At 56.4% G+C, this 69058-nt stretch overlaps 2 protein-coding genes and 1 long non-coding RNA gene across 6 annotated transcripts in view; 2 read left to right on the top strand and 1 right to left on the bottom strand.

Annotated features, from left to right (window-relative positions):
* Nucleotides 1-21453, top strand: part of CA5A (carbonic anhydrase 5A) — a 26180-nt gene extending 4727 nt beyond the window's left edge. Inside the window, exons 3-8 of one of the 4 annotated variants that reach the window (XM_043898251.1) lie at nucleotides 9891-10009; nucleotides 12568-12663; nucleotides 12792-12854; nucleotides 16456-16611; nucleotides 19141-19307; nucleotides 21339-21453. In XM_043898251.1, the coding sequence (XP_043754186.1) occupies nucleotides 9891-10009; nucleotides 12568-12663; nucleotides 12792-12854; nucleotides 16456-16611; nucleotides 19141-19284 (578 nt within the window). In that variant the 3' untranslated portion in view covers nucleotides 19285-19307; nucleotides 21339-21453. Of the gene's footprint in view, nucleotides 1-9890; nucleotides 10010-12567; nucleotides 12664-12791; nucleotides 12855-16313; nucleotides 16372-16455; nucleotides 16685-19140; nucleotides 19308-21338 lie in introns of those variants that run through there. The other 3 variants (XM_043898253.1, XM_043898254.1, XM_043898252.1) reach the window with 3 other exon arrangements.
* On the bottom strand, nucleotides 19042-20891 carry LOC122691624. Its single transcript, XR_006340469.1, has 3 exons — nucleotides 20464-20891; nucleotides 19757-19848; nucleotides 19042-19174 (listed from the first exon to the last, which is right to left on the bottom strand). It is a non-coding gene; the product is annotated as an uncharacterized LOC122691624 (long non-coding RNA).
* Nucleotides 21454-37539: 16086 nt separating the features above from the next.
* Nucleotides 37540-66645, top strand: SLC7A5 (solute carrier family 7 member 5). The gene is made up of 10 exons (XM_043898250.1): nucleotides 37540-38178; nucleotides 50166-50291; nucleotides 58555-58660; nucleotides 59041-59085; nucleotides 59458-59581; nucleotides 60007-60110; nucleotides 60518-60614; nucleotides 61176-61325; nucleotides 62880-63057; nucleotides 64114-66645. Exons 1-10 carry the CDS (start codon nucleotides 37647-37649, stop codon nucleotides 64167-64169), a joined length of 1518 nt encoding a protein of 505 aa, XP_043754185.1. The 5' UTR covers nucleotides 37540-37646; the 3' UTR covers nucleotides 64170-66645.
* The last annotated feature ends 2413 nt before the right edge of the window (nucleotides 66646-69058 follow it).

Below are 69058 nucleotides of genomic sequence, written 5' to 3'. Positions count from 1 at the left end.
CTGCTGATTTTGCTTGCATCCTTTCTCTGTAATATGTCTTAGCCATGCTTATGATTAGTGTGCCAACTTTTCTCTGCCTTTGTTGGTCTGTTCCAAGTCTAGATTCCCAAGGAGCAACTAAAGTTGACTTTTCAGGTTTAATATGCTTTGTATTAAATTTTTTCTCAGTTTTACGCAGCAACTGTAAAAAACAGACTCTACCTGAGTCCTAGGAGTTGTCCTAGGGAGCCATCAAACCTGTAGACCCCGACACAGCCCCGAGACCCAAGCCCTCTCCAGGCCAGCCCTCAGTCCGCCTCCTCCCATACGGCCAGTAGTCTTGTTCACTAACCCATCACTCTGGTGAGGATGTGAACTCCACAAGGGCAGGATCACTCCTACTGGACACTGCAGGTGCTCAATAAATTGGAGGGTATACCATGAATGAAAAGTTAAACGTATGAATGAGCCAGGAGGAGGGACTGGTTGGTGAAGAAAGGCCCAGCCTGACCCTCCCCAACTCTGATGGACCGATGCTGCAACAGGGGACGGGAGCCCTTTTTCCCTGTGCCGGGCCCTGTGTGCTTCTCACACATCATGACTCAGTTTCCAAGGTCTCTTTCCTCATCTTGCAGGTGAGACGGAGTCCGTGTGTCCTGGGCACAGTGTCCATGCCTGGGGAAGCTCTCACAGGATCCCTCAGGGAGGCTTCTCATGTAGGGCTCACAAAAACAAGTGATAGGAACCCAACTCCAGCCAATGCAAACCGAAGGATCTTCTTAGGAGGAAAGGCTAGCTCACAGAAGAGAGGGGAAAGTTGGATGTTGGCCAGATCTTAAAAAACACAGAAACCAGACCGCTCAGTGATCTGAGTTAACAGCAGAGAAAGGTTTATTGCAGGGCCTAGCAAGGAGAACAGGGGGCTTATGCCCCTCAAAACCCTGAACACCCTGAAGGATTTCAGTGCAGCATTTTTATTTATTCTTATTGGAGTATAGTTGCTTTACACCGCAACTATAGGTCAGTTTCTACTGTACAGCAAAGTGAATCAGCCATATGTACATATATACACCCTCTTTTTGACACTGAGCAGAGTTTCCTGTCCTATACAGTAGGTTCTCATCGGTCATTGATTTTATACGTGGTGTCCATAGTGTATATATGTCAATCCCCACCTCCCAATTCATCCCACCTCCCCTTCCCCACTTTGGGGTCCATATGTTTGTTCTCTCTGTCTGTGACTCTTTTTCTGCTTTGCAGATAAGATCATCTATGTCATTTTTCTAGATTCCACATATATGCGTGAGTGTACGATATTTGTTTTTCTCTTTCTGACTTACTTCACTCCGTATGACAGTTTCTGGGTCCATCCACCTCTACAAATGGCACTACTTCATTACTTTCTATGACTGAGTAGTATCCCATTGTATACATGTACCAAATCTTCTTTTTCCACTCATTGATCAATAGACATTTAGGTGGCTCAACACAGCATTTTTTTTTTGAAATATATTTTGGAGTGGCTTTTTTTTCTTAGTGCCTTCCATTTTATTTTTTTATAAATTCATTTACTTATTTTAACTGGAGGATAATTGCTGTACAATATTGTGATGATTTTTGCAGTACATCAGCATGAATTGGCACAGGTATGCATGTGTCCCCCCATCCTGAACACGACATCCCACCTCCCTCCCCACCCAATCCCTCTGGATTGTCCCAGAGCACTGGCTTTGGGTGCCCAGCCTAATGCATCATCAGCGCAGCATTTTTAAAGGTCAGGTGAAGGAGAAGTGTCTCAGGGTCTGTGGTCAGCTTGTGCACAATTCTCTGATCGGCTGATGATGATAAACCCTTAGGCTCCAGTAGGTCTGGGAACTGTGTGTTCAATTCAGTTCAGTCAGTTCAGTTGCTCAATTATGTCTGATTCTTTGCAACCCCATGCACTGCAGCACGCCAGGTCTCCCTGTCCATTGCCAACTCCCAGAGCTTGCTCAAACTCATGTTCATTGAGCCAGTGATGCCATCCAACCGTCTTACCCTCTGTCATCCCCTTCTCCTCCTGCCTTCAGTCTTTCCCAGCATCAGGGTCTTTTCCAATGAGTCAGTTCTTTGCATCAGGTGGCCAAAGTATTGGAGCTTCAGCTTCAGCATCAGTCCCTCCAATGAATATTCAGGACTGATTTCCTTTAGGACTGACTGGTTGGATCTCCTTGCAGTCCAAGGGACTCTCAAGAGTCTTCTCCAACACCACAGTTCAAAAGCATCAATTCTTTGGCGCTCAGCCTTCTTTATGGTATAGCTCTCACATCCATACATGACTACTGGAAAAACCATAGCCTTAACTAGACGGACTTTTGGTGGCAAAGTAACGTCTCTGCTTTTTAATATGCAGTCTAGTCATTGATCCATTGCTTTTCTTGGTCATCACTTTTCTTCTAAGGAGCAAGCGTCTTTTAATTTCATGGCTGCAGTCACCATCTGCAGTGATTTTGGAGCCCAAGAAAATAAAGTCTGCCACTGTTTCCATTGTTCCCCCCATCTATTTGCCATGAAGTGAAGGGACTGGATTCCATGATCTTAGTTTTCTGAATGTTGAGCTTTAAGCCAACTTTTTCACTCTCCTCTTTCACTTTCATCAAGAGGCTCTTTAGTTTTTCTTCACTTTCTGCCATAAGGGTGGTGTTATCTGCATATCTGAGGTTATTAGTATTTCTCCCAGCAATCTTGATTCCAGCTTGTGGTTCATCAAGCCCAGCATTTTGCATGATGTACTCTGCATATAGGTTAAATAAGAAGGGTGACAATACACAGCCTTGATGTACTGCTTTCCCTATTTGGAACCAGTCTGTTGTTCCATGTCCAGTTCTAATTGTTGCTTCCTGACCTGCACACAGATTTCTCAAGAGGCATAAAATATGAAAAACTCCAAAGGTCACTTTGGACTTTTGTGTGTGTATTGTTAAGATACATTTGACAGAATAATTGTGATTCCCCGGGGGAAAGGGGCTGGTGGCTGAGCTTGGCACTCACTCTACCCCCTGGTCCAAAGAGCACCCAACACCATGACTGAGATCCTCACCAAGATCACATGCCAGGGACATGTGAGTCCAGAGGAAATCTTGGCACTGTTTCTCGAAGGCGGGAAGGTATGCTGGACAGACAGACATGAAAACATTCCCTTTCACAATCACTCCCATTGGATGAACGACAGCACACCACAGACATGCCGTCGTGGCTGAGTGTCTTCATTCTATGTAAGGAGGAGGCTGGGGGCAGGGCCGGAGGCGTCTGGTTCAAGTCCAATTCCCCCTGATCCTAAAGTCAGCATTGCATCACTGTGTCAGCTGAGTACTGACATGTCCAGGCACGGCTGGTCAGAACCTTGCCTCCCCCAACTCTGCCTTCCTCTGGGCGAATTTGTTCCAGGAGAGGGATTCCCAAATGAGGGATGATGGCGCCTACAAGATGGGCCGCCCCCTGGCAGAGCAGCACAAGGGGCAGCATCTTGATCCCCATGACCACAGCGTCGGCCCCCTGCTGGTGGTCATCACCCAGTTTCAGTCACTCTTGTGGGGTGAGCCTGCCTGATGCAGGAGAGAGCTGAGAGGGGAGGACCCCAGAGGTGCTGGGGAGGAGAGGGGCACACTCCCCAAGGGTCCTGGGAGCCGCCACCTTGAGGTTGAACCTGGGCTGACCCTGGGCCCCCTGATTCTGATCGCTCTCAAATTGAAGGCTCTTGCGCCCTGTTGCAGCCAGGCCTCTGCCTTGACCGGGTCCTGACCCCCGAGTTCTGGCTCCTCTACTACTTCTCAGTCTGGCTTGAAGGGCCCCACCCTGTCCTGCCACAGACCGAAAGAAATATCTGGGTGTCTCTCCCCGGCCATATGAATTAGTTGGATAATTCCCCCTGTGGCCCGTGTCCACACCCGCCAATCTGCTTTCACTTTACTTGTCATTTTCCCCAAAGCCCAGTTTCCTCTGCCTTTCTCTCCTGCTCAATTTCACATGCTGCCCCCGCCCTCCAGCCTTGAGCCCCCTCAGTTCAGACTTGCTGTCTTCTTTGTTCACCTCGAATGGAAATTAGGAGCTGCTTGGAGCAGAGGAAATGGAAAATGCAGCTGAAAGACAGGAAGAGCTCAAAAAAGTTCTGCAGTAAGAAAATGAAAATTGTGAGACACTCCCATGATTTTTTTTTTTTTTTTTTTTAATGCATAGACAGAAAGGGAAAGCCTCGGGGCAGGAAGGGAAGTGAGTGGAAAAGGACATGGTGCAGAAGTGACCATACACAAAATGTTCACACTGGTCAGGCCACGCCAGCAGGTCAACGTATGAGCCCCAGAGACCCAGAGCCGAGGCCAAGGGCTCTGGGGTTCCACGGGGTGAGGGACAGGCATGCTCGAGATCAAGGCCTGCCAGCAACGATGAGCAGCAGAGCTGGAGCCAGTGGTTCTTTCCAAGGAATTTGCGACTGAAGGCCAGGGAGGGAAGGCTGCCGGCAGGGAGGAACACAGCGCCGGCTCCAGACAGACTCGAGTCACACCCCACAAGCCCCTCGCAGGCCAGGCCCCCGCATCTCAGCTCCTGAGAGATCCTCTTCTTAAGGAGTGACAGCGCCGCTTCTACCCAATGGGCAGCGTAGGTGCAGAAAATGGGGTTGAAGGTCAACGGCCAAAGGCCACAGGTAGATCCCACTGCTCCTGGCAGAGATGCCTGTGTTCTCTGAACCAGGTCCTAGCTTACCACCAGCGGTGACTTCTCTACTACCACCAGGTGCATTTGAATGCCTGTTACGTGAGTGTGTGAATCAGGGTACACTTTTCAAGGCATTTAGTTCCACCTGCCCCTGTGCCATCCACATTCCAGGAGGCCAGGGCGGCCCTGCCTCATCCTCTCCATCCCCAGCACTTAGCAGAGGCTGTGGCACATTGGAGGAACTCAGTGAATATTTGTTGAATGAATGAATGATTTTCCCTTTTAATGCTTTGTGGCTGGCCGAGCCCCCTCTAAAGGACACTTTCTTAAAATACATTTATCCCTCAAAGTCTTTAAATGCAGGTTCTATCTTAGGGGTATTAGTGGCTGTTTCCGATGACAGCAAATCTCCACCTTGATGATGAAGATGGTGACCATGATATTAGTAATAACAATGAGGCAATAACAATAGCAGAAGGTGCTCCCACTGCTGGAGCTCCTCCCCGGGCCAGGGGCCAGGCCAAGAAACATTTTGTAAGGACCAGCCATGTTCTGATGGGGAAGGCGTCATCGTCATTGTACAGATGTCAGGTCTGAGGTGCAGAGAGATAAGACCACCATGCAGAGACACGCTGCTTGAAAGCAGGGGCTGTGCTCACGCTTGCCTGGCTTCAGACCCAGAGTCGACGTGCAGTGATCCCAGAGGTTAGGACCCCGAGAGCAACCTGATCCGCCATACTTCTGGATTTTGAAATTCTGGGGTGGGGTTGTGCCCCTCGGTGCTGGCCCCAAGCTGTGGCTCCTGCTTACCTAGAAAGAATGACAAAGACCTCCCTGATCCAGAGAACACTTAGAGCATCAGATCATCAGATGTGCTAAGATGTTAAATCCCAGGGGGTCACCAAGAATAGGCTGATTCTCAGTGCCACTGAGTTTATTTGCAGTTCTAAGTATTAGTCGCTCAGTCACATCTAACTCTTTGCAATCCCATAGACTATAGCCCACCAGGCTCCTCTGTCCATGGGATTTTTCCGGGCAAGAATACTGGAGTGGGCAGCCATTCCCTTCTCCAGGCAATCTTCCTGACCCAGGGATTGAACCTGGGTCTCCCACATTACAGGCAGATTCTTTACCATCTGAGCCCTAGGGAAGCCTGGCCACTCTAAGTAGAACATCTCAAACTGATACCATTGAGTTATTTGCTGTTCTGATTAAATAGGACATCTCAAACTGCTCTCAGGCTTATTTTAAGCCTTAAAACAACTGTGCCTGCCAAACGGCCTGTTTATCCTGGTCAAAGCACCAAAGTACTAATAGATGGCTATTATCAGTGGCTGTTATGAGAACAGAGACGGTAGATCTGGGCTTGGAGTCAGACTCCAACATTGCTGTCCTTGGAGATGCAATTCCCCAACTGTGTGTTGAGCACCTGCACCTGGAGCCTGCAGGGGCAGGGAAGGAGGGGAGAGAAGGTGAGGCAGGACAGCGGATGCATGGCCTCCAGTCTGTGAACAGAGGCGCTGCCAGTGGAGTCTGGGGCTGGCAAACTAAAAGCTTCCTTGTCACAGATTGGGCTCGACTTTTCAACTGTTTTCTGGAAGGGGGTTACTCTGACACTGTCTGTCATTATGAAAAGGCACTAAGATTATTTTATCCAGGGCGGCCGCCAGTTGTTTTAAAACAACCCAGTTGTTTTAAACTGGGTTCCTAATTTTGCTACAAGAAAGGACAAGTGTTCAGCTTGAACTCCGCCATGAAAGCCAAGGGCTGGACCTTCAAGCAGGCCTGGGCTGGGGCCACTGGTGGACCTAGGGAAGGTGACATGGCCCCTGTGAGTTTCAATTTTCTCATCTCAAAACTGGGCCAGTAGTAGCTATTTGCAGGGTCATTATGAGGAACGGTCACTGGGGAAGGTGGGAGTTGTGCACGATGCTTAATGTATAGCAGGCACTTGCAAAGGCTGGCTCACCCATGAATGGCACTCGGAGCACGTGCTGGCTGTCCACCAGGCGTTGACAGGTGGGGGTGCACAGCACCAGGACACAGGAGACGCTGACCATTGAGAACCGATGGGACCCTATCCTCAGTCAGCAGCGTCATCCCATTGCAGAGATGAGTGCTGTGGCTGCCGGCATTGTGTCCTTTGGTGCTTCCAGAAGACTGGGTGTTCTGCTAAGAAGTTTGTATTTAATCCTTGCAGCATCCCTAAGGAGTAGTTGCTAGGATCCTCCCCATTTTACAGGCGTGGAGACTCAGGCTAGGAGCAGTTTGGCAACCGGACCGAGATCACTGCGTTTGGAGGTGATGGTGCCAACACTGACCCAGAGCAAACCCCCGACCACTGCAGCAACAGGACACTGTTCTCTGGTTTTGAAGTAAAGACACCAGTGCCCAGCTCGCGGCTGTCTGTGCCCGTCCATCTACCTTTACGGACATGGTTCCAGAGAAGGAGGGGGAAGAGGGTCGAGCTATAGAAATGGGACACCCGAGCTTGTACCAGAGCGGCTCCTGTACCAGCCGGTGCTGCTTCTCTGCTGAAATGTGCGTGAAGGAGGGAGGCCTGCAGGCATCGCAGTTACAGGCTCCCACTGCACCTCCTCCGGCCGGCCGCGGGGCGCCGCTGCAGCCCAGCCCAGCACCAGCGCTCCTCACACGGTGCTCCGCTCCCGATCCGCACCTGCAGGTCACAGAGCAGGCGATGGGCAGCAGCCCGCGGGGTGTGCCTGGTCCTAGCGGGGGGTGGCCGCCGCCCACGGACAGATGACCAGGTGTCGGGGAGGAGAGGCCCCGCCGCTGACAGGAGCTCATCTTCCCTGTGGCCCGGATTCCAAAGCCGACCTCCGTCCACATCCTCTTCTTTAGACGGCTGCCTCTTTGGGAAGCAGGCAGGAGGGAGGCCCCTTGCGAGAGGCTAGCCTTGGAGGGTTCTGGGGGCAGCTGGATGTGGAGGGCGGGGGAGCAAGCGGGGTGGGGCGGGGGAGCGACCGTGGGCCCGGGGCCCTGGTCCAGGCCTGGCTGGAGGACGACCTTGGGCAAGTCCTCACCTGCCGAAGGAGGGGGCGATGCCCTTGCCCAGCCCCCTTCCCACTCCCCACTCTCTGCTGGTGACCACAGCGGGCAGGGGGTTTTCTACAGGGTGAGTGTTGGCCGGTCTAGCCAAGGCCAGCTCACGGGGCGTTTGTGCCTTGTGCAGTTGGTGTCGCTCTTTCTGGACACCTTGTGTGGTGTCTCCAGAGTCCTCAGTTGTTCAAGCTGGAAGGGACCACTAGGACCACCTAGCTAGGAGTCTTTCCTTCTTTAATCAGTGAAGAGGCCAAGTCCCTGAAAGGTGGCGTGGTGTGTGGTTGCCAGCATCACTGTCACCATCTGGTGACTGTGCGTAAAGAGGCCATCCGGCCAACACGGCTCTTCTCACAGGTGGGACCGCCGAGGCTCCGAGAAGCTGAGCAACTTGCTCGAGGTAACACAGCATCTGCACGCATTAGTGCATATTGGTGAGCCCACGTGTCAGCTGGCCAGGGCTGCCACCTCCCCTGCCATCAGAAATGGCACAAAGATCCCACCACCGGTACTGGTGTAATTTCCTTAGGTGATATTTTGTACCCAAGGCCTGGGTTTGGGTGTCAGACCTGAGGTTGAATCCTACCTCCTGTGGCCAGGATAACCAGAAACCTCTTTGACCTCTCCTAATAAATTGAAAAACTACACAAGAAACTTTCCTGGTGGTCCAGTGGTTAAGACTCCGAGCTTCCACTGCAGGGGGCATGGGTTCGATCCCTGGTCAGGGAACTAGGATCCTGCAAGCTGAGAGGTGCAGCCAAAAAAACAAAAACTGTACAAAACTACGGAAGCCAGTCAGCTCAGGTATCCTCAGTCCCTGAAAGAAAACACCACCCCTTTGTATTTCCAGCCACAGAAAACCCAGCAAAATCTTGTAATCTGAACCCAACAAATAGGTTCCCTCCGTACAGAAAGGCTTCTCCTGACCCGTGGACTCCGGCTTCATGATTTACTGTGTTTTTACTTACTAGCTTGTGGGGCAAAGAGGTCCTGTGTACATTTCAAGTGAGATAGAATGTGTGTGTTCAGGAGAATTAAGTCATAGACTCTCATGACGAGGTGCCCAGAACGACGTCCTGGAGCTGCATGCTTACTTTCGAGTGAGGACAGATCAAGCGCAGAATCGTGGGCTGAGTCCGTTTTCTGGTTCACAGTTCAGTGCCTTCTGCTACCAACAACTTCAGAGGCAAAAGCATTCAGAAAACACCCTGAGCCCAGTAGCATCTGATGCTTGCAAGAGCATCTGTTGCGTCACTAAATGTTTCCCCTGCTTTTGCTGCATGGAGGAGCTGATACAAGCAACCTCCCCCAACCCCACCCCACGCTCTGCCAGTGTCTTTTCCAGACTCATCCCAGGATCCCAGTGTCCCAGGACGCTCACCTCAAACACAGGTGGGATATCCAGCAGTTACCATTACTTTCTTGCACTTGGTGGTGGAGCTCCGTTAGCAAAGTGCAGCTGGAGACGGCTAAACCCTGTGCATCCAAGCCCTGCCCCACCCCCATGAGCTCATTCAAATGCAGGCTCCCAGCCCCCACCCTGGACCTCTGGGGCCCACATTTCAGGGAAGTTGCCTCCGTGCGGATGCTCAGGGATGAGCCCGCATGCATTAAGGTCACAGCTCTTGGGGAGGCTCTCTGGGGATCTGGAGTGACTTAGACAGTGGTCATCTGGTGAGACTGGACAGAGCAGGGGCTGCCTGGAGATCAGCCCTGGTGGGAAAGTAGTACCTTGTAGCTCAGAATTTGTGTATTTAAACATCTTGCTCATTGCATATTAGCTTATGAAATTATTTGGTGACAGAATTCTGTCTGCTATTATTTCATTCAAAAGACATCTCTCTCTCTCTCTTTTTTAACTAAAGGAAAGTTGAAAAGTCTTGCAGGACTGGCATGCATCTCAGAGACGGTTTTTCTTGCCTTCCTGCTGCCTACCCGAACGCCACCTGGTGGCAGCACTGGACTCTGCATCTCTCCCGGGTTCCCCGTGAGTCACTGGGGACCCGCCGGGGCCAGGTGACATGGGATAGACAAGGGCCACCTTTCAGCAGCACGGATCTCTCAAGAGTGACAGCGTGTGAGCTCAGAGTCGTCAGGGTCACAGCAGCTCCCCAGTGTGACAGGCAGACTAACACCATGTCCACGGCTTCACTTTCCAGGAATCAGCGGTGGCCCCTTGGAAAACCACTACAGACTAAGGCAGTTCCACTTCCACTGGGGAGCAGTGAACGAGTGGGGCTCAGAGCACACGGTGGATGACCGCGTATATCCGGCAGAGGTTCGTAGCAGCTAACACGTGGGGGCTTCCTGAGTGACTTGGTCACCTGAGGTCAGGTGACCAAGCATCCTGGTTGCACAGAAAGGATTTCCTGGGACATGGGACTCGATGCTCAAGCCATTGGCCACCCCATCCATTCACTCTCAGGACTATCCTTAAGGGGGAGAGTAACATTAGCGCTTTCACTGACTAGAAGAAGAGACTGAGGTTCTGAGTGGCGCTGTAACTTGCCAGAGTCAGACAGCTGGGTTTCAGGAGAGAGTCTGTGCCCTTAGCTCAGCCTCACTTGAGGCTGGTCCACTGGGAACAAGCTTCCTGTCCTTAGAGGCATACGAGGCCTTTTACTGAGAATAGAAAATCTTTACGATAGAAACTACCTCCTTAAAACAAAGTGATATTTGGGACACTCCAAAATGGGAGTCAGTAAAGAAAAGGAGCAGAGACAAAGGTCAGGAATTGAGTTTGAGGTGGTAAGTGGGGCCTTATAGATGTCCCCCAATATTTTATTATGAAATTTTTCCAACTTACCCCCTCCAAAAAAAAAAAATGAAAGAACTGCGTAGTGAGAAACCGTAAAGTCGCTGGCCATACAGATCCTGTGCTGATATTTGCCATATTCACATATATGCACCCCCATCCACCCACCAACCCCACCCACCAACCACCTGGCCTTCTGATGCATTTCAAGTTCTGGACTGTTTCTGTCGCCATCATTATGGAAGTAATACTACAGAACCAGAGTCCAGTCAGACCAAAACCTGAACATTGCTGTGATCACACAGCCAGAGGTGGCCTCTGGGGACAGTTGATAATTAGGGAGTGACATTATCACTCAAACAATTAGTGATTGTTATAACTGCACACATTTTTACAAATATAACAAAAATGAAGGAATAGCAGCTTGTAACACACCTGCTTTCAGCAAGCCACATTCCTCTTAATAACTGTGTTCCTGCCCCCTTGGTCTTTAATGAGCAGCTATTTCAACAGAGGAATTCCCTGCAATGTGCTTATCTAGGAGCCGGATCAGAGCTTGGGACTCACCAGAGCCTGACTGTCCCTGAGTCAGGTGGGGGGGCTGCGAGGCTGTGCTGGCCATGCCACTGGCCCCTGTTGGAGCAGGCCGTTTCCTGTTGGGTTTGGAAGGCAAGGCCAGCCCCCTATGGCAGGGTCTGAGAAGGAGGTAGGCTGTGGGCGGGGCCCTGAGATTTCTTCTATTTCTGGAAGACCCCACAGGACAGCGGGTAGGGAGTTCCAGGTGAGGCACGGGAGGACAGAGGGAACCCAGGCTACCCTAACAGTCCCCAGTTTGTGTGGTCAGGAACAGTGGGACTTGTTGGCAGTGAGGTGCCACCGGATCCCAGCACCCCGGCAAGGCTCCCCATGCCCTCAAGTCTATCAGCTGACTGGGGGAGGGTCTTTCTGACCAGGAGAGGCTGGAGGCTTCTCTGGGCCGAGTCCTCATGGACTCAAGACCTGGGTCAGGGTTCAGAAAGGCCTCCCCCACCACATATGCTGCAGCAGGAGATGCCAACACCCAGGCCCCAGCCCGGTTCTCATCACGCAGAACCCAGGGGTCCTGGCTCTGCCTCCTGCTCACCAGTGCCCCAGGAATGCCCATTCCCCCAGCCATTCCCTGCTGATTTAAATCTGATTTAAATCATCTGGTCAGCTGTCATGCCGAGTTCAGACTTAGGAAAGCCAGAGGAAGGTTTGAAGAATAAGAAATTCAGGAGAGGGTGACAGAAAAAGTGCCATTTGGGTGGTGTACTAGCATTAAAAATTATCCACTGTTTATCTGAAACTCAGATTCAACTGAGAGTCCTATGTGTGATCTGGCAACGCTGGTTCAAGGCTGTCCGTGTGTGTGTGCGTGTGTGTGTGTGTATACTTAGTCGCTCAGTCATGTCGGACTCTTTGCCACCCCATGGACTGTAGCCCAGCAGGCTCCTCTGTCCATGGAATTCTCCAGGCAAAAATACTGGAGTGGGTTGCCATGCCTTCCTCCAGGTGGTCTCCCCAACCCAGGGATCGAACCCAGGTCTCCTGTGTTGTAGGCGGATTCTTTACCATCTGAGCCACCAGGGAAGCCTGAGCTGTCTGAGCAGTAGCAAATAATCCAACCACCTGTGTGTTTGACAGAGTTAAAGCAAGCCTCCTTTCTCTCCCCCTGAGAACGAAGGCTCTGCTTTCTGGGGTTTGAGTGAGCTTGGTCTGGGCAAGGTGGCACTAGTGGTTAAGAACCCTCTTACAGGAGACGTAAGAGACACGGGTTTGATCCCTGGGTGGGGAAGATCTGCTGGTGGAGGGCACGGCAAACCAATCCAGTATTCTTGCCTGGAGAACCCCATGGACAGAGGAGCCTGGCAGGCTACAGTCCACAGAGTTGTAAAGAGTCAGACACGACTGAAGCGGCTTAGCACGCATGCACACACACGCACAGGCTGGGCGACCCGGCCTGCAGCCATGAACTCCTGACAACCACACAGAGGAGAGCGAGGGTTCGCCTCTGGCCTCTGCTGCCTGGTGATGGGGGACTCTCTCCTCCTGGGTTCCAGCTGCACTTGGTTCACTGGAACGCTGTGAAATACCAGAACTACACGGACGCCGTGATGGGAGTGGACGGCTTGGCGGTGGTGGGCGTATTTTTAAAGGTAAGTGGGCCGGGTGCAGCTATCCTAGTGAGACCTGCTTTCTAGGCGTGGTCTCCTTAGGATGACATGTGCTTGTCACCCTGTCCCCGGCCCTGTCATGTGACCACTCCCCGTGCCACGCTGTGCAGCTGGGGGCCCGCCACGAGGCGCTGCAGGAGCTGGTGGCAGTCTTGCCGGACATAAAGCACAAGGTAAGCTGTGTACTTTGAAATCAGCATAACTGAAAAAGCAAGACTGCTTAGAGTAATGGCTCCTCTGCAAAGAAAAACAAGCAAACAAACCAGCTGGGAGGGAGGAGCAGTGCTGAGGGGGTCTGAGTCCGGTCCTGGACCTGGGGCTCCCCGGGGCTGATGCCAGCCATCTCCAGCTGGCTCACCCACTTGAACATGTTCCTGCTATTCCCAGGTCCTCCCCGCTCGGTGTAACGGGGTATCCCAATACTCAGCCACTCAGGCAGCATCTTGAAGATTTTTGCCTTGTCTGCCTGCCAGTAGTACTGTTAGTTATGTAGTATTTTTCATGAGATTAATCCACTTCGAAATTTTTAGCTTTGTCCCAGGCAACAACCTCCATTAGTGATAATGTTAGTTTTAAAACCAATTGAAATGAATTCCCAACTATGGCCATTTAAGAATATCCACCAGCAAGCCACCTGGCCTCCTTAGGGTCAGCCTCATCCTGGGAGAAGAGGGAGGTGGGGTGAGAGGATCCCATCCGGCCCAGCCCCCCACGCACCTGGCTGCACCCAGCACAGCCCAACCGCACGGCCTGCAAGTTACGAGCTGAGAGAGGGCTTTGATGGAGAAATGGAAATTCCTATACAACCTGCAGTTTATTTGTTCAGTGCCGAACAAAAGAATTCCGAGAGGGAAGGAGTCACCGCGTGGTCCTTGGCCGTGGGGACGGATGGGGCTCTGACGTGTCTTGACAATGGCCAGAGAGACTCCAGAGGGGAGCTGGGGACCGGCCCTTCCTCGGCAGCTTCTCGGGGGCCGTTTGATCTGTGCGGCACACTCCCCTTGATGTTGGCCTCCTGGGACCAGACCAGCTCGCCCCCCTGCTGCCCATGTGCCAGCTCAGGAACTCGGCAAGGTCGAGGTGCTGGAAGGACCCTCCTCCTCGCTGGTCCGCAGCCAGAGTAAACCTGGACTGTTCCCTGCAGCATCCACCCCCCAGGTGAAAGAAAGAGCTGCTGTGAGGGCTGTATACTAAGGGGGCCGTGCTTCTCCGAAGGCTCTGGGCAAACACACAGGCGAAACGGTGCCAGAGGGGGGAGGGAGGAAACCGCCAGTCCAGTTCTGGTCCCGATGCTTGTCCCAGAGCCTCAGCTGAAAAATAAGATTTAGAAGCTTAGGAGAGAAAGGCCACGCATTGGAGGGCAGGGGCCTGTGCCTCGTGGGTCAGGAGAGTGACAGCTTAAGTCATCTGTCAGTCTGCACTCCCTCCTGGGTTCCCCGGAGTCTGGGTGGACTTTGAACATCGGCAGCAGTAGGGGTCACCTCCGTGAGGTCCAGCTCTGAGGGATGGGGCAGGCCTCCTGTAGCACCTGAGTCCCACTGCTGTCTGGTCACGTGGCTTTGGAAGGTCTTATCTCTCTGTCTTAATCAGTGAAACAAACATAAAGGCTGGTTCTGGAAATCCAAGATGAGAGCCTCAGAGGGCATCTGGCAGGTCAGCACCTTGGGACCAGGGTCTTGGGGGAGGAGGTCTGAGGGGGTTTGTCTGTCCCCCCACACCTGCTGGTAGGACTTTCTGCATTTTGTCCTGTGTGCATATGTGGTCTGTGCCCTTTAAGAACGGAGTAGACAATGTGGGAGAATATCACTCAGCCAGGTAAAGGAATGAAGCACTGACACCCCCAACAGGGATGGACTTTGAACACATCATTCTGAGTGAAAGAAGCCAGATGCAGAACTCCCCAGGTTATGTGATGCCACTTCTAGGAAATGTACAGGATGGGCAGATCAGGGAGCCTCTGGTGGGGTCAGGGTTAGTGAAAGTGACAGCTTAAGAGTCTTTACCGGGGCTCTTTTTCTCTGGAGTTCTGTTTTGACGAACATGTTCTAGAATTGACTGTGCTGAGGGTTCACACGTCTGTGAACACACAGCCATAGGACTGTGCACTTTAGGTGGGTAGGCGCCACACTACGGGAATTGCATTTCCATGACGCCCTTTAAAAAAGTCGTGACTAGACACTGGTTACAAGCCATCTGCTGTGGCTTTCCTCCGTTAGAAGTGAGCTCCACGACGGCAAGTAGTGGGTCCACCTTGTGTGATCCTGTAGCCCCAGCACCTAAGACGGTGTCAGGTTTACCGTGGTGTTCATCGAATAGCTGAGTGCGCAAGTGATGTGGGATTCCACCTGTCACTAGGAACCTGGAGACAAGTTTCTGTCCATTCTAGAGAGTGGTAAGCAAGCCAATGTGAATTCTGAACACCGGGCTCCCAAGCATGGCATGAGCTGACAGAGCAGCCTGGAGCATTAGGCTGTCCTGGTCCATCAACGCCTCCCCCCTCCAACCATGATGAGAAGGAAAATTCTCATATGAGTCAGGGAATCTGGCCAGAGCAGCGTGTCCTCCTGCACATGTGTAATTGCATGGCTCTCATGTCAGGGAGGGCTGCTTTAAAGAGAGGATCAGCTGTCTCAAAAGTGTAATATTTTCTGATGCAGCCACTATGGAAAACAGTCTAGTGGTCCCTGAAAAATCTAAACATGGAGTTACCATGGGGTCCTACGTTTCTGCTTCTGGTATATCCTCGAATCACTAAAAGCAGGGACTTGAAGAGATGTTTGTACACTCGTGTTTATAGCAGCTTTATTAACAGCACAGATGTGGAAGCAACCAGAGTGTCAGTTCGTGATGATGGATACACAGAACATGGTCCATTGGCACAGTGGAATATTACTCGGCAGTAAAAAGTGGGAAATTCTGGAACTTCCCTGGTGGTCCGGTAGTTAAGACTTCAAGCTCCCAATGCAGGGGGCCCAAGTTTGATCCCTGATCAGGGAACTAGATCCCACATGCCACAACAAAGAATTTGCATGCCACAACTAAAGATCCAGCATCTGGTGCAGCTAAATTAAAAAAATAAACAAATATTTTTAAAGGGGGGGATTCTGACACAGGCCCCAACACAGATGGACCTAGAGGACATTGTGCTGAGTGAGATAAGCCAGTCACAAAAGGACAAGCCCCATATTATTCCATCTATACAAGATCCCTAGAGGAGTCACATTCATAGAGACAGAAAGTAGATGATGAATGCAAGGGGCTGGGGGAGGGGAGGAGTGCTGGCGGGCGGGGAGGAGAACTGGAGAGGGGAGGAGAGCTACTATGTGATGGGGACAGTTTCAGTCTGAAATGTTGAAAACCTTCCACAGGTGATGGTGGGATGGTTGCACAATGAGGTGAAGGTATTCAACCCCACTGAACTGTGTGTTTTAAATGGTTAAAATGGCACATTTTGTGTTGTGCATGTTATTTGACATCAACCTTGAAGAGTGTGATATTTTCACAGCCAAGGTGTAGAAACATGAGTAGCTTTATTATTTTTTTTTTTTTACATGAGTAGCTTTAAAAGAAAATATGCAAACCTGCGGTGGATACCCCTGCTCAATGCAAAAGGCCACGTTCTCTTGTTACAGTTTCCAAATGTGGCAGCCGCGGCCATGGCCTTTATCCCAGGAATGTGCTCCACTCCAGGCCAGTCACTGAGATGAAGCCAAGCGCGGTGCCCTCTTTCTGGCCTCCTCCACCTGCTTGACAGCCCACGGTCTCCTCCCCCAGGACGCGCGAGCAGCCCTGGGCCCCTTCCAGCCCTCCTGCCTGCTGCCCGCCTGCCGGGACTATTGGACGTACCCAGGCTCCCTGACCACGCCGCCACTGTCCGAGTCGGTCACCTGGATCATCCACAAGAAGCCCATCGAGGTGGCTCAAGACCAGGTCAGGGGCACCTGTATCCGGCGCACGGGACTTCACGGGGATCCCTCTGGTTTGGCAGTTTCACTGAGACAGTGTGAGCGAGCATTGTGCGGTTTCATGCTTTGGTGAATTTTTGATGTCCCTTCACAAGAACAATTTCCAGTTGAAATAGGAGCTCGTGGGGGTTGAACGAAGTTCCCAGTATTGCAGCTCTTCTCCTGACCTAGAAATATTGGTGTGTGAGAGGGAGACAGAGACAGAGAGGGGCAAGAGACAGACAGAGGCGAGAGAAAGAGAGACAGACAGAGACAGAAACAGAGGCAGAGAGACAGAGACAAAGACAAATAGACAGAGATAGAGAAAGGGGCAGAAGGCGTGGATGAAGGGGAACAGAGGTGGGGACAGACAGTTGTGTTCAGCACCTTCTAATCTTAGTGGTCAGCCTCAGGAGTGGCGAGTTTCCCAGATGATAGTCTCTGGGGCAAGGCCAGCACCTGCTCTTTGGTCTCCATTGGGGTAAAGCAGCTTTACAGGACAGAAGTGATATTATCATTGGGACATGGATCCTTGCTCATTCAGGGACCTCTGTGGGTATTTGCAGATGAGTAAATTAGGCAAAAGGGATGTCATAGATGAGTGCTGGAGAGCTGTGAAAGAAGTAGGGTCGCTGTAGGAGAAAAGGAGGATTAGGGTCTGTCCCACTTCTTTGGCCAACAGAACAGTAAGAAATCACACTGTGATAAGAAGTTATAGAATATAAATGCCCAGAGAAAATTCCAGAGGGGTTGTATCAGTCAGCTACTGCTGCAAAATGCCACCTAACAAATCACCCCCAAACTCAACAGCTTAAACAAGCATTTATTTTTCCCTACTCATAGATATCTGGGAGCTAGGACACTGTTTTGGCCAAAGTTGGGTGTTGGGTCAGGCCATGTCTCTCGTAGTTCTTGGACCAGTGGCCACCCAGGGCTGCTTCTCATGGCACAAGATAGCAATGCAAAAGAAAGGCCAACTCACACAGGCATATTTATGGCCTCTGCTTGCATCACAACTGCTCACATCCTGTTGACTAAAGCAAGTTATGATGGCCAGGCTAAGGCCAGAGGGGCAGGGAGGAGGCGAATGTCTATTTGCTGAGCGATGCCCTAAGCTGTCATTCAGAGGTGCACCAAAAAGTTAACCCTGGTTGTCCCAGGGTCACAGGTCTGCAGTGGTTCTTATTTTCTTTCTCTTCCTTTATTAAATATTGTGTGTCTGTGTATATGTGTGTGTGTGTTAGTTGCTCAGTCATGTCTGACTCTTTGTGACCCCGTGGACTGTAGCCCACCAGGCTCCTCTCTCCATAGAATTTTCCAGGGAAAAATACTGGAGTGGGTAGCCATTCCCTCCTCCAGGGGATCTTCCCGACCCTGGGATCAAACTCTGGTCTCCTGCACTGGCAGGCGAGTTCTTTACAGTCTGAAGCAGTAGATATTACTTATATACTTTTTTCAAGTTGAAGTATCTTTTTCTCCGGGAATTTCCAGAATCTGGAGAATGTCTGTCTAGGGCAGAGTTCCGAGATGACAACTGTGCAGCAGGCATGCTCCTCTAGCCCTGCCCCTACCCAGGACAGACATTTCTAATCGAACACAGCAGCATTCACCACCTCAGTTTCAGTTATGCACTTCCTGAGGGCTCTTGATGAGCACTTGGATGTCCTTCCAGCCTTTCGCTTCTGTAAAACATCCTCTTATTTAAAAGTCATGAGATGGGCCTTCCCTGGTAGTCCAGTGACCAAGACTCCACACTCCCAATGCAGGGCGCCAGGGTTCAATCCCTGTTCAGGGAACTAGATCCCACACGCCACAACTAAAGATCCTGCATGCCACAACAAATATCAAAGATGCAGCATGCCGAAACTAAGACCCAGTGAAGCCAAATTAAAAGAAAAAAAAAAACAACCCTTGAAAGGATGCTGTTGTGTGTGTGTTCAGTGACTTAGTCGTGTCCAACTCTTTGTGACTCCATGGACTGCAACACACCAGTCTTCCCTGAGGTGACGCTATTTGCTTTGAAAGGCTAAAGGTGAGATCTCCAACCTTCCCACAGAATAGAACTGTTCCAGACATGGTTGAAACTGGCCATCCTCACCAACACCCCTCTATTACTCAGCAGATGTGTAGTAAACACTAGTTAGGAGTCAGATGTTACAGCAGGAGAGGGTGGGCAAGTGGCAGGGAGGCAGGGAGGCAACAGCGCAGTGACCATAGTCCCACAGTCTCTGTATGCCGCTGCCTGGCAGGAAAATAGAAACTTAAGTCAATAGTTTTAAGGCAGAGTGGCAAGTATCACACAAAAATGCACGGTGGGGTCAGGCGGCTGGAGAGGCAATATGAGCACCCGTTGGAGGGCAGAGAAGAGCCTGAAAAGACATTGCTGTTCCGCCTCATTGGTTTGGTCATACAGGGCCCCAACTCAGGCTGGGAGGGCCCCGCACAGACAGGACAGGCGCAGGGGCTGGTTCACTCCATGCCTGCACCCAGCTTACATCGACACCCTCCCTTCCAGCTGGCCGCCTTTCGCTCGCTCCTGTTTTCTGTACCTGGTGAAGAAGAGAAGACGATGGTGAACAACTACCGCCCACTCCAACCCCTGATGAACCGGAAGGTCCGTTCATCCTTCCAGGCCACTCACAAGGGAGCAAGACTCTAAATTCACTCTGTCCACACTAACAGGTAGAACTGACTTTAACAAGAGAAAGTGTTTTCTCTTGTTTCCTGGGCTTCACGGTCTGATCATGTGTAACCTCTGAAATTAAAAAGACAGGAAAAGGTCATGATTTCCGTCAATGTACTTTGCAGTTGCAAGGAAAAGAATTGCTTCAAAGAAGCTTGAGCATCCCAGGGAACGGAAGTCTAGGATGTGGGATCTCTCAGAGGGCTCTCAGCAGTGCCCCGGCCTCAGGGACGCGCCAGCCCCGCTGACCGAGGTCATCCACCCTGCCCTCTCTCCGGCTCACAGTGTCCTCTCTCCAGACCCCCAGCGCTTGGCAACACACAGCCCGGGACCAGCGTCCCTCCTTCCCAATTCCAAGTTCCTGGTGTGTCAGTGTCCTGGGGCTGCTGACCGATGATGCGACTGGTGATCAACATGCTGTGGGTGCAGGGTACACAGCAGGGCCTACCTTTCTTTCCACAGCACTGAGACTGGAAGTCCAAGATCAGGTGCCAGCTTGGCTGGATTCTCAAAGGGTCTCTCTTGGCTTCTTGTTGTGTCCTGTGTGGGGTGGTTTTTTTTTTTTTTTTTTGGTGTATGCACACAAGAGAGAATTCTCTCTCTTCCCTTTATTTTTTTAAAAAATATTTATTTTCTTTGTTTGTTTATTTGGCTATGCTGGGTCTTAGTTGCGGCACTCAGGATCTTTGGTTGGGGCATGTGAACCCTTAGTTATGGCACGTGGGATCCAGTTCCCTGACCGGGGATCGAACCTGGGCCCCCTGAATTGGGAGTGTGGAGTCTTAACCGCTGGAATCCCTCTTCCCCTTCAAATAAGGCCACCAACCCTACTGGGTTAGGACCCCACTTGTAGGACCTCACTTAAGCTTACATACCTCCTAGAAACCCCTTAAGTACCCTGCACCCACAGCGTGTTTGTCCCCAGCCACATCATCGGTCACAGCAGCCCCAGGATACTGACACACCAGGAACTTGGAATTGGGAAGGAGGGATTTTGGTCCCGGGCTCTGTGTTGCCAAGGGCTGGGGGTCTGGAGGGGTGAGGACTTAGGGCCTCAACATGTGAATGCAGGTGACACAATTCAGCCCATGACAGTCACACACTGGGCCGGCGGACAGGGGGGTGGCCTTAAAACATAAAACGACAGAAACTTACTGAGTCAGAGCCTGGAGGCCAGGAGCCCAGTTGAAGGAGACAGCAGGGCTGTCTTCAGAGGCTCTAGTGTGCCTCCTGACCTTTTCCAGCTTCCAGGGGCCTCTGCTTCCTCGGCTGGCGGCCCCTCCCCTGTCTTCAAAGCCAAAAGGAGTTTTACAAAGTGTTTGCCTGGGACATGTCGCCATTTAATTGTGGTCGTGCTGCGGGATGTGTCATGACTTTTCACTGTGGGTTTTTTCTTAACTGTGATAAAACGCACATAGCATAACGTTACCATCCCAACCACCCTTGAGTGCACAGTCTGAGGTGCGTTCGCAGTATGGTGCAGCCATCACCACCGTCGGCCTCCAGAACTTTCTTACCTTCTTCAACTGAAATTCTGTCCCCACTAAACAGTAACTCCCCATTGCCCCCCCCCCACCCTAATCCCTGGTACCTATCGTCCTACTTTCTGTCTCTAAGGTTTTTAAAAAATACTAATTTATCTGCCTGTGCCAGGTCCTAGTTGTGGCACACGGGGTCTTTAGTTGCAGCCTGTGAACTCTTAGCTGTGGCACATGGGGTCTAGTTCCCTGCCCAGGGTTCGAACCCAGGCCCTCTGCATTGGGAGCAGAGCCACTGGAGCATCAGGGAAGTCCCCGTTGGTAAGATTTTGATCGCTATATGAACCAAACATAAATGGAATCACGCAATATTTGTCTTTTTGTGTCTGGCTTATTTCACTGAGCATCATGTCCTCAAGATTCATCATATGGTGGCAGGTGTGGGAATTTCCTCCCTTTTTAAGGCTGAATGACTTAAAATTCGCTAGCATGACTGAGTGACTGAACTGAACTGAATATCCTAGCTGATAATGGTATTTTTATTTTTTGTAGCATCACACACATTCCCCTCTGGTAGAGATGAAGCTCCACAAAAAACTTCGTGTCATCTTCCAGCTTTACCTGACTCTCAGGTAAACACTGAAAAACAGCCCAGTCCAGAAGGCAAACATTCATCCACCTAGCAAGGTGCAGTGATACCCTCCATTTCATCTGGGCAGATAAAGAATAAATAGACTCATCACAGTCCATGAATAGCATCTAAGATCAAGGAGAACCTATATTATGGATGTGGTGTGTTTTGGCAGAGGTTCAGAGTTTTTCCCCAATCACAGAACTTCCTACGGTGTCAACAATTTATAGTCTGGCCCTGGGCTATTCCGTGTTCTGGCACCCACTAGAGAGAAAACAGTCCTGAACTTCCTTATACACATTTTCCCTGAAAAAGTGCAGCCACTCGCCAGCACCCATCGAATGACAGTGCTGAGCAAAGGCAGCGCAGCAAGCTTACCATCAGTTTGTGTGGGATGCGGTCACTTTTCAGCACAAAGCAGGACAGTTTGGGTGCATTGGTCACAGGCTTGAGTGCAGCTGCCTTGGCTGGTGCAGAGTATTGGGTGTGGGTGACTCCAAGGCTGCAGACCTGAGGGATCTAGGAGGGAAGGGGATATTTTAAAGTTTGGTTTGGACTCCAAATTGTTTCTTGTCTTTTGGGAAATTGTAGCCATCCTTGAGTCTCTAGCCCATCAGATTTTCCTGTGGTCGCCAGAACAAGTGGCCACAGATCAGGGCCCTCCTGCCTGCCTCTTGAAAGGGCCCTGTGGGGACACTGGGCCCACCCAGATGCCAGGATCATTCCCGCCTGGAGATGCTTAACCCAATCATACCCGCGGCGTCCCTCTGCTGGTTAAGGCCACACGTCCACAGGTCACTGGATCAGAATGTGGACATGCTCTCTGATTGTGGAGTGTTCCAGAACTCTACCATCCTCCAGGGAAGCCCTTGGATACACGTAGCCACTGAGCGCATAGAATGTGTTCTGTGTGACTGAGAACTGATTTTTTTTGGCTGTGCTGGGTCTTCATTGCTGCGTTTGGGCTTTTCTCTAGTTGCTACAAGCGGGGCTGCTCTCCAGTTGCAGTATTCGGCCTTCTCCTTGTGGTGGCTTCTCTTGTTGTGGCTCTCGGACTCTAAAGCACAGGCTCAGTAGTTGTGGCTCGCGGGCTTAGTTGCCCCATAGCATGTGGGATCTTCCCAGGCCAGGGATTGAACCCGTGTTTCCCTGCATTGGCAGGCAGATTCTTAACCACTGGACCACCAGGGAAGTCCCAAGGGACTGAGTTTTAATTGTACATAAGTTTAATCAATGAGAATTGAAACATCACATGTGAGAGGCCTGTGGCCAGCGTGCTGGAGTTGATGTGAACAGGGTTGTGCATTTATAAACACACCCTCAGGGTGTATGTTGCACCCCATTTACAGGAAACACTGTGCTGTCGCCTCGGCAGCTGAGGTTTCCGAGGCTCTTTCAGGAGCAGGTGGCGCAGGGCAGGGTCAGAAGTGCTGGGATGCGGGCCAGGGTGCAAGGACTGCAGAAGGATGGATCAGGGACACTGGTCACCCAGTGGCAGCTGAGCACTCAGCCCTCTGCTCACATCCTTCCTCAGCTATGCAGGCATCACAGAGTCGCTGCCACCAGGTACCCAGCGCCAGCAGGAAAGGTGGCCTCTGTTTACTGAAGCAGGACGCAGGTGACTGTTCTCAGACAAGATGGTTTAAAACAAACGTGGCCTTACAAGGATCGAGTTGAGTGGGGATGCTGGTGAAAGCAGATTGGCTTGAAGAGTCAAAACAGATGCTGAGAAAGAAATAAGATCAAAAAGGACACGTTTCTGTCCAGCCTCTGAGCTGACATCCCCGCTCAGTTATAATCGATAACTCAGAGGCATTTGCCCAACAACAGGGCTGTTACCACCCATGACAGTGACACAGCCGGGGGCAGCCTTCCCGGCCGGGCCTGGGCTGAGCATTCTCATGACGTTGAGCCATCCTCAACCCCGCTGCATGTCAGAACCATGTGGGAGCGCAGACCTGACCCCCGGTGCTGTGGTTCCCAGGGTCTAAGGAATGATGTTTTTAAAAAACTGCCCAGGCAACTGGGTTGGGTGGGCTGGGATGAGGTCAGCCCACTTACGTTTGTTACAAGAAGCCCTGTGAAAGTTCTGTGGGGTCACCCCTGGGTTTTAAAGGGGAAGCCGGGCTCACTAGAGAGGTTGGAGTCAGGAGGCGATGGAACCGGCAGGAAGCCCATCTGGATTGCAGGCCGCCGTCGGGCCAGGCACCGCCTTTCGCTCCTGTCTCTCTGATGTGTGTGACCGAAAGTGAGATACAGCCTCGCGGAAGAAACCCGAAGCCCCGAACTTGACGATCTCATTGTATAATGACCTGCGGTTCTGCCTTGATGGAAACGCCGACCCAAAGGCATGTGTTCAGGCAGCCTGCAGCTTATGAGGGTGGGGTTCTCAGGTATGGAAGGAAGCACAGTAATTGGAGGGGGTCTTTGGGTTGGGAGCTGGGGTTGATAGAGAGCAGCTGTGCGTCAACAGTCCACAGGCCATCCGTTCCCACGGAGACTTCAGGACAGAGAAAGGCCGGTGTCCAGAGGGGCCTTGCCGGAGGAAAAAGGACTACGGGGCCCTGAGCCAGACAATGCCCACCCCTTGGTGACATCCTGTCCCAACAAGAGCCCCGAGAGCAGGTGGTGCTTTCGTCTCCTCTTTCATGTCCACGCTGGGCCTTTCTCTGCGCACAGAAGTCTTAGTCTCCCGGTAGGTGTTCTGCTTTGTAGGTTATTTTTAAAATCTGGCATTAGCCCTGGGACTCTGAGATTCATGGAGCCCGGACGCATTGAGCAAAACCACAAACAAGGGGAGGAAGGACGTTGGTCTCAGCCCTCAAAGCCATGGTACAGAAAACAAACACCAGTCCCACCACTCCCCATTCTGAGAGGCGGCCAGACGTGGGGCCGAGGTCGTCGGGTCTGTGGGACCCGCTCGCTGTGAGGTGACTGTGACTGAGCTTTGTGGCCTGGGATTCCGGGCCAGCCTTTAACTTCAAAGCTTCCCCACTTTGCTTTCATGTTATTTTCTCATTTTGTCAAAGTACAAATGTGGACCCTGCCCACACCCGCTCCGTTGTCCATTCTGTGCCGACCGGGCATCCAGCCCCTTCCCATGCAGCAGCCCCCATGCCATCCCTGGAGGCCCCACTCCCACCTGCCTGATGTCGGCTCCTCCTCCTCTCCCGGGACACCCGCTCCCCGGAGCTCCCGACCACTCCTGGTGTGGCCCCCTGTACCCCAGCAAGAGTGGGGTTCCTCCTCTGTGGGGGTCGTCCCTCCATCCACCCAGCACTAGGGCCAGCCTTGAGGGTCCCCCGGGACCCCTGCCCCTTCCTCCCACGTGCCAGGCATCCAAGGGTCCCGTTGGTACAACCCTCCCTGCCGAGCCTCCCATCCTCCATTCTCCACGTTCGCACTGCCCCCGCCCCAGCCGCCCCGTCTCAGACAGTATTGTCGCCAGCCCTCTGGTTTTGCCACATCCGGCATCTCCCCCAACCACCCACTCTTCTCTTAGAAGAGACTTGGGTGGGAAACAGCAACTTGACCATTCCTCCTGCTTCCATATTCAAGACCACGGCTTCTGCTAAACTTAGGAGGAAGCACGAACTCCCTTCCCATGGGTCTGGGGTGCAGCCCCCACCCAGCTGGGGTTGCTGTGCCCCGTCCATGGGCCTGGGCATCAGTCAGTCCCTTCTCCACAGCCTTGCCCAGAGCATGGCATCTTTGCCTCCTCACCCCAGCCACGCCCGGGCACCCTCGCTGTTCTGATGCTGGCACCTCGTTCCCTGCTGTTTTCCCAAAGGCGGTGTTCTCGCTTGCCTGCTCTCAGCGCTGGGTGAATACCCGCTGGGCAGACACTGCCCGAGGTGCTCTGGCTCCAGGGGCTGCCGGCCACCCCCATCAGCTGTGCCCGCTGCCCTGACCCTGGACGGCTGCCCCTCCCAGGAGCGTCCTAGCCCTCCAGTTCTGCGCCTGACCTTTCCTCCACCCCCAGACTCCCCTCCTGTGATGTTCTCCTCCATCACCCAGCCCTCAGTGATGGGGGCCTCCCACCCGTGCATGCTTCACCTGTATCACATGTTCTCAGGTGCTTACAAGTCGCCCACAGGCCATGGGTCCTCGGACAAAAGTTTTGTCCTTCCGAAGTTAGCCGTCATGGCATGTTAGCTGAGTAGATGGAAGAAAGCAAAGGTATTAGATGTTTCAGATCACCAGAAATTCACCTCCAATCAGGGAATCTGGTGCTTATAACTTGAGAAGTCCAGAGAAAGTAAGCAAAGTGCAACAGGCATGAAGGAGGCATAGAATCTGCATGAAGCAGGCGTGGGGCAGGTGTGGGGCAGACATGGGGCCGGTGTGGAGCAGGTGTGGGGCAGACATGGGATAGATGTGGGCAGATATGGCACAGGTTTGGGGCAGGTGTAGGGCAGATGTGGGGCAGGCATGGAACAGGTGTGGGGCAGGCATGGGGCAGGTGTGGGGCAGACGTGGGGCAGGTGTGGAGCAGGTGTGGGGCAGACATGGGATAGGTGTGGGCAGATATGGCACAGGTTTGGAGCTGGCATGGGGCAGGTGTGGGGCAGACATGGGACAGGTAAGGGGCAGGTGTGGGGCAGGTGTGGAGCAGGTGTGGGGCAGACATGGGACAGGTGTGGGGTAGACATGTGACAGGTGAGAGGCAGACATGGGACAGGTGTGGGGCAGATGTGGGGCAGGTGTTGGCAGAAATGGCACAAGTTTGGGGCAGGTGTGGGGCAGAGGTGGGACAGGTGTGGGGCTGACATGGGACAGGTGTAGGGCAGGTGTAGAGCGTGCATGGTTCACCGTGGAGAGGCAGAGAGCAGCCACACTGCTCGGCCCTCACAACAGGAGGCATCGTGTAGAGGAGTTAACATCCTCCCAGACATTTCTGAAATGCAGAATTGAACTTCAAGCTCCCAAAATCTGCCTTCGCTGCTCCGACCTGCCATCCCTGCCCTGGCGTGTGTGACATTGTCCCCTCAGCCTCTGTGCTGGAGCTGGGAGGAAGGGCCAGGTAGCCCAAGTGAGCAGCTCTGAAAAACGTGGGGGCAAAGAACAGAGGTCCCTCCAGAAGTGATAGGATCACAAGAGCCTCCTGGCCCCCGGCCCTGCTCAGCACAGCGTGGTGGGTGCGGACTCGGTCCGGGGCAGTTTCATTGTGAGAAACAGCCCAGCTCAGGTTCCCTGACCTGACCCACAGGTTGGGTCACACCTTGGGGGCTCTGCAGTAGAAATGCCCAGCTCCCGCATCTGTGGAAAAGTTCAAATGTGCGTCAACAGGAAAGAAAGATCTTCTGTTTCCGCCATCCTTAAGATACATTCACCAACCACTGCATTGAAGATAAAAGCTGGATATTTTTTCAGTGTTGAGATTATTCTGTCAGAATTTCCTCAGTCAGTGAGTTTGTTTTCTTTTACTGGAATTGAAATAGGGAAATTATTTTTAAGCAAAGAAAAACCGTCTGATCCTTTTTACTGAACTCTGGAAATCCAGAGGGGGGCCACCCTCCAGGTGTGCTAGCTCCCTGGACACATAAACACAAATCAAAAGTGTGAACATCAAAAACAGGCCTGACACTCAGGCTCCACTCGCCATGGTCTCTGCCTTGTTTCATAGTTTCGAAATGACACATACACCTCCACTCCAGTCTGACAACGCTGTTTATCGAACACCCCCTGGCCGCGTGTCCCCGTTAGTGGGCAAGACAGTCGGGGAATGTGGGTGACGAGACAACAGACAAGCTGAGACCCCAGCCCCTGTGGTGTCTGCATCAGCAGGGAAGATGGTCCAGAGACAACGGGTGGGGGCGAAGTGACAGGTGGCCAGGCTCTGAAAAAAGCACAGTGGGGCAGGAAGCCAGGTGCCCGGCCAGGGTGGGTTTCACTGAGAAGCTGACAACGTTGCAAAGACTTGCATGAGGGGAGGGGGTGGGCCGTGCAGATACCAGGATGGTTCTGGAAAGTTCAGGAGCGGCAGAGAGGCCAGCGTGGCCAAGATGCGGTGCGTGAGGGTCACAGTGGAAGGAGAAGAGGTCAGAGACTGACCAGACGAGCCACATCCAGAGTAGACTTGGGGGTCACATGCAGGGATGGGGGGCTTTGCTATGAGAAGCCTGAGGACAGCTACGGGGCACATGCACGTCTCACCCAGGTTCTCAAAGAGGGGAGACGCGGGGTGACAGACAGACCCCAGCTGGAAAGCCCCCTGAAGGAGTGAGAAGTGTCAGGTGCGGGACACACTTGTGTTGTGATCTCCAGCCCTACCAGCTGGGAGTGCGAGAGAAAGCGGGGCGTCAAAGATAAGGGGACTTCCCTGGTGGTTCAGTGGATGAGAAGCTGTCTGCCGATGAAAGGGACATGGGTTCTATCCCTGGTCTGGGGAGATCCCACGTGCCACAGGGCAACTAGGCCTGTGCACAACTACGGACCCCGCACGCTATGATCCGTGCCCCCAACAAGAGAGGCCCCCACAATGAGAAGCCTGTGAGCAATTAAGATCCAGCACAATCAAAAATAAAAATAAAATAAATAAATAATATCTTGGGGAGAGAAAAAAAAAGGACAAGGCCAAGGGCCTTGGTGCAAACAGCTCGGAGGATAGAGTTGCCCCCAGCTAAACTGGGGAGGCCGGGCTGGAGAAGTTCTTGGGAGGTGATGGAGAAAGCTGATCAAGGCTGGAAATTTCCCACTCCCTGAAGCTCTTGAATGCTTGCTCGTTTTCTCTTTCTTTCTTTTTGCCACAACCACGTGGCATGGGGTATCTTACTTCTCTAACCAGTGATCTGCAGTGGAAACATGGAATCTTAACCACTGGACCACCAGGGAAGGCCCTTTGGGGTCATTTTAAGTTTCGAGAGCTGTGCTTTTAGACTTAGCCATCTTGTTTTTCCATTACCCACGCATTTCTAGAACCTAAAAGGGGCAAAACCTAAAGCAGGGGTGTACGCTGACTGGAGGAAGAGTCTCAGACCCTCAGCCAGCAGGGCAGCCCCACGGGCCACACAGGAGCCCAAGCTGCTTTGGGGCGACATGGGTGATGCCCCCAAAACGGACTGCTTGGCAATCGGAAGCAGGGAGCAGGGTCACATCCTGGGGCATCTGGGATCTCCCAAGGGAGCTGTCCAGCCACACGGATGTGAGCGACAGAGCAGAGGCCTTCCCGTCGCCGTGTCCACTCGGGATGGAATCATGGATAGGCCAGGACAGATCATGCTGGAGTCCTTCCTGCCTGCCTGAGCTGGCCACAGGGAGCTGGCTTAGCACTCTAAGCTACCTCATTCTCCCCGCTTCAGTCCAGATGTCCCCGAGGTGGCCAGCCCAAGGAAGGAGGGGACGCTGGGTCCCGATGACCTGAAGGCTCACATAGTCATCTACAGGACCCTAGTAAGGGTCCTGGCAGGACAGCGACTCACCTGTTCTCCTTCCTTCCAGGCAGAAGCTGGTTCTCCAGGGCACTTTCCCCAGCTGCTGCGGCTCTGGGCTCTGTCCCCTCCCTCTCTTAGGAAAGGCTGGGCTGCCCAAGGAGCTAGTGTTGGTGTTGAGGGAGAGGCTGGCGGGGGACACGGTGCACCAGCCAGGTGGACCTTCCCTGTGCCTGCAGAGACTAATGAAACAGCGAGACCCAAGGGGGCCCCACGCGGAGGAGCTCCACCTTTTATAACATCTCACAGTGGTTTGGGGCCACTGAGACCATGAGCCACAACCCAGAGGCTTTAAACACCTGAAGTTTGTCCTCTTGGGGTCTGGAGGCTGTCAGGGAATGTTTGACGGGAGGATTCCTACGTGCTGTCTCTCATGAGTCCTTTGTCCCTCTTGGGGTCTGGAGGCTGTCAGGGAATGTTTGACGGGAGGATTCCTACGTGCTGTCTCTCATGAGTCCTTTGTCCCTCTTCAAGCGGAACAGCATGCTGCTCCCAGGGACTGAGGTCATTGTGTGAGGCAGACTTGGGTCTCCTTTAGTAAACATTCTCTTTATGACAAAACTGCTTAGTCTCGTTCCCCTTTCTTGAGATATGGATTGTGTCCTGACCTTGTGACTAACATTACCCCTTGTTCCCTTGGTAACGGTTGCTGTACGTTTGGTTTTCTGATCTCTATCATTCCCGAAAGAAGTTTCATGTACTACAGCCTATATATACTCATAGGAAAATCATTAAAGCACCTTTGCTCCATCAGAGCTTAGGTCCCCAGGTCTTTTTTGTCTCTCTCTCTCTCTCTTTCTCTCTCTCTCTCTCTCTTTTTCTGGCTGACTCTCTGGAGCGTGGAGACCCGTCATGCTCACTTTTCTGCCCGGGCTTCTAAGACCCCCTCAAGAGGGCGCCTGGTGCCTTCGTGAGCGATGCAAGTCCTGTGTCAAGGATTTTATTGGTCCTCTGCGTAAACCAAGGGATATCAGCCTCTTTCTCTCTTTCACTTTCTTATCGTCGACTCCGTACCACAAGGTTCTGGTCCATTAAAGGACCCTGACAGGAGGCCTGCAGTCCGATGTCAGGGCCAAGCCCCCTGCAGCCTGAAGGGGAGGGTCCTGCCTGCCTCTTCCGACTCCCGTGTCACTGGTGGCCTTGGCTTGTGGCCGCGTCCGCCCAGCCTCTGCCTCCACCAGCACCCGGTGTCCGTTGTCACGTGGCCGTTTCTTATGAGGATACCAGTCCTATGGGGTTAGGGGTCACCCTGCTCTGAGATGACCTCCTCCTAACTAGTTCTACCTGCAGTGGCCCTACGTCCTGAGGAGGTCAGGGGTTAGGGGTTAGGACTGCAGCGCCCTGTTTGGCAGGGACACTCTTCAACTGTAACAGTGGGCAGGGCAGCAGCACATCCCAGAGGAGCCCCCCACCCCAGGGCAGGGCAGGAGGGGAGCAGAAGTGTAGACTGCACTTTATCCATGTGAAGAAATCGGACTAGAGTCCAGCGGCCAGTCCTTTGCTGGTCAAGCCAGGCACCTGGAGCAAAGCCCAGGAGGAGGACTCTGCATCACAAACCTAGACGTGCAGGGGTAGGACCCAGACAGGTGGCCAGGCTTGACCAGGGGCCCGCGCTTGTCATGGGATGGCTGTGGATGGGCCACATGTCTCCTCTGACACTGGGTTCAGCTGAGCCCTACCTGGAAGGTCAAGGGCAGAATCGGGGCACCCAACTGGCCGGTCCCCAGGCCCCGAAAGGTCACTGTCTGTCTCACCCTCACACCGGCCACCAGCCACAGCTCTGTCAGGAATGGGGGCTTCACCCTGCTGCCTCACCCACCGCCCCCAGAGGCCAGAGGTGATGCCGTACCCTGCGTGGATGGGGACCCTGAATCCAAAGCCAAGATGCGTTTCCCATCCCCCCATCCCGAAGCTCCATTAGCCTCTCCATTAGACGCAGAGGCAGGGTTTGAACCCGGGGCTTCTGACTGTAGGCCTGCATGCTTTTTTGTTTTTTTAAGGTACAAATCCACATAATAATAATAATCCTGGCTTCCCAGGTGGCATAGTGTTAAAGAATCTGCCTGCAATGCAGGAGATGCAAGAGACATGGTTTCGATCCCTGGGTTGGGAAGATCCCCTGGAGAAGGAAATGGCTACCCAGTCCAGTATTGTTGCCCAGAGGATCCCATGGACAGAGGAGCCTGGTGGGCCACAGTCCCTGGGGTCTCAAAGAGTTGGACACGACTAAGCACATACACACACACACCCCACATAATATGAAGTTAACCATTAACCATTTTAAAGTGAACAATTTGGTGGCATTTAGGGTGTTCACACTGTTGTGCAACCTTCACTATCATCTGGTTCCAAGAAGTTTCATCACCACAAACCTGCTGCCACTCACTCCCACGCCCCTCTCCCGCCCCAGGTACCACCATCGCACTTGGTATCTCTCCAGCCTCAACGTCCTTTGTCATGTAAATGATACCAGACACTCCCAGGCATCCAGCCACTGCACTGAGCAGAGGGTTTTCCCAGTTCGTCCTCATTGTGGTAGGTCAGTGACTCACTCCTTTTTATGGCTGAACTGGACAGTCTCTTGCGTGCATGGACTGCCTGCATTTATCCATTCATCCATCCATTCCCTGATGGCCAGTCCTGAACTCTCAAGCCCTGTTTGCCACCACAGTATTGCTTCTCTAGACCCCTCAACGAGCAGGGCCAGCCTTCTGAGCACATCAGTCAGCCCCCACAGCGGCTGCCACAAGCCTGGAGCCTGGGTGCCAGGCAAACTCTGATTTTTCTTTTTTTAACTTAGTGGAGACCACCATGGAAAACCTAGCCTTGGTGTCTCCAGCTTTGTTTCCACTGTTACTCAAAATCCCCAGGCCTTGGTTCCACTCAGAATTATAGACAATCACCATGTCCACCCTGCAAACTTCAGAAAATTGGGTGACCTTGCTGAGCAACTGGAGGGCGCTGGAAAGCCTGTGTGGGGGAAGTCACGGAGCCTGCCCTCCACAAGAATGGGGGGTTTCCAATGAGAGAAATGAAACTTTCAGGAGCCCCCAGGAGAGCTAAAATAAAGCTACCTGTGGCCAGAAGAAGTCACACTCATCAATCTGGTCCAGAGGGCAGGTGGCCTGGCTGGCTGAATGGGAGGTCACAGCATCACAGCTACGATCGAAGGCCCACGGTGGGTCTGAACCTGGCTGACCACTCAGTGAACTCCCTGCCTGTCTTATTCCTCCAGCCACAATCGGGGTCAAGCTATGGCTGATGCAATAATTAAATGACATAAAACATCTTCAAGTCCTGGTTTGGGCTCAACAGTCAATGTGACGGTGATGCCACACATGTGCTGGGGAAACAGAACTGAAGTTCTGAGACTGCTGAGGGCCGTCCCCTGTTCACACATGCAGACAGGAAAAAACTAACAGCGGAGCACCACCAAAGCATGGCTGTTAAGAACGAGTTTTCTGAAGAGGAAAAGACACTTGCTACATGAAAAGGACACAAACTTGAGTCCCATACGATTGTGGACAGACACAGCAGGGCAGCCACACGAGGCAGGGTGGCTTCCACATCAGTGAAGGGCTTATCGGGTACATTTTTTTCCAGGAAAAAGAGTGAGTTGAGAGAACGATTCAGGCCCTGATAGGAGTCTGCATACTCAGGCCATCACCCTTGGATTCTGCGGAGGAATTACAACCACAAATCTTGAGTGGCAAGAAGGCTGAGACTGTTACAGCAAGCAAAGAGCCATCCATTTACCAGTGTCCCAGCCTTCTGCCTCTTCGCCACCATCTGCGGTTGCTTCCAGCGAGACAGAGCGATGATATAGGTCAAGCTAGCCAGAGAGGGAGGCTGCTAACTCTCTCGCTCTCTGAGAGGCTGACACAGTGTCTCACTGAAACTTGAAACAACGTGAGAAAGAAGCACCATTACTCCCCCCACCCTGGTGCAAATGTGGAAGGCGAGGCTCAGGCTGACCCCTCACCCCCACCCCCAGAGCACCCCCTGGAGCCTGGGCCACCAGCCCATCCGCACATACAAAGAAGTGCAATTCTGGACCAGCTGTCGAAGCAAGAGCACCCTGAGTGCCACCCAGGGGCACGGGCACCTATTAGACCTTGGGGATGCCCTGCCTGTCAGAGCCCAGGGTCTGTAGGTGACGCAGAAAGTCACTCTCTCTCAGTCTGTTTCATGGGCTGTATGTATGCATAGACACAGCAGGCTTTGCTTCCAGTGAAATGCACCTCCCGACATTTGCTTGGAATGCCTATAAAGAACATTGACTCCACTTCTGCTGATTAAAGATTTTTTCAGACCATTCAGTTCTCCCCAACTGTTTCTTTCCCAAGGTGAAAAATTTCAGAGTTTGTCCCTCTCCACAAATAGGCAGAGACCAAGCCAGACAGGCAGAAAGGCGTCTTCATAGAGACTCGTATGTTCCCTGAGGAAGATCATAAACCAGGGCAGGAGAGAAGGGTGCAGCTGGGTTTGGAAAGGGAGGCTGAACTACAGGCTGTTTCTGTGTTTGTGACTAAATTTTCTTTCAACGTTGGGAGTTTGTGAAACTGAGCTTTTAAACAAGATTCACCATGTAAAGAGAGTATGTTTCACTGTAGATAGTTTAGGAACAATAGAGAAATAGAAAGAAGAAAAGGTCATATAGCATGTGCATGTCCCCCACCCACACACACACATCTGAAGGTGGCTGCTGTTACCATCTTGGTGTAAATTTCTTTGATTTTCCAGCCACTTTATAGGCACCACTACTACTACTGGGGGTTGAGTTGTTCTTTTGGGATAGACTCTGATCTGAGCACTCCCCACATATCAGTTCATTTGCAGTAGGTACTATTATTCTCATTTTACAGAAAGTGAAAATGAGGCCCAGAGTGGGGTAGGTCTGCCCAAGTTCCTTTAGCAGGTATGCAGCGGGCCCAGGTGGGGACTCGGGCAGTCTGACCTTCAAGCCCATGGTCTCTGCCGCTGCTGTGAAATCGTCTTCACATATTCTTTGCCCCCAGTTTTATTGACATATAGCCTGGTGCGCATTTCAGACATACAACACAGTGATTTGATATGTGCTTATTTTGCAATGTGATGACCCACATAAGTTCAGTTCTCATCCACCACCTCGCATATCTCCACCCTTTTTCTTGTCATGATAGGTCTTCAGATCTACTCTCTGAGGAGTTTCCAAGTATGCTGCACGGCATCATTAACTATGGTCATCAGGCTGTACATTAGACCGCCCCTGCCGGGACTTATCCATCTCATAACTGGAGCTTGTGCCTTTGTCCACCTTCACCCGCTTCACCACCACCTCCCCGTTTTCTGCAGCCCACATTTTGCCATGAGGAATCTAAAAATTCACTGAAGGTTTGGAAATAACAGGAGAGAGTTCAGAGAGCCGGCAGAAAATCTTCAAGGCAGCTCCTACATTGGCCCAACGTACAGCCTACCCTTCCTGTGACGGGCTTTTCTCTCTCAAGGCTGGACCCAGAGCTGCTGAGTCCCCAGACAGGAGAGACTTCCCCAAGGGGGTCATAGTGTGCAACCCCTGACCCAGAGACACAGCTCCTCCCACTGAAGTGTGTCGACACTGGGCTCAGCTTCTCCAAGGCCAACACTCCCTGTTCCAAGAGGCCCTGGGAAAGCCTCCTCCGCAGAAGAGGCAGTGACCTTGGGCCCAGATTGCATCCTGCAGCTGAGAATCAAACTGCTTGTTCCTCCAAATGTGGCAGCTCTCCCAGAGCTCAGCACGTACCTGGGCTCCACCAGAGCACCCCCAGGGCCCACCAGATAGGACTCTGGAACACTGTACTCCATTATTTCACTCATCTTTATGTCAAGAACACATTGTGCTTAGAGGTGTACCTCCAGGTTTTTAATGGCTGTGCTGGATCCCACCACACGGATGTAGCAACATTTACCAAAGCAAGTCCCCAGGAAGTTTGGATTATTTCCAGAGTTGGCGACTCCGTTCTTAAAACTACAATAAACAATCATGTAGCCAAAACTCAGCACACTCCTTACCACCTTAGATCTATTTCTGCAAGTGGAATTACAGGTCAGGTGAGACACATGGTTTTAAAGTTTCTGACTGAAACTCCCAAGCTCTCCCTGTAGAAATGCCCGAATTATTCTCCACCAATCCTTGTGAGAATCAATGACATAACTCTTAAGAAACTACTGGCTAGCACTGAAAAGAGTGGGCTTCCCTGGTTGACTCCGTGGTAAGGAACCCGCTTGCTAATACAGGAGACCCGGGTTTGATCCCTGGGTCCGGGAGATCCCTTGGAGAAGGAAATCGCAACCCACTGCAGTATTCTTGCCTGGGAAATCCCATGGACAGAGGAGCCTGGAGGGCTTCAGTCTATGGGATTGCAAAGAGTTGGACACTGAGGGACTAAAACAACAACTGAAGGGGTCCACAGAGTGAGCAGAACTGAACCTGCCTGGGATAAAAAGTTGCCTTGTTGTCCACCAGATGGTGCTGTTAGCTAAGGTTTTTGCATCCTGCATGCCAAGTCTGCTGTCTCCTGCGTCTCCTGCATTGGCAGGTGAGTTCTTTACCACCAGCTAAGGTTCTAGATTTCCAGTAAGGGAAGTCTGAGGTACACACACACACACACATATAGAAAAATCAAGTTTACCCTTGGAAATACAGTACAGTCTTATATGAAAACCAGGTAGAAACTGACAATGGTGGCACAGCTGCCATGAGATGGTGGAAACACCACTGGAGGTTGTCACCATCCAGCTATTAAGTCTTCTGCAGTTTCCCAGGAGCCCCCACGGGAGACACCAACAGTCCACGTGCATATCCCGTCCCTCCCGTCTCCCTTGTTAATTCTCACTCTAGGAAGGCTGTAGTGGAGTGGCCTGGTTCCTTCCACCTGGCTCTCTGGCCCCTTAGAGCCCTGGGCTTATCATGGTTGTTAATTTTACACTCTGATGTGCAATTATTGATTGCCTGTCTATGTCTGGAGGAGGTGGTCCAGGAGGTGTCTGCTCTGGGAGGACAGGGTGGAGGAGCTCGGGACCTCTCTTTAGAGCATTGCCAAATAACTGCCATCCCTGTGAAACAAATTTAGTGATAAATAAACCACAAGAAGAGAGGTGACAGAATGAGCACCATGTAGGTTCAGGGCACTGGTCAGACAAGTCCCGTTGTTCTGCTGAGACTGTTTCCTCATCTACAGTAACATCGGTAGCTCCTCTATTAAACGAGACTTTGTACACCGAGGACTCATGCCTGATAAAGGCTTGGAAAGTTTGCTTAGCTTTGGTTGGTCTGGTCTTTGCCAAGCAGCACCCTCTAAAAAGACAGTGGGGGTACTCTTTTGCTCCCTTCTGATGCCTATGTCAGAAGCTTTCTCTATCTCCTCTATACTTTAATAAAACTTAATTACAAACAAATAAATAAATAAATAAATAAAAAGACAGTGGGAAGAACAAGAGCTGAGAGGTTATTCCTGATTCCACCAAGTCACTGACTTAGACATCTTGCAAGCTAATATTTGTGCTGTGTGATCTTCCAGCTGCCAAGGCTTGTGGAAGTGTTTGGTTGGAATACTGCAGATGAAGGGCTGGCCTGTTGGGGAAGCGGGTGAGAGGGGACGTTAATTTGGTGGGGGGGATGTGGAAGGTCCAAATAATATGCCGTGGTTAACCACCCCCTGAGATGGGATTCTAAATTCTCTGTGCACATGTCAATTTCATCAGCAAGCATCTCTGACTCTTTCCTGCTTGCAGGCCTGCGGTGACTGGTCATCTTGCATTTTCTTCTGACTCTGAGCACTAGTTACCTGTTGCCCCTCTGACCCAGGTGCCTCTGGAGTCCTTCAAGGCTAAGGCCCTTTCACCCTGCGGACTGGTCTCCTTCAGGAAACCCTCATTTTGTCAATGTAACCAAGCTTTCTGCAGAGTCCGCTTTTTCCAGATTCTATGTCGCTGCTCCTCCAAGCCATGAGCCCTTGAACGCTGCTTACTGGCAAAGCGGTTCCCCCTGCGACAGAATGAGAATTTCCGAGCCCAGGAATGAATGAGCTCAGATACGACCTCAGCGCTCCCCTCTTCTCCGAGATCGCGCTCCCTCAGCCCTGGGATTTAGGGTCCCAGACCCAGCCTGGATCTCGAGAGCTCGCCACCCTCCCCCCCCCCACCCCCACTCCCCAGAGGCGGCTCTGACTTCTTAATATACTCCCCAGTCCCCGGGATGAGCGGACCAAGCGGGGTCCTACCACCTCGGGCCTTGGGCGCCCTCCAGGGCGGCAGGTATTGCCTCCTCTGACTGAGCCCTCAAGGCGCCCCAAATCCCACCCATCCTCTGCGGTGGCCCTACAGAGGTCGTCGGCCCCATTGTAACTCACCCGCTTCCGCTCGAGCAGCGGGGGTCCCCAGTGCACGCGGGAGGGGGGCGGGGATGACCAGGGGGCTAGTGAGCGGGGCGAGGAGTCCAGCGCTCCGCGCGCGCGCGGCGGATCCGGGATTCCTGGGACCACTTGGGGCCAGGGCCGCCAGCCATGCAGGTCACCGCGTGCTTCGCGTGAGCTGGGTGGGGGCGTCCAATGCTTCTCAACGGCTGCCTGGAGAAACCCCCCAGGGGAAGGCGCGTTAACGACGGCGGGCGGGCCGGGGGCGGGGCCTGGCCGATGGGCGGGGCCACCCCCGGATATAAATGGCAGAGGTTTCTTGGCTGACGCAGCGACCACGCTGGGAGAGCTGGTCCTCTCCGGTGGGCGGCGCGCGCCCGGTGTCCGGACTTTGCCGGCCCTGCCCGGCCCGGCCCTGCGCGGCAGCATGGCGGGCTCAGGCCCCAAGCGGCGCGCAGCGGCGGCCACCCTCCCGGCGAACGAGGAGGAGGAACGGCAGGCGCGGGAGCGGATGCTGGCGGCGCGGGGCGCGGACGGCGCGGAGGGCGAGGTGACCCTGCAGCGCAACATCACGCTGCTGAACGGCGTGGCCATCATCGTGGGCACCATCATCGGCTCGGGCATCTTCGTGACGCCCACCGGAGTGCTCAAAGAGGCGGGCTCGCCCGGGCTGGCGCTGGTGGTTTGGGCCGTGTGTGGCGTGTTCTCCATCGTGGGCGCGCTCTGCTACGCCGAACTGGGGACCACCATCACCAAGTCGGGCGGCGACTACGCCTACATGCTGGAGGTGTACGGCTCGCTGCCCGCCTTCCTCAAGCTGTGGATCGAGCTGCTCATCATCCGGCCCTCCTCGCAGTACATCGTGGCGCTCGTCTTCGCCACCTACCTGCTCAAGCCGGTCTTCCCCACCTGCCCTGTCCCCGAAGAGGCCGCCAAGCTCGTGGCCTGCCTCTGCGTGCGTGAGTACTGAGTATCGGGCCCCGGGACACCGGCGGGCGCGGGGCGGGGGGGGGGCGTTGGAGCTGGGGATGTGTGCCGAGCCGTGGTCGCCGCATTCTGGGCCTTCCCCGCACTCCTGGACCATCCCGACACCCTCGCCTCCCGCTCCCCGCCCCGGTCCGACCCCGCAGTTCTAGACTGAGGGCAATAGCCCCAATACCACGTGCGTTTCATTCATTCATTTACACACCACCTTGGGAACTCCGCAGTGAGTCACACACAGGGTCCCTGCCCTGAGACTGTGGCCGGTAGCGCCTTCCCACTTGGTCCATCTGGAGCCTGTTTAGCTGACCCTTACTTACTTCCTCAGAGGCACCCACGTGGAGTGCCTGAGAAGCCTGTTTTTTGTGTCCTTTGACTTCCCCAAGCCTTACTGTTTGTGGAGAGAGATCCTAGGAAAAAAAAAATCAACAAACGTCATTCAGACGTGCTCAGTCAGGAAAGGCTGACTCATACAAAACCAATAATAGTAAAATCGTGCAGCAGCAGTGAATGAGTTGCTCTTTTAGACAATGGAAGATTGCATCCTCTAGCCAGTCTTAAAAGAGGGGTGCTTACCTGCAGCTTAAGTGTGTGCAGGGTGGGCACACACTGGCTTTGGGATCCCCAGCTGTGCTGAAATACAGCCCCTGAGCACAGTCCACATGTTGGTGGAGGAGGTCCCAGGATGTTGGTGGAGGAGGTCCTGGTATGTTGGTGGGCTGCTTTCTGGTGATATTTCAGGAAAAAAATTTTTGTACTGAAAGCCACACGATTTTCGTTATCTCTGTCTATGGCTGCAAACGTCTCGGCAGACGTGCAGGGTGGAAGTGTCCGGCCACCTGATTGGAGGCTCTGCCTAAACCTTGAGGTGCACAGAGGTGTGGGGCCAGCAGGGCTGGTTTCCCTCCAAGCCCCGAGACTCAGGGAGCCGTGCCATCGTTTGGAGCGGCTTTTAACCAGCAGTACACACTGGCGCTGTTGGAATTCTGGAACCTGGGCACCAGCTCAGTGTGTGTGTGTTGGGAGGGGGGCTTTCAGAGGCATACTCTGGGAAGTGGTGTCCCTGGGAAACCTGAGACCCCCCCTCCCCCCCACAGAGCTGCCGTGCCGGGGGAAGGGGACCTCTTGCCTTTGAGGGGAATCTCAGCAATGAACATCTCAGCTTATAAAAACCTTTGGCCCAAATCTAGGAACAGTGACAGCGATAGTTGATCTGCCTGAGGGAGGGGGAACCTGTGGCTTCCAGTGGGCTTCTCAGATGATGCTTTGGGCCGAGTGAGGAAAAGCCCCTCTTTGTTGACTTTCTGTCAGTAGAATTTTCATTGTCCGATTTTCATTGTTGCTAGGTCTTGTTTAATGTTTGGGCCCAGGATGTGATGGCATAACACTGCCTTAAAGGGCCCTTCTGTGATCTTGGAAAGTGGATCCCTCACTTTCTCAACCTTTTGGGTTTAAGCAGGTGAAGCCACGGAATGGATTCTGGAGCGGCTGTGGCAGGTACGCCCTCACCAGGACTCCTGTGGGTGGCAAGGAGGGTCACATAAGTTCCACCCCTTTCCCGTGCGAGCTGGGATGACGTTCTTCACGTGTCCATCAGCCGTTCTCTGCTTTTTTCCTCTGAACCAGCCTTGCGAGTGTGTGTGTGTTGTATTTCCTGGTAGAAAAGGAGATTTTCAGTAACACAGGGATATGCTGTCTGAAGGAGGGAGCGCAGGTCTAGAGCCTGCCACATCTGGAGGGGGATGGGGGCTTGTCCGAGGCTGGCAGGAAGGTCACAACCACCCAAGGAAAGGTCTGCTCTTAGGTGCATCTGAGATGGCAGTGAAAAGCCACAGTTTCTAATTGTTGTTTAATTATTGCACACAGGCCGGGTTGTAGAACTTCCCCGAGGAGAAAGGGCCCTCCACCACGCGCTCCCTGAGCCCCCCTTGTGGCAGCAAGCCCGTGCACCCCAGCCCAGCAGCCCATGGCCTGAGCCGATGCCTGGCGAACGGCCCAGGGGCCCACCCTTTCAATAGCATGTTGTGGAGCCGCAGTTTTGCCGGTTGTCTTTCCTGCCCCTGGGCATGCCCCAGGACAGCTGCTCTCTGTGTCTGGTGGCTCGCATTGGCTCTGGTGCTTAGAATGATCCTGCGGACAAAATAAATGGGGGAAGGTCCCTTTTCTTGTAGGTCTGACAAGGAAATGACAGCGTGGGGCCGTTTCATGGTGCGACCCTGGGGTTTCCGTCTTTCTGAGTCATGAAGGTAAATGACACAAGCTCCGTGACTCTGCCGACAGCCCGGGAGTCTGCTGTGTGTCTAGGTTTGCAGGGGTCATCTATCACTTACTGATAGCACCTGAGATTCAGGTTACCCTGGGTTTTATCAGGGCGGCAGAGGTCATTCAGGTGAGTAACTGAGGATCTCTCCGGGCCAGACTCAGAACCTGTCTGAGTTGTGGACACAGAAGGTGACCTCGAGTCGCCCAACCTCCCCCTCTCCCTCTCCCACAATCCCCTAGTTATCACCCATCTGGTGGAACCTGGCAGGTCTGCTGGTGGCTGAGAGCAGGACTCTGCATCCCCTTCCAGCTTGGTGGCCCTTAGTAGGCCTGGAGAGCACAGCCTCCCTCCTTTGCCCAGGGGTCGGATGGGGTTGCCAAGGCTCCCCTAGGGTGAGCTGGCCTGCCCACATCACCCTCACTGGGGCAACCTGCGTGGAGTGGGGGTGGGGTCCTCAGCTGTTGTCCTCAGGGACCTATGACCTGGGATATCTTCTACTAATGTCCGGTGAAGAGCCTGCATTCTGCATGTGGACAGACTTGGGTTCTGTTTTAGAGGAATTCACGCGATCTCCCAGCCTGTTTCTGCATCTGTGACTCCTAGTATTTGTGGGAACTCTGCCATGACGTGTCTAATGCGTGTGGCACCCCACACAATGTGTCACACCATGGCCGTGATTGTTCTTGCCCTCCATGTCTTGAGCTAGAAGCCATTCCCCGCACCCCCTTTTAGTGTGGGGGATGGCGGCGTTTTAGCCCACCCCACTGGTGGCCCCTTCCAGCACTGGGGCAGCCATCACTAGCTAGCTCCAAGGCAGGATGGTCAGTTGAGGTCATGATCCGAAGAGGGTGCGTGTGGCAGCACACCCCTCCCCCAGGATTCCCGTTGTGGTCTCCCCTTCCTGGCAATGGGAGACCCTCCTGGCATGTCCACCACTGTGTCCTTGGGCCTCAAACCAGGCCTATCCCAGCAAGGCCGGCACACCATCCGCGCCCACTGCGAGCTGTCTGGATGTCTGCCAGCTGCCCGGCCTAAGCCCCTTGCCTCACGAAGCAGAGGCTGCTGGGTGTTTCCAAGGAGCTGGCGACACTGGGATTGCAGGCTGTGAGCTGAGTGCAGACAACAGCTGGGTAATTAGCCCTGAAATCCGACTTTCCCGGCCAGACATGAAAGCACTCTGGCCCAGTCACGGGGAGCGGGGGGTACTCGACAGAGCGCGTGACCTGAGGGAGGCGGGAGACACTGCATGGGCGTTTCTGACCCTTTTCCCCTGGGTCATGGGCCCCTTGATGATCCCGCAGAGTATGCAGACCCTGCCCAGAGATGTCCGCCCCAAACCCCCAATCGCAGGTTCCCAGACCCCCAGGACTGCTGCCCCCATCTTGGCAGAAACACCCAGCCTTTGAGGTCTGCCATCCCCCCACTTAACTGCCAGGGACACAGGGTGTCCTTCTCCTGAGCCATCTCTGTCTCCTGGCGTGTGGGAACACGGCCGTGTCTGTGGTGAGGGTGGAGGGTGCCGGGGTCTGGGACAGTGTCCGTCACCACGTCCAAGTGCCTGGTCATCAGGGGCAAACACTAGTGGATCTGAGGTTTGTTTCCTGGACTCCCTGGGAAACACTTCCCCCATATTCCACCCCCTGCCCCGTACCTTCCCCCACTGGGGAGTCAGACTCCTTACAGGGAGCTGTCTAGGAAAACATCATATTCCTCTCAAAACCTTCCCTTTGCAAATGACCTTCCAGAGCAGGGTGGCCAACAGCTGCCCTGTGGGTTCCAGCTGCCCTGTGCCACGGGCCCTGTCCTGTGCCCACGCTGGCCTCCAGTTCCTGTCCTCTTCTTCTGTGAGAGGTGCCAGGGACTGGGTGTACGTGATTCCATCCCCCCAGTTGGTGTGACCTTCCTGGGTCTGCTGGGTCTGGGTCTGGGGGAGCTCCCAGAGCACACCTGACCCCCCCGCCCCCCAGTTTTGCCCCTTCCCTTCCCCACAGTGGGACCACTGCCCCATCCAGCAGTGGTTTCTTGGCTCGTGGTTGGGGTCCTGTCTGCATCCTGGCAGGAGGCCCCCACCCAACTCTTTCCTTAGTCCTGGAGGAGTCCTGAATTCTTGCTTGGGAGAGCGGGCTGGGCGGGTGGCCTTGACACCCTCCTGTGCCGGAGGGAGTGGTGTCCATCCAGACCAGCCTCCAGGCAGGGGCAGTTCTCTGAGCCCCACCCACCCCACCCCCGGGGGATTTGCCTGCTCAGAAGCCTCCAGCATGCTGTAGGCAACCCAATCCGCCCTCTGAGTCACCCTAACCTTGGCTGCTGGCTGACAACCCAGAGGAGAGTCACCCCAAGTGCAGCCAGTACAGAACTGAGGCCTCTGCCCAAGGCGGGTACGCGATTCAGCCCTCAGCAGGGACACAGGCTACAGGGCTGGGTCTTCTTCACCTGGTCCTCATCAAGGACACCCTATCAGCTGAAAGGCTCATGAGGGCTCTGGCTGTGTGACCCAGGGCTGGGTGTTGGGCCTCTCTGGTCCTGGGTTTCAGAACCTGGAGCAGAGCAGCGCGGAGGGTGTGTGAGTTCCTGACCCATCGCAGCAGGGGTCCAGTTTCAGAAGGACTGTCCAGGCAAGAAATGACAGCAGGTGTGCCTGGCAAGGGGAGGGGGCAGGGAGGGGCTGTCCGATCAGGGGGTCTGGGCAGGTCACCAGAGTCTTTACAATCATGCATTTGTTCCCTGGGTTGTGGGGATTGGGGGGCGGGGGGGCGTCCCTCGAGAGTTGATGTGGCCCATCACAGGGGACCAGGGAGTGTCCTCGGGTCGTGTGGGCAGGGGGCTGTCTGCCTGCACTTTTGTGCGGGGTCCTCGGGCTCTGAAGTCAGCCTTGTGTAGTCCACATGAGGACTCGTGCTGGGTGTCACGGCTGAGGCAGGGGAACAGGTTGGGGACTGGGGCAGCCTCGCTGGGAGGTAGACACGCATGAATGGGGGTGCTCACAGCAGGGGGCAGGCTACTCCACCGTCACTGCTTCCGAACATCCTGCTCGGGACCCCTGCCCCAGGGCCCCAGCAACATGACAGGCTGCTTCAGAGTCAAGTCAGAACCTGCTCAGGCCGTGTCCTCTCCCCTCCAGGGATGTCAGTAGTGTGTGTGTGGTGGGGCCCTAAGAACTTGGCCTGGTTGATGGGTCCCCACCCTGACTGCAGTTGGGACCACCTGATTGGGAGGTGTGACGCCCAGGCCCCCCAGGCTGACCAGGTCTGCAGTAGCACAGTGCGGGAGCCTGTCACAGGCACCAGGGCTGAAGACCCCAGGCCAGGGGCCACTGCACAGAAGTGGGACTCAGGAGGCCTGGATGTCCTCATTGCTCTCCCCTAACTAGCAAACTAGGTTGTGGAGTGGGGGCCGCGGGGTCCCGTCACCCTCAGGTGCAGCAGGTTTGCGGTGGGGTGGGGGTTTCCAGACCATAGCCATGCGAGCCGGGGATAGATACTAACTGGAGACACCCGCACACACAGCCTCGGCTCCTTAGCACATCTTCACTCGGCTGTGACCGCTCGGTTAACTTGCAGGCGCACCGGTCAGGGCCTGCAGCAATATTCCCAGTTAGCTGATGAGGAAATACAGAGGCTCAGACCCGCTAAGTCACTAGCCCAAGATCACACAGCATGTGAGAAATCGACCAAGCTAGAAGGGACTCCTTCCTGTGGCTCCTGGGTGTTCTTGGGGTTTGGGGGGCCCCCTTTGGGAACCTCTGTTTATTCTGCAGGGCTCTGCTTTGGAAGAAAGCAATAAAATGAGATGTGGCTATTTGTGGAGTTTCCTGCCAATTTCAGGGCTTGTGTGTCAGCAGATCTCAGACTGGACTGAACCTGCCTCTTTCTGGTGTGTTTGAAATGAAGTGTCAGTCCCAGTTTCAGACGCTGGCTGAGACTTCTGCCTCTGAGCAAGGGTGGGGGAGCTCTGACCGGGTGTCACCCAGCCCAGGTTAAAAATGGAAAACACGAAACACATGTTCCAGGGCTGGTCACATTTGAAAACGTGACTCGGCCTATTAGTAATGGTTTTCATAGGAAATCAGTGATCGACAAGGGCCCTGTCCTGACTGGATTGAGGTTTTGCATTTGCCTGCTCCTGCATCCACGGCCTGTCTCTGCAGAGACTGGACATGGGAATTAGATGGAGCCCTGGGTCCCATCCGAACAGCCCCTGCGCCTGAAATTCCCTCATTTCTCTCAGTTCTCCAAACTCTGGACGCTCCGATCTTGAGTGGCCAGTGGTGGGGTCGTGGGTGGTCCTGGAGCCGAGCTGTCGCCCTGCGTAGGCTCTGCACTCCACCGCCTCTGGAAGTGAGGCTGGCCTCCTCAGATGTTTGGGGTATGGGTGGGTCCTGGGCATTCACTCTCTTGGAGCCAGTAAAGGTGAATTACACGTCATGAAGTCAGCTGCTGGTTCTCCATGTGGGTGCCCTGGACAGCACTGTCAGAAATGTGGGTTCTTGGGCCTGCCCAGTCAGGTGCTCTGGGAGGTGATACACTCAGTGGGACAGCAGTCTGTTATTGGGTTGGGCCAGTTAGGGCAGGAAGGGAAGAAATGCTGGGTGCGGGGCACAGGCCACCATGGGGGCTGGGCCTGGGAGTGGGGGGCTCGCCCCAAGCCTAGAGGACATTAGGGAGCCCAGGACCAGAGCCGAGGGCCTGGTTCACGGAGTACCCTCTGAGCCCTGGGTCCCTGCATGCTGAGCGGATTTGGACAATAGGGTCAAGGCAGGACACACACCCCGGAGCGACTTGCTGCTTTTTCAGCAGTCAGCCCCACTGCCAGCCACTTGGGCCACTCAAGCCCGGGGTCACTGGCCACAGTCCAGGAGCCTTGGCCCACCTGCAGCCAGGGCTCCAGGTCCAGATGCCCAGTGAGTGACCCTGTTTGACGGATGGAGGCTTCGACAACAGGCGGGCTGGCTGCCTGGGCCCGGGGCTCGTCCGGCCGCGGTTGCAGTGGTCAGCAACTGCTGCTCTCTGGCCCGGTACCAGCTGCTGCCTCAGGAGACCAGCTGGCCTGGCTTCCTGCAACCCATGCGGCCTGCCAGCCACTTCCTGTCCCATCCCAGGGCCCACCGAGGGCTGTCTTGGGGCGCCGCTGGGGGCCTGCCAGCAAAACTGATAAAACGGTGCTCATCTCCCTGGCATCTCAGCCCCTCCCACCTGTGTGGGGCCAGCAGTTACTCCTGGGCCTCAGACTGTCTTTTCCTCAAGCATTGGCCCTTCTTTTATCAAGGACCCTAAAGAGAAAGCACCTCTTTCAAAAAGACTCACTGGTAGCTTCTTGATAGTGAGGTTCCAGGCTCAGGGGCTCTGGCCCATGGGCCCTTCATCCTTTCATTCTGGGGAGAGGGGGATGGTCCCTGCAGACCTGGGGACAAGGGAGCGTCCATGGCTGCAGCCTCCTCACAGACATGGGGACAGTGGCTGAATTTTCTGATGAGTGGGGGCAGCCAGTCACCACATGCTGTGGTTCTGGATGGTTCTGTCGCCTGCCCACAACCTTGCTCTGGTGTGTTTGACCTCGATGCTCTGGTGTGTTTGACCTCGATGCTCTGGTGTGTTTGACCTCGAGTCAGCAGAGGGGTTGAGGGTGAGGGACCCTGAGGACACTGAGTGGGGTGTAGACAGTGGATGCTCATACTTCACCCCAACTGTTGAGGTTGTTATTTTGTTATTGGCATGCACAGAATCCAGGAGCAGCCCTGATAAGGCTCATCAGGGTTTTACCCTCAGTCAGAGAGGGAAATGGGTTTTGGTGTGTTTTGGTGTTTTTAAGTGAAAACAGCCCCCGCTGTGTTTCAAGCCCAGCATCTGCTGGGGGCTGGGAGGCTTGCCCCCAGTGGCTGACAGCTGACAGCCTGTGTGTGAAGAGTTATCGGAGGTGGACCCCAGGTCTGGAGAGTGAGATAACCGGTCAGGCCGGGGTGAGAGGTCAGGCTGGGCAAGGCTGGGCAGAGCCTTTGGGTGCTGCTCAGATAGATAAGTGCCCTGGTGCACGCCTCCATCTGTATGTTCGCCCGCTCAGAGCCCTTTCTTCTACCTGCAAGTCGGCATCGTGGGGTGGGAGTGGCTTGCGTTCTGCAGACAGGACTCTGAACTCAAGCCACCTGGTCAGCCAGGTTGCAGCTGGAGTTGGCACTCCTGGTCAGGCTCTAAGCGTGGCCAGCGGCCCAGGGGGCCATGGATTGCGAGCCTCCCACCAGGCCTGCTGGGGGTTGTTCCTCACTGGGCATCATGTCCTGCCCTCCCAGACATGAGAATGGGTACAAGTGCGGGAACAAGAGTACAAGTGCAAGTCTGTGAGTTTGTTGGGGGGATGGTGACTTTGCAGGAGGTGGCTGGCCCTCTAGCAAAAACCTGAGGCCCCGACCCCCTTGCAAGGTAGAACTGGGGTGCTCCTGCAGGGCAGCAAGGTGCCATGTCACAGCCAGACAAGGCCAGGACGGGCGCAGCCCTGAAAGCCTGTGGGACCAGCCACCAGGCCCCGCCTGCCCTGCCATCTGCCCACAGCCGCTCCTCTCCTGAGCCCACCAGGCTCTATCTTCCGGTCCCAGCTGTTGCCTGGTGTTTATCTGGGGGGTGTCAGCACTGGGAACCCCAAGGGGGCTGGCTTCCAGCCAGTGCCTGCCTGCTGGTGCCCTGGGGCGGACTGTGCCCCCTGCCCTGAAGCACAGGTGGGGGCTGCCCCTAACCAGGGTGGTGGCAGCAGAGGTCCTGGTTCCACCCGGATGACCCCTCCATCCGGCGGTGTGGAAGCTGAGGCGCCTTGTTGGGGTGATGGACTTAAAGCCAGGGCAGCCAGAGGCCGACCCAGCTTCCCAGACGGCCTCCCGGCCCTGCTGTCTAAGTCTGGGATGGGGCCCCATATAGAACGGACATTATGGGGAATAGTAAAGCGTTTACTCTTGGGCCAAAGTCAATGAACATTAACGTCTCATTCTATGTTTTCATTCCTCTTTCTGTAAAAGAAAGGAATATTACAGAGTCCCCTTTGTCCTGAGATCCGGCCCATTTCCCTCCCAGTCTGAGACAGAGCTGAGCTCAGGGTCCACGGGGCCCCGGGGGCCCCGGGGCTGGGCTTGGCAGCCACACCCCCTTCCTGGATTCTCAGGGTCTAGGACACCTGCCGGGCAGGGCCCTGGTTCCCTGAAGGCGAGGCCCTGGGGGCCCTGGGGCTGGGCTTGGCCAGCCACACCCCCTTCCTGGATCCTCAGAGACCTCATCTGTGGGGTGGGGAGGGGAGCCCCGCTCACCTTGGGTCGGAGACCCCAAACCCCCTGAGGCGTGCAGAGATGACTGCAGCGAGGGCTGCTGGGCGGGGGCTGACTGCCGGCAGGAAGCGCCGTCTCCCCCTCCCCGCGCTCTGGCCACGCCCCTTCCCCCGCCCCACCCCGCTTCCGGCCTGGAGCGTGAATGGCGAAGTGATGCAATCCGCCAGCCTCTTGCTGCATGCGGAAACTGATGCCTCAGGGTTGTCACTTTCCACCTACGGAAATTGTAGGACTGCCCTCTGCCTGGAAAGGTTCCTCCTCCCCCCACCCTTCCCCGCCCTCTACTGTGTCCAGGCTCCTCGGCCCACTGGTGGGAGCGCACCTGGGCTTGCTCTCCCAGGGCCCCTCACCCAGGGTCCCAGCCACGTGGTGGGTTGCACCATCCTGGATGCTCAGGAGAAGGAATTCCCTGCTGCTCCACCTCTCCCCAACCCACAGTGGGGGTGTGTGTATCAGAGGGGCCCCAGAGTCCCGGGTCTGCCCCTGTCATGGAGGACAGGGGTCCTCTCGGCCTCCGGCTCTCCTCTTCTGTGCTGGGAGTGGCAGCGCTGATGTGCATGATGCAGGACAGCTGTCTTGGGGCTGATCTGGAGGGCCTGGACTGAGTGTGTGTCCACCCCCGAGCCACACGCTGAGGGTCACTGGTGCTGTTTGCCCCTTGCACATGTCGGCCCCTTCATCTGAGCCTCTCCCCGCCAGGGCTCAGCTCCTGCCGCTGGAGACAGCTTTGGTGCCCTGACAGGGGCTCTGCCCCCACGTTCTCAAGGCCTTGCATGGGCCACACTGCCCTGAGGCGGCTGTCCACCACCAGCCTCTGACAAGTGCAGGACCACCACCTGGGAGCCCAGGGGGCCCGGCTAGGGTCCCCACGAGTGAGGGCCACTCAGGGTCCATTTATCACAGCCCTCCACTGTCGTACCTGGCGTGGGGAACATCTGAGGGCTTCAGTTTAGGAGCAGGGGCCAAAGGCAACTGGTTTTAAGACAGATTTCAACCTCTACTTTCTGGGGCGTGGCAGACAGTCCTGATCAGCCATTGCATCAGCCAGGCTTAGAGCAGCAAAGAGAAAAGGACAGGGAGGGTGGTATTCCGGTTATCAGTTAATTTCCGAGAGAGAAGCTGTGGGCTGGGGCTGGTCCTAACCAGAGCTCATGGGGCCATTTCCTGTTTTTCGCCCACCTGGACTGTCGTAGCTCATCTAGTTAATTAGTGTGGATTTATTTCTTTGGGGGCCTTTCCCTCACTTTGTAAAAGTACATGTAATTAATTTAGCTGGGGAGGGAGCCACGTGGCACCTGCCAGCCCGAGTTGGTTCTGTCTGGAGAAGTGCTGTGTGCGGGGCATGGTGGACAGATGTCCTTCCCATGGGTCCAGGCTGTCCAGTTAATGTTTGACTGCCAACCCTCCCATCATAAAAGGCCCCATCTGCGCCCTGGCCATTCCCCTGGGCAGCTGGTGTCAGCAGCGGCATGAGGCAGAGCCACCCTAAGAGCCGTCACGCCAGGCGTGTTTCCACGGGGGACACGGTGGAGGAGGAAGGCATGGGTGTTGGGGGCTGGTTTGTTCCTTTGTTTTCATCTCATCCACAAGGGACGCGGTGAAGGAGGGCATGGGTTGGGGCTGATTCCTTCCTTCCTTTTCATCTCATTCTGTTTGGTTGTGAGTTTACAGATTTGACTGCCTTCCCTCCAGCTCGCCAGGCCCCTGAGCACTCAGCCCCTGCCCCCGCTCAGGTCTGGGGGTCTCCCCGGGTTCCAGGTGGGGCCTGCCTGTGTTGTTGAGTTTGTGGAGCCCGGCTTGCCTGCCCTGTGCCCCTGCCCCGCTGTGGGGACTGCCTTGGGGTGGGGTCTTCAGTACCTGCTGCGACACGAGCAGCAGAGTTGGCACTGGTTCTCTGGTCTAACCACTGGGACCCCCGGCTGTGCATCTCCTTCAGCGCTCCCTGCACCCAACACCCCACCCCACTCCACCCCCGGCTTGTCAGGCTTAGGCTTCATCCGCTGTGTCCCTGGGGGAAATCCTACGAGGACCCTCTGAAGAGAGGGTTCCCCCCTTAAGAGGTTAGGGTGTCGGGTAAATTGTGCCGAAGCGTCAGGTGGGAGCAGAAAGGTGACTGCGTGCACACACACCCCCACGGTAGCAGCTTGTGCTCCTCAAGGGCGCCCCCTGGAGGGACTCAGGTGCAGGTGGAGGTGTTTTGATTCCCTGTGGGAGGTTGAAATCTGTCCATCAGGAAACATCCCCTTATGGCAGCCTGGGGGCACCTGGGCTCGCAGCCTGTGTCCTCGGGTCCCCTCCCTTCCCAGAGTCCAGATGGTCAGACCCAGGGAAGGGGCTGGGGAGCGCCTGCCCCTCTGCCCGCGTTTCCACAGCACTCACTTGCTGCCCTGTCTCCACAGTGCTACTCACGGCCGTGAACTGTTACAGTGTGAAGGCCGCCACCCGCGTCCAGGACGCCTTTGCTGCTGCCAAGCTGCTAGCACTGGCCTTGATCATCCTGCTCGGCTTCATCCAGATCGGGAAGGGTGAGTGTGCCTGGGGTGGGGGTGCTGTCTCTGGACACCAGGCCCCAGATCCACCACCTTGGCTAAGGGGATTCACTGGAGTCAGTGGGTCGGGTGGTCCCAGGGGATCACTGATGCTGAGGTAGGCCGAGTGAACGTGGTCACCGGCAAGTTGTCAGTCCCGAAGCATTGGGAGAAATGGGTCTACCACGCAGACCATAGTCCCCTGTCCACACAGGGCGGGCGTGGTGGTGACGGGGGATCGAGGGGCGAGCTTGGCAATGCACCTGCCGTGTCAGGAGTGTGGCCAAGTGGTGTTGTTGCCAGAACTGGTGGATCCTCCACTTGGGAACGTGCCCCCAGCCCTCTGCAGGGCCCAGGTGCCGTGTGGATGCCTGCCCGCCATCCCCACCCCTCCCACGATGGCCACCCACGTGGCGTGATGGGTGACCCGCAGAGTTTATCCGGGGGGGCACGGGCAGGTGGAGTCGACCCCGTTTCTGAAGGGGGGTGTCTCGGTGAACAGAGGCACGGCTGGACGGCAGGCCAGGGTGGCCATCTGCTCAGCTGCCTCAGTTCAGTGGTCCTGCAGGGCTGAGATCCCCATCCCAGCCCTGTGTGTAAGGAGGGACCCCGGAGCCTCACTCTGCATCTGGGTGCTGATAGAATCGGGGCCAGGAGGTGGGAGACCAGCCTGTGTCCCCTGGCTTCCTGGGATCTCACGCCCCAGCATTTTCCTGAAGACAGGACTGTGTCTAGAGCACGCTGTTCAGGCCAGGCTCCAGGTGTCAGGGGGGTGACAGCTCTGAGGGAGGTGGTCAGGGCGGAGGGGGACTCCCTGCCGTCTGGAGCTTACGGTGGGAACCAACGGGTGGGAGAAGAAACCCCTCCTGTGCCACCAGCCTGTTGTGCTGGGAACTGTGTCGAGTCTCCTGAGGAGGAGGACTTGCTGAGGGAGGTTCGCTTGGCTGGTGTGATAAGATGCAGGGGGACTAGACTTCTGTGAAAACAGATTTCAGCAGGGATAGCAAAGAGCTTTTGTTCAGCTTGAATACATAATGTGTTTATAATTCTGTTGCCGTCGAAAACATCCTCCCCCGAAGCCATTCCTTTCTGAACCTGGGAGGCAGTGCAGCGTCTGCAGAATTCCTGTCTACGGGGTTTTCCTCCAGATGGTCCCCTCCCTTCTAGAGGACTTTGTGGAAACCACCCTTTCCCCATGACTGCCGCCTGATCTCCACTCCAGTGGCTGCCCCAGGGTCCCATGCTGAACCTCGGCAGGAGGGTCAAGACCCTTCAGGCAGGGCTTAGCACCACGGTGCCTGAATGGCTGCGGGCCACATTGCATCTGGAGGGCATGACCTGTGTCTCACAGACTGGCCCACTCGTTGTCTCTGCTGTCCTTCACCCAGTGCCCGGCCCCACCGGCCTGCCTGGAGCCCAGGGGCCCTGGGGCTGCAGAAGGGCCTGGGCTGTGGGATCAGCAGGTCCAGTTCCAGGCCTCTGTGGCCTCGTCCTCGATGCCGTGAGACTCACAGGCAGTGCTGCCCTCCTTCCCGTCCTTCCCCAGGACCAGACCCATGAATAGGAAACTCGGATTGGGGAGGGTCAGCCCCGACCCGGATGGCTTTTCTGAGGGCCGGAGGCGGGGTTGGTGTGACCAGGGACCACTCTGCAGTCCTGGACTGAGATCGCAGGTGTGGGAGGGGCTCACTGGGACTGGGAGTGGGGGAGTTGGGCCTGTGGGCCCTCGAGACCACTGCCAGCCTTTTCAGGAAGGGGGAGACTGAGATTATCTCAGATCCCAGTGGGCACAGCTCAGCCAGGGGAGGCCACAGAGAGCAGCAGGCCCAGCGGCAGGGTCAGGAGGTGGAGCCCTGAGGACCAGGGCTGAGCGAGAAGCCTGGGCAGCTTTTTGTGTTTTTTGCTTTTGTCTGTTGGCCGTTTACCTATAGCACCTGCAAGGCCCTCGGCCCAAGGTCAGGCTGTTCCTGGATTGGAGGGTGGGAGAGGTATAGAGAAGGCAGGTCCCTGGAGCCCAGGCCCTGCCCAGAGGACACATGGTGGGACCTTGTGGGTGCGTGGATGCAGTGGCTGGGGTCACCCAGCTGCAGATAAAGGGTGCTCCCTGCTGGAGGTCATGGGAGGGGACCAGGCAGCCCAACCCCCCCCCCCACCCCCGCCCCAGCAGCTCCCGCGAGCTCACCTGGCCCTGGGCCCAGCAGGAGTCCTGGGTGTGGAGGCCACTGTGAATGGTCACCGTGTGCGGGGACACGAGCTCCCTCAGGGGTTGGCCCACCCTGCATCCTGCCCCAGGGCTGTGTCGGCCTGTGGTGGGGAAGGCCCTGAGCAGCTCTAGCTCTGCTGGTGGTCAGGGCAGGGGGAGCTGTGGGGCTGGGAGGAGACCCTCATCCCGGGAGCATCTGGGGCTCGGACCGGTCTCTCCAGGCAGAGCCCTGCGCCTCCTGGAGCCTCGCGTCCTCATCTGATAAGTGCCCGCAGCAGCCCCAGGCCTGTCTTTGGGTCATGGGCAGGTGCCTTGGGCAGCCTCTGAGCAGAGCTGCTCTCTTCAAAGTCGGGGGAAGACGTTTCGGGTGCTCCTCCCGGACCCGGCCACCCCAGTGCAGGACTCAGGGTGCCTGTGATGGAGGCCGTCTCAGAGGGGTCAGGATCACACCAGGACTGCAGAACACTGACTGGGGCACAAGGCTGGGTTTCCGTCCTCCCCCAGTCACCTGTGCCCCAGGAGACAGGGCTGGTGCTTGGTGGGCCGTCTACTCCTGGCCAGATGCCTGGAGCACTGGGTCACGCGCAGATGGGGCGCCTCAGCCGCGGTGGGAGGACTGATGCAGGCGGCTCACCCCCTCCGGTGCTCTTTGATGGTTTTTAATTGAGACCTTTCTGTCGGCCTGCGCAGCTCACATGCTTTGCTTGTGCGGCCCGCCTAGAAAAAATCAAAGGCCTGGCAGCTGGCTCTGTCTCCCTGCCGCCTCCACTCAGCCCCGCCCTGGGTGGGCAGCACGCAGATAGGGCGGCAGCAGGGCAAAGCCCTGTGCTGGGCGCCATCGGTGCTCGGGAGTCTCCCAGCCTGTGCAGTGGGCACAGTTCGTGCTCACAGGTCTGCCTGCCTGTGCAGTGGGGAGAGGGTTCTTTGAATCTTCACGCTGATCTTGACGTCCAGCGACAGCTCCTCCAGGAGTTTAAAAGACAAGACAATACAGTAGACAGGCTGTGGGGAACCAGCATGTCCTCCACATAGGGAACCATCCTGTCCTTGCCCCGCACCCCCTTAGGCAGAGCCAAAGAACAGGCACCGGACCCCAGGTGCCCAGCCCAGGGTGGGGAAACAGAAGAGAGGACCCTCAACAAGCCCATTGTAGATGTAACCCCCGCCGGGGTGCCTGGTCTGTGGATGGAGCAGAGGGCAGAGCTGATTCTCAGCAGAGCTCAGCCCTGTGGCCAAGCTCCTGCTTACTCAGCCAGTGGTGGAGAGGTGGGGTCCGCGGCCAGGCTCAGGCTCTTTCACGTCCCAGCCGTGCCCGTGCGTTGCAGAGTGGAGACTGGGGCATCTGAGCCCTCAGTCTGCAGAGTGTCCTGGGGCGGCCGCAGCACAGGACACGGATGGGGCTTCAGACACTGCAGTTTTGGTCTCAGAGTCTGAGGCCGCCGGTCCACAGTCCAGGTTGAGCTCCCTCCGAAGCCCGCAGGAGGAGCCTTCCTGCCTAGTGGTCCCCAGGCCCGTGGCCACATCACACGGCCTTATCCTCACGTGGCCCCCACGTCTCTGTCCTACAAGGATGCTCGAGGAATGGGGCCCACCCTAGTCCACGGTGTCTCACCTTGCGCTCCTTGCCTTGATTACATCTGCAGAGACCTTTATCAGAGCATGTCACGTTCTGAGGTTCCGGGGGGATACGAACTGTCAGGGGTACTCGGTTCAGTACCTGGCACCACATACACGACGACTGTGTGGAACCCCAGGAGTTACGGAGGGACCAAGCGAAAGATTCCAGCGCAGTGGACACCCCCCCACCCTGGTTGAGGGGGTGACTTTCTCACAGTCGGCCTCCCATCCGGGGAGGGGTTCTGGGGGCTGTGGCAGGAGGGGCGGGTCCTGGTCACCCTGAGGCTCTGGGATTTTTCTGGCTTTCCACCAGCCGCCATCTCCAGACTGGCTGCGGGTTCCCATGCCTGGGCCCAGGCCCAGCCGTGGTGAGGGTGACAGGCCAGGCCAGCCCCAGGGGGACCCAGAGACCTCGGTGAGCCTTTGTCCTCTGATTCAGAGGGGCTGGCGTGTCGCAGTGTGCACACGGCCCCTCTGAGGGTGGGGTGCCTGCACCCCCGGGTTTTCTTGGCTGGTTCCCACGGCCCTGTCTGCATGACGCAGGGATTTGGGCTGCTTTCCCTGAAATGGGCTCTCTGGGGCCTTGTGAACACTCCCCTCCCAATCCCCCTTGTTCTCAGAGGGATCCTGGCGGGCAGGCGGGGCTGCCTGGCTCCCAGAGCTGCCCGAGGGCTGGTGTGTGGCTGTCCACTAGCTTTCACCTTCCTGCGGCCCTGGGGGCCTGCAGAGAAGCCCCAGAGAAGGGGGGCCCAGGGGACCCCACTGAACTGCTGGAGTTCGCACACCCCAGGCCCCACAGGAGGGCCTGCATGCTCCCCGTCTGTCCGCCCCCGTCTCCCCATCTCCCCATCTTTCCTGTCTGCCTCCTGTGAGCCCGGGGGCCCTGTAAGAACGGCTGGCATGGAGAGCTCCGTGGTCATGGGGGCGGTGGGGGGTCGGCACAGTCATCTCTCTAGTGTCTGTCTGGTGTCTGGAGCTCTGTTTAAACAAGGCTCGCATTCCAACTTGGGGTCCGTGGGAGCCCTTGCACATGGCTCGGACACCTGTCATTGCTCGAGGGCAGAATTCCACTCAGCAGCATCTGCTGGGGGAGCCTCCTCGTGCAGTGTCCAGCAGCACCCGTCTCCACCAACCAGATGAACCCCCTACCAACCCACCCCACGTGACAATCCCAGGTGTGTCCCTGGTCAGCACCATGTCCCCTGCTTGCTGGGGCTGGTGGGTGGCTGAAATCAGTGTGTAGTCTGGGGTCTGCCCTCCCAGAAGGCCTCCCCCGTGTGTCCCCTGTGCTGGCCGCTGGCACTGGGCAGCTGCCCACACGCATCACCCCGTGGGGCTCTGGCGGCCTCGTTCGGCTTTTTGCTGCTCTGGAGACAGGCAGGCAGCCCCCCTCAGCTCTCCAGACCTGCATCGAGGGCTCCATTCCCAACAGGATGCATGGACGGCATGGGTGGAGCCACTGTCCCTTCGCAGTCACTCCTGAGCTGTGCCCGTCTTGGGGGGCCCGGCCAAGTGCTGTGTGGAGCCAGCAGAGCCGGCGCCTGCTCCGAGGCGCCCGTGGAGAGGAGGGCAGCACTTGGACAGCATTTGGTTGGGTGCCCAGTGCAGCTGCGGCCCTGATCTGGGAGGCCCTCCAGCAGTCAGAGGCTGGACAGACCCAGAAGCTCCGCTGGGGGGGCCTGTGTGCGTTCACTTGGGACAGTTCGGCGGGAGGGAGATGACAGGGTAGGGGCAGTCCAAAGGGGCTTACAGTAGTGGGTCGGAGCCCAAAGCTGCCAGATTCCTGGCGGAGCTCCCCCCAACCCCCACGCTGTGCCAGGAGTGACGTGCGGGAATGTGGGGTCTGGGATGCAGGGATGTCCACTTGCCTCCGGGGGAGTCGGACACTTTGTAGACAGGGAATGAGGCCCCAGACAACTCGGGAGCTCCCGGCAGGACGGCCCAGCCACTCCTGTCCGTCAGAGGCCCCTGGGCAGCCCAGTGAGATTGTTCAGTCTGAGTTCGGGCAGAGCCACTGTGTTTTCTTGGGGTTTCAAGGCTACAAGTCACCCGGTACATCTAGTAAATTCTGGGGACGGGAATTCCATTCACTGTGTCGGGGTGATGATGCTTTCATGTCAGGACACTAGGCTGGTTGGTGTCCACAGAGCTGAGTAAACTCTTGATGAAAACAGAAGCTTCCAGATGTCAGGGCTAAAAACCATGGTTCTTACTTGAAAACCCAGCTTGTATTTCAAGCCTCGAGTTTCATACTCAGCAAAAACAGCAGCTGTTCTGTGTAGCGGTGTCTCCAGCCCACAAGTGCACGTGTGTGTATACATGGGTGCGCACCCACGTGCACACACATGCAGGCAGTGTCACTACTTCAGGGTTGTGCTTGAGGTGGGAGCCAGTTCTAGCCGATGCACCGAGGTCGATCTCGCAGCCTGTGTGCAAAGAAGCTGCCCGTGAATCTGCAGGAAACAAGGAGGCGTGTCCTGGTAGGGAAGTGGGGCAGGTTGAGGAGAAAAGAAAGGCAGGTTCGCTGCTTGGAAGGAGCCCTTGTTGGCAGAGACCTTTGATGCCCTAGAAGCAGTGACGAGAGTGTAAGCAGTGGCAGCAGCAGCAAAGCACGTGGGGTGCGGGGTCTGTGCAGACCTGGGGCGGTGGAGCCGCGAGGGGCTCCCCTGGGCTCAGGAGCAGCTGCAGAATTCTGGGAGTGGTGGGCGCGTCATGGTCCCAGAACCAGGCCGCTGGCAGGTGGCCTGAGCCTCCGTGTCCCTGACGGTGGGACAGCTGTAAAGGAATGGAAGTTCCAGAACGTCGTGTGGGGACTGGCCGAGCTCTGGATGCTGTGCTGATGCGCACTGTCCAGCTCTCTGTGCTCCCCCCCAGCCCTGCTGACCACCCTGTGACCGGGCAGTCTCAGGACCCGGGCGTCCTCCTCAGATCACGTGCGGGCGGCGGGCTGGGTGAGGTGCCAGCCGCCTCGGAACCCGTGCTCATCATGAGACCATGGCCTCATCTGGTGGGCAGAAGCGGCCTCATGCGTCCCCCGTCCGTCTCATAGCTTCGGCTGGAGGTGAAGGGCAGACAGCGCAGGCATGCCGACCCAGAAACAGGCACTCAGGGTCCGTCTCTCCCCCAAGGAGCTTACCAGAGGACATGGGTACTGCCTGGAAGGAAGTGCAGGCTTCAGTTGGGTGGAAGGAGGGGTTCACAGGAGCCGCTTGTCATGCCCCAGGGGTGGCGTGGCAGCCTCTGTCTCCCCATCCCCCGAGAGACCTGCAGACCCACTGGCCATGGGCCACAGGGACTCATGTGGCAGCCCTGGGGTCCCGTCTCAGCCTGGCCCCTGGGGACCTGGGCCAGCTGTTCTCAGACCCTCACCTGCGGGTAAGAGACTGTCCCTGTCCCGACTGGACGCTCAGCTCCTCCAGCCCTGTGTGCCCGACATACTGGCTCTGCTTCTGTTGCAAGCCCCTCCCACGAAGGTGATGGTTGCTGAGGTGTGTATCAGTGCCGCCGCCACCCCCAGAGCTGGGGAGCCAGGAACTGACCCCCACTGTGTCAGTTCCCACTGTCAGGCCCCTCATTATGGAAAGTCTTTCCGGCCCTGGGTGTTAAGGGGCCATTTCACCGATGGTGTAACAGCCCAGAACAGGCAGGCCAGACACCGTGCTGGTAGCCAAGGACCCTTCTGAGGCCCCCATGTTTCATGTTTATTGTACCAGGTTGAGGGGGGCCCCCGTGACACGTCTAATGGAATCTGGATTTGGCCTTATTTAGAAAAAGAGAGGATTGGAGCTGAGGCCACCCTGGTTTGCTGGGGCCCTTAATCCAGTGACACGTGTCCTTTCGGGACACAGGAGTCACAGCCAGAGGTGGCAGGTGATGGTGGGGCAAAGGTCGAGCCACGCAGCCACAAGCCCTGGACACCTGGGGCCTTTTGGGGTAGAAATGGTCAGCTGAGAAGCCAGCCCCGTTGCGTCCAAGAGCCAGTATGTCCATCTGGGTTAAAGAGCAGCCCACCATCCTTCCCCAGCTCCAGCCCCTCGGGTCTCCCATGTCCAGGGGCAGGGGTGAGAAGCCTGGGTTTACTGGGCTCCTGGCACTGAGAGGGAGAGAAGGTCTCTGGCCTAGAGCCATGTCACGAGGTGTCCTATCCCCCAGACACAGACAGACAGGGGTGCTCAGCATGGCTGGGGGTCTACAGAGCCACCAGTCCTGTCTGGGGGGCCAGAGGAGGGTCCTGGGGGCTGCGTTCCTCGAGCTCAGGGCAGAGCCGCGCTCCCTTGGCCCCCGCACCCTCAGCCCCGGGTGGCCCACAGGTGCATTTAATCTGTTGCATTTTTGTCTGTTACCATGTTTTGCTCCAGGAACATTCCGGAACTTGTGGCTTGACCTCGATTCCGCACTGTCTAACCCAGAATTCCTTTCTGTCTGTTTGGCCTCTGCCAGGTGATGTAGCGAATCTGGATCCCAAGTCCTCCTTTGAAGGCACCAAGCTGGATGTGGGGAACATCGTGCTGGCGCTATACAGCGGCCTCTTTGCCTACGGGGGATGGTAGGTTCTAGAATGCCTGGGCTCCAGAGCACCCAGAAAGCCACATGTCTCGGTCATCCATGGTGATTCTGGGGGCAGGAAACCCCTCATGTCCCAAGGAAGCACAGAGGGGCCCCCACAGCAGCCCTGGTGCTCTTCTTGGCCCCCAAGAAGGGTGCCCCCAGATAAACCTCTGCGGACACTGCTGACCCTTTGGAGACTGTGCTGCTGCCTGGGGGTGTGGGGAGGGGCAGGACCATTGCCATCTCAGTAGGGGCCTGGGGGTTGTGGGGGTCTCCTCTCCCTGCCCAGGGCAGCCAGGAAGGGTCCCATGGAATCTACATTCTTTTGTTCCAATGACAAAAGGAATGTTTAGTAAAAGTTTGCTCTCTGAATTCTAGGAATTACTTGAATTTTGTCACAGAGGAGATGATTAATCCCTACAGGTACGTGTGTGAACAGAGGTGTGTGTTTTCATCATTTTCACCTGAGAGGATGAAGAAGCCTGGCTGTATCCAAGAGCCCATCCTTGGGCCCAGCCCAGTGCAGTGCAGAGAGGGTCCCTGGGGTTGGGCTCATGGAGGCTGTGTGACCTTGAATAACATACTCCCACAGAAAGGGTAGGAAGTCCACAGATACGGGCCTGGAGGCCGGAGGGTTGGGTCGCTGGCCCACGTTTGCACGGCTGCCCCGCCCCATGCACCGCCTCCCAGCCACGTGCCGCTCCCCTTGCAGTGAGGTGTGGGCTCAGCCGTTGAGGGGTCCGCTGGCCCCATGCTGGGCCTTGTTTTGTTGACATGCCCGCCCGGTTCTCTCAGAAACCTGCCCCTGGCCATCATCATCTCGCTCCCGATCGTCACCCTGGTGTACGTGCTGACGAACCTGGCCTACTTCACCACACTGACCCCCGAGCAGATGCTTACCTCGGAGGCCGTGGCCGTGGTAAGTTGCCAGCCCTGCCCTCTGAGCTCAGACAGGAGCAGAGCGGGCCCCTCCTTTGCAAACCACCCTCCTCCTAGGAGGGGTTGAGCCAGTGCTTGGCCAGGCCCGCCAGGCGTGCAGAGTACTGGCTGCACGTGGGGACCACAGGAGGCTTTAACGGCGCTGGTGCTCAGGCCACCCGATGGTTTTAGATTGGCTCAGCGGCTGTGGTCCCGGCACCAGTTGATTTTAGAGCCGAGGGGCTGAGTCCATTACAGACCTCCAGCCCCACCTCAGAGGCTGGCCCACCATCTGAATAAATACTGAACTCCTCAGGGAGGGTCGTGTGGATGAGGAAGGGCACTCCGGGGCCGGAGGTGTCTTGGGAAGGGACTGCAGGGCGGGGGGTGTCTCAGGGGCAGGGCTCACAGTCCGTGTCCATCCAGGACTTCGGGAACTACCACTTGGGCGTCATGTCCTGGATCATCCCCGTCTTCGTAGGCCTGTCCTGCTTCGGCTCCGTCAACGGCTCCCTCTTCACGTCCTCCAGGTGAGCCCGGCTGGGGCGGCTCTGTCCCATAGGCCCCGTGGGGCCAGAGCAGGACGGGGTGTGGGTGGGGCCGCCCCGCAGGTCGCTACTGCACACAGCTTCCTCACATGAGCTCTGAGGGTTCTCTTTCTTGTTACTTTGAGTAATAACATAGCCGTCAGGCCATCACATGACTTGGAAATAACCCACATCCCTGCCTAGAGGTGACACAGCTACCCTGTCCATCCAGACCCTCGTGGGTTCATCTGGACCTTGTGGGGCCGGGGCTGACAGGACCCTCCAGCAGCTGTCCACGAGGGACACCAAGGCTTACAGCAGGGAGTGCAGCCCTCGGCACAGGCCCCTCCACCCCCACCTGCCTGGGTCCCTCGGCCGAGGCTGACAGCCCGCCGCCCCTCTGTCCACAGGCTGTTCTTCGTGGGGGCCCGGGAGGGCCACCTGCCCTCCATCCTCTCCATGATCCACCCGCGGCTGCTGACGCCTGTGCCCTCGCTGGTGTTCACGGTGAGTCCCACGGTGAGACCCCCCAGTGGGGGGGTCACTGGCAGGTGGAGGACAGGTGTGTCCCTTAGGGATCACTGGGGGCTTTGAGATGGGGTGGCGGCGGTGGGGGGCACACCCTGTCTGGGAACCCCTGTCCTGGCTCCACCTGGTGCTGGCCAGGCTGGGGATCAGAGGCTGAGATGCGATGTAGACAGGTCAGCACAAGTGTTGTGCCCGTCACCAGGTGCGCCCCTGGATGCCAGGGAGCACGAGGTAGTTTTTTGTTTCTCCAAAATTAATACACGGTAGTTGTTAAAAAAACAAATCTGAAGTCAGCGTAGAGGCACTTGAAGCCAAACCTCCCAACCAGCGTAGACGTGGCCTCTGCCACCTCCGTGAAGCCCAGGACCTCAGTCACCCTGCCATCAACACACCCCTTTGCTCTGAGGGCCCCACGTCCCTTTGCTCTGAGGGCCCGCATGTGGTGCTGACCACTTCTTCCGCTAAGACGGGACGGGGCGCGTGCGGTCAGCCCTCCCCCCGGGCACATCCTGAGGCTCATGGCCTGCCCTCTGGTTGCAGTGCGTCATGACCCTGCTCTACGCCTTTTCCAAAGACATCTTCTCCGTCATCAACTTCTTCAGCTTCTTCAACTGGCTCTGCGTGGCCCTGGCCATCGCCGGCATGCTCTGGCTTCGCTACCAGAAGCCGGAGCTGGAGCGGCCCATCAAGGTGAGGGCTGGGCGTCCACGCTGTCCCTTCCACAGATGAGGGCTCAGGGCGCCTTCCCTAAGGGCACCCTGATCAGTGCATGAACACGTTCTGATCTAGACGAGGAGGGACTGAGCTCAGTCGAAGACTGTTGATGGCCAGGCGTATGATTCCAGGTGCTGGGGTTCGTCCAAGGTCACAAATGACCCCCTAAAGCCCTGCTCTTCTAAAGCTTGTCTTCTGGCAGAAGAGAGGCAGAAGAAGGCTGCCACGCCAGGCGGGTGTGCGGGGCAAGGGGACTGAGCAGCCTGGGGCAGCACTGAGCTGCCTGGCCGGGGGTCGGGAGAGTGAGGATTGCCGCGCTGTCTGGGGAGGGGTGGGTGCTGGCGTGACCAGGGATGGGGGTGCTGCGACAGGCTGCAGCGCGGAGCATGTCCCCTGACTTTTCCCCCACTTGGCCCATTCAGATTGTCTGCCCCCTGTCTGCCTGGTCTGAGAGGGCGTTTCCCTTTCCTCCACTTGGTACTGGGGGCCGCTCCCCAAGGGCAGCCATTGTTTTGCACAAAGGGGGCCACACACCTGCCGGGGCCCTGGCGAGCACATTGGCTCTGCCCCCCAACAGTGGTGTCGGGTTGAGGGCAGAGCCCCTCTGCAGCTGACACAGGCCTCTCGCCTGCTTCCCCACCTAGCAGTCCTGCAGAGGCCAGGCCCGGCCTTCCTGCCTTGGACAGGTTCCCCGGGCACCAGGGCGACCTCAGTGGCCTGGTCCACCTGGCTCCCTGCTTGTGGGGGGTGCTGTCCCCATGAGGCCAGGCATGGGGCAGGCAGTCTGGGCTGACCTTAGGGGACCCTCGCTCTCCCCAGGTCTCTTGCCAGTGTGTAGACAGAGGGTGGAGTCCGTGCGTGGACAGGCCGCCTGGCGGGAGGCACAGTGTTTGCAGAGGGGGACTAGTGTCCCTGGGCCCCTGGCTGTGTGTGGGTGGGGCTGTCTGCCCAGCAGCTGTGTACCTGTGGTCCAGCCTGTCCACAAGGGCCCTCTGAGAAGGCAGGCACACCTTGCTTGTTAGTGGTGGCCGCGGTCTTCCCAGAGGCGTCACCCCCCATCAGGCTACCGTGGTGGGGGGCAGGGTTCCCTCCCTGTGATGTGGGAACCTGGGAGTCCACCCTCCCCTGACCTTGAGAAGCCTGCTTGTTCCCACTCACCCGCCGGCTCCCGCTGGTCTTTTGGTAATTACTGCCTGCTGCCCTTGCTGAGCTGGGTAAACGGAGAACGCGGCGGGGTCCCGCTTCTCAAGAGGCCGGCGCAGCTGAGGGAGGCCAGCCCGGGGGAACCTCAGGCCCTGGCAGACAGCAGAGACACTGCTCAGGCAGCATGGTGACCCTGATCAGGAAGGCTCAGCCAGGCACAGGGCTGTCTGGGGGTCTGTGGGAGAGGCCGGGTGGGCCCCAGGGAAGGCCAGCTCCAGCAGGGGCGGAGGGAGGGCTCCAGGGGTGGCTGGGTCGTGGCAGGTGTGGGCGGGAAGAGACACACGGAGACTCCAGGCTCCCTGGCATCAGCTGCGGCCCCCCTGGCAGGTTCACCTGGCCCTCCCAGTGTTCTTCATCCTGGCCTGCCTCTTCCTGATCGCCGTCTCCTTCTGGAAGACCCCTGTGGAGTGTGGCATCGGCTTCACCATCATCCTCAGCGGCCTGCCCGTCTACTTCCTTGGGGTCTGGTGGAGAGACAAGCCCAAGTGGCTGCTTCAGAGCATCTGTGAGTCCCTCCCTGCCTGCCAGGCCTCCTCCGTCCCCCGGGGATCTGTCCTGCCCACCTGGCTGTGCTCCCCTGACCTCAGTCCAGTGGCCAGGAGCAGCACAGCAGGCAGGGCACCCCCCCGGCCCCGCCCGGGTCACTGGCGGTGGGCAGGGGAGGGGGGTCAGCATCTGGATGTGCGAGGTCCTGGCTGAGAGGCCCGCAGTGGCCAAGCCGGGCCTGTCTGGCGGTGACCTGGCCCACGTATTTCAGGATAAGACGCTGAGCCTGGCACCAGCTAATCTCAAAACAAGGGATTCCAGAAAACCAGGCTGCTCTTGCCAAGTAACAAAATCCCCCCCGTCTGCCGCCAGCTTAAAGCCAGCCGGCTGACCTAGAAAAGCAGGAGAGGAGAAAACGGGATCCCTCACAGCGGTCACGGGGCTTGTTGACAGGCCTGTTCAGGACTGCGCTGAGACCGCCGTTATCGTGACAGGCTCCTGGGTGGGCTTAAACACCCCGCAGGGAGCCGTCCCAGAATTCTGCTGGCCACCTGCCTGGGGCCCAGGGCGCTGTCCATCAGTGAAATGATGTGAGCGGTCACACACACGCAGGGCCCCTCCGTCCTGAAACGCCCCCCCCAGTGATGCTCGTGGAGCGTCCGTGGGTTCACCCAGGCCATAGCACACACACCCGCCTGCTCCAGCCCCTCTGAGGCCCATGGTGGGCGTGTGGGCAGCCGGGCCCATCATCCTGTTATGGGTTCTGGGGTCTGAACTGGGGTGAGGGGTGGAGGCAGCTCACTTGCTGCCTCCATTGCTAGGATCCTCCCTTACTAGGATCCTTGACCATCCCCGCCACCCTCCAGTAATAGTCCCAGCAGATAGCCAGGGGCACAGGCCATGCCCCTCCAGCAGGAGGCCTGGGGCCTGATGCCCACACGTGAATTCCTGACTTCTCTTAAGACCTCGGGACTCAGGACAACTGGGGCTGGGTGAGCCTACGTCCCAGGCACCAGGTCCCTGACCCCCAGGCGCCAGGCCAGGGCACCCAAGTAATGCTGTTTCCTCCTGGCAGTTTCCACGACGGTCCTGTGCCAGAAGCTCATGCACGTGGTTCCCCAGGAGACGTAAGCGACCAGAGCCAGGAGGCCGCCCTGAGAGAGCGACTCGGTCCCACCATCCAGGCAGCTCCTCCGGGGCCTCCGCTGTCCCTGCCCCGGGAGGCGGCCAGGCCACGGTGAACCCTGGTACGAATTTAGTCCCCGAAGGCGGACGTCTGCGGATACCTCTCAAGCGTGGAGGCGGGAACCTCGGACCAAGGAGGCCGCAGGCTTCCTCCCAAACTGGGCCTCCTCCCTTCTCACCTTCGTTTATTTGTATTATTTTTTTTTTAACTTAAGTCTTGGGTCGGGTTGACATTACCAAGACAATTATTTTTTAAAGAAACGGGGTGGAAAAGTTTTCTCCCCGAACGTTGTCTGCAGCACAGTGTTCCTTCGGGGGGCCAGGTCCTGTCACCGGATTCTGGACGGTGGACTGGACACATGTGCTTGGCTTCCCTGTTTCTCTGTTGTAGATGCAGTGACTTCGTAAAACTAACCTCCGGGCTTACGTCTCGTTGCCTTAAAGCCCTGCGCTAACTCCCTCCCCTCCCCCGGAGAAGAGAAAGAATGCCTAGAGGCTTGTAGAAGCAGGGGCTTTGGGCTGGTGGACAGTGGTGCCCTGGCACCTGCTGTGGGCAGGGGGCTCCAAGCAGAGGTCGGGGCAGCTGGGCGACCCCGGACCTCCCATCAGCACATGCAGTTGTGGGGGGGGGTGCGGGGGGCTGCACCCTGTCACACACAACATCTCCAAGGTCCTGTCTGTACACCCCACCCTGGACACCAGCCTGAGCAGCGGCCCGAGGAGTCCGGTGGCTCCTGTGGTGGGTGGTGGGCGGTGCAGCCTGGGCCCTCTTCTGCGTCAGCTTTGGAATCAAGCTCTAGTTCTTTCAAAGCCTCACACTTGAAATCTGTAAGCAGACGCCTCGACCCCTTAGGGGCTTCTCATCTGTGTCCCATGAGGCTGCGGCCCCCCCCCCGCCCCAGGCCTCAGGGGCTGGGTTGCAGCCTTGGCAGCTCTCTGGGGTGCTCCCAGCTCCCTGGCTGAGGCCCCGCCGGCCCCGCCCCCATCACCTGTCCCCAGCGCCCGGCCTCAGCTCCACCTGCTCCGAAGGCCGCCTGAGTCCTGCTGGGGCCAGCGCACACACCCGGCCTCCCCCTGCCCCCAACAAGAGGCTGTGCTTTTGTTGTTGTGGTTCCCATAGTGTTCTCCCCGGGAGGCAGCCAAGGGCCAGAAGCTCGCCTGGCGTTTCTGGGCGGGCTCTCTGTCTTCCACGGAGCCCACTTGGGCAGCAGTGTCATCCGCGGTCAGTCTCCCTCTAGGCCCTGCCTTGGCCTGTAACCCCTGACCTTCCCATCAGGGTGGGGTTGAGCCGAGCCTTTGGGCCTCGTTGCTCAGCTGCAGCCGAAGAAGCTGCTGCCGATTCCCAGGGGCCATGTGAGTTCTGCGTGGCCATTCCAGCCGTCACCCGCCTGGACTCCGGGGCCCCACGTGGTCTGATGGGCCCAGAGAGACCCAACAAGCAGCTTGGGGGGCCCGGGATAGACGTTGAGGCTGAAGTGGAGGCAGCCAGATTTCCAGCCCTCCCAGCCCATGCTGGTCAGGAGACCCTGCCAGCCTGCGGCTCCCGACACAGCATCCACTGGCGTCTCCTCACCAACCGAATCCTCCCAGGCCACGGTCCACACGTCTGGGGCCCAGCTCAGCATCCGGAGGCAGAATGTCACCGAGGAAGCCAGAGGCCTGACGTGAGAGTCTGCTGGGGCCTCAGTTTTCTCGGGCGTACACGGGACACTGCCCTCTGCCTCTCCACGGGGCTCCAGCAGCCTCATGGCAGATTTCGGCCTCCTCCCGCGGGGCTCTGGGGGCGGCACTTGGGTTTCCTCATGGTCCACACCACCGGCCCTCGATGTGACCTGGCAGAGCGCAGGGGCCAGGTGACTGTGTCCAGAGCGCGGTGGCCTCCTGGGGGTGGGGTACTGTCACCCCTGCAGGGGAAGGGGGCCCTGAGCTCCGTTTATACTGAAAGACCAGGGGTGTGGCTCCCCAGCATCTGTGAAGGCAGGTTGGGGGCCCAGGCTGCAACCTTGGGGCTCTGGAGCCCGGGCACCCTGGTTATGCCACGTCGGCCTTCTGGGCCAACTCCACTCCTGATCACACTACTGACAGGTGTCCTGAGCGTTCCCGCTTGTGGGTTAATTTTATTTTTAAGCCAGATTTTGGCATAACAGGCGAGTGTGTGTCCAGCCGTTGTGCTTTACTCCACCCTCACGTCTCCCTGATGGGAGGGCACCGTGTTTATTTATTGTGGGGCAGTGTGCAGCCGTGCTGCCCCTTGGGTTCCGGCCGCGTCAGCTGCCCGCCACGATGTCGCGTGTGTGTGACTTTGCGCCTTTCTCTTCTGTTAACGCTGTTAATGCTAACGTGTTGCGCTTAGCTGGTTTGGGATGGGGAGTTTTGTGTTTTGTTGGGGGAATTTGTTTTTTAAGAATTGGAATTATAAGCACTGCTGATGGTCTTTTTGTTTTTTCTTCCGTGCCAAGTTCTGGGTGAGGGAGGTTCCAGGAGGAGGGTGGTGATCACGCACAGCTCCTTGCCTGGCTCATTTAGTCACTCCACTCACTCATTCACTCATGAACAGATAGGTGAGCAAGGCCAGGGAGGAGCCAGAACTTGGAGCCACTTCTTGGGAGAGACATTGAAGCCAAGAAGAGAGCAGAACAGGCTTGGCCTAGTGGTACCTGCAATAATGCAGGCCTTGCGGTCACCAGGCCGGGGTCGTTGGGTGAGGTGGGGCAGCACATGCCAGCTTGGGCTCAGAGGAAAGGGCAAGCTTCCACAACACAGCCTCAGGATGGAGCAGGGCCGAGAGCCACGCCAGCCCTCACCACTTGTTGATGGCAAACTCCATTCCTCCCAGGGCCTTGCACAGCCAGGCATAGGCGTGCCAGAATGCGCGGCCACAGCCTGTCCACGGCAGCTGCTGAGCCAGCCCCACTGCTGGGACGTGGGGCCTTGGCCTCTGTGGAGGTGTTCACACCAGCCCCTGGGCTTGGGTTCCGGTGCTGCCCTCAGCAGGTCCGCTGCCTAGGCCCTTGTGCATCCTGCAGCCCCTCGATTGCTCCAGGGGCCCAGCTGGACAAAGTCCCAGGTCAGCTCCGTGAGACGTGGACACGCGCGTTAACATCCCTTGTCCGTCCCAACAGCAGCAATGAGAGGAGGGCATGTACCTGCCCAGCCGCTGATGGAAGTGGGTCTGGACACAAAAAGGACAGGTCTCAAACCAGCCCAAGCAAATTGCCCAACACGTGTGGTCCGAGCAGAGCTGGCGGGTCTGGGTCCTCTGTGGGGGGAAAGAGAAATGTCCCTTGGGGGCTGGGAGAAGGACTGGGCATGTTCACCCAACAGCCTGTGTTGCTCAAACCCCAGGCACCCGGGCACGGAGAGGATGTTTGGAGGAGGAGAAGGTGGAAGGGTACTGGCTCCTGCAGGAGGCCTCTCTCTTCGTGGTCCCCAGATTCTTGGGAAGGGGCTGGTAGGGTTGGCGTATGAGCAGTGAGGCAGGGGCCTCTAACATCAGGGGCTAGCCAAAACTACCACGAGGGCGTGGGATCTTGCCTGGCTACGGGGATGGGGGCCAAGCACACAGAACTGGATCCCAAGCAGAGTGGGAGGGACCCAGGGGGAGAGCTGGGAAACAGCCGTCACGAGCTCCCGGGGAGGAAGCAGTGCCCACCTCGTGCTCCTGCTTCGGGACAAGACCGGTTCTGTGCGTCTTAAACACATGACCCTTCCCCGGCCTCCGAGATGGTGAAGGGAGGGCCAAAGACCTGGAGAGAATACCCCCACCCCCAAAGGGGCTCTCTGTACTCAGGAGTCTGCCCCAGGCGAGCAGCTCCTTGTGGCCCCAAGACCTTCGCCCTCCTGCCAGAAACGGCTCCTAAAATTCCTCTTTATGCACGGTCACGTCACACAGGTCCAAGCCGCAGGCCCTACTTCTAGGGGTCCGGCTCTGGCAAAACCCAGATCTTTGTCCTCCAGCCAAAGGGTGACTTAATCCTGCAAGTAGAAACTCAACTGTAATTAACTAAAACACTTAAGTTTAAATCACACCAGCGCCCCAGGTGATCAGATCACAGAACTCGTCTCTACCCGTTTTCCCGGAGAACATATCCTCTCTCGATCTAAGACGGGCATGGAAGGTTCCCTCGTAGCCCTTTGTGCAGGCTGGCTGGAGGATGGCATGTGTCCCCCAGAAGGGCTCTTACCGACCTCCCCCAGAAGGAGGGCTCGGGGCCCAGAGTGCGTGTGCCTGCCCCTGCCCACCTCTGGTCCCAGCCCTTCCAAGCCCGGGCAGGTAGTGGCCACCCAGGCACTCTGGGCCCTAACCAGGCCCCTGAACTTGGGAAAGGGACATGTCCAGGGCAAGGTCCTCAGGGCCAACTGGGCCTCCCAGCTGAGACTGCAGGCTGGGCCGCCCCTCACCTCAGGGAAGGTTCCACCTCATCTGCCTATACAGCCCCCGAGGCTGGTTCCTCCATTTCCAGGGCCACTCTGTCCTGGTAGCTGGGGAGCAGGAGGCTGCCTGGACCTGATTGCTACCCCTGCCCGTTCCTCTAGCTGCCATGATGTGTTCCAGCCTCTGACGGTGGTTCCATGGGACAGACTGCCTGGGTCTCAAGGAGCCCCGGGGGTGGGGGGCTGAGCCCCTACTGTTCCAGAAGAGCTGTTCCTGTTCTATTTCTGAGCTGTGGACCCCACAGGGAGAGAGCTGACGCAGGGGCCAGATTTGGCTTGAGGGAGGAGGGATGTTGGATGGTCACTGCAGAGAGTGCCTGACTGAAGGATGGGCCTGCCTCTGGGGCAGGGTTGGGGACAGAGGGGAGGAGGCCAAGGTTCTCCACAGGGAGGGAAGGGGT

Source organism: Cervus elaphus, chromosome 4 (assembly GCF_910594005.1).
Source record: "Cervus elaphus chromosome 4, mCerEla1.1, whole genome shotgun sequence".
NCBI classification, from domain to species: domain Eukaryota; kingdom Metazoa; phylum Chordata; class Mammalia; order Artiodactyla; family Cervidae; genus Cervus; species Cervus elaphus.
This window is presented reverse-complemented; position numbering and strand designations above follow the sequence as displayed.

Coding starts and splice junctions, on each gene's coding strand:
- SLC7A5 (XM_043898250.1), top strand. CDS start 37,647: ATGGCGGGCTCAGGCCCCAAGCGGCGCGCAGCGGCGGCCACCCTCCCG. Junction 59,582..60,006: donor CCTCGGAGGCCGTGGCCGTG/GTAAGTTGCCAG, acceptor GTGTCCATCCAG/GACTTCGGGAACTACCACTT. Junction 63,058..64,113: donor GTGGCTGCTTCAGAGCATCT/GTGAGTCCCTCC, acceptor TCCTCCTGGCAG/TTTCCACGACGGTCCTGTGC.